We start from the raw sequence: 71,290 nt of genomic DNA on the forward strand, positions 1-71,290 counted from the left end.
GTGACTGCTCTCCTCTTGATTTTGCCTTGAAAAGTACAAAAGAAAAAAAATTATTATAAATGAGAAAGACCCAAATCTTCAAATTCCAAGTCAATATACTTAAATTAGTAAATATCTTATTTTAATTGAAGTCTACATCATTCTAATTAGTTGAATTGTCTTCATGATTCAGAAGTTTCTCTTCAATTTCATGAACTTATAAATTAGGGTTTAATAATTTGTGGGAAAAAAAAACAATGGGAAGCGAGAAGTAAAGTGAACTAGACACTGGCGAGAGATTCTGACGTCTGGAACTGTTGTGTGAAAGAAGAAAAATGGGGAGCAGCGATGGGATTTGGCATGAGAGAAGAAAAATAGGAAGCAACGGCATAGTGATGGGAATCAGTCATATATTATTAAAATTTTACTTTTGGGGGCAGGCTTTTCGCCCCCATCAGATTTATATATATATATTGATTTGATTAATATTTTATATATTATTATATTCAATAAAAAACTATTTTTGGGGGCCCTGTGCAATGGAACCTGCCACACCTCCCACCGAGCATGCCAATTTGTTCACCCCCTAAATTCGTCATGGGCCTCGTGGGTAGACAGGGAATTTACTTGAACAGGAAATTGGTGATTGCAAGCGTGTCACTACTAATTACCACTAGTAGATGGGATTTGAATGATTGAGATTGTGTCATTGAGTGGGAGTGGCTCAAATCAAGGTTCTTTCTTTTCCTTAATGATAAGAACTTTACTTATGTGGAGAAATATAACAGTATGTAATGGCAAGTTTGCTGGGAGTGTATATGATAGAGGAAAGTAAAGAGAGTAAGTGTGACTGGACTAGAAATATAAATACTGTAAGTGAAATAAGTAAATACAATGGCAATAGAAATGCAAATGAGAGTATAAGGAAATCGACACTATTAGGAAAAATAGCACAACAGGGTATTGAATTGAGTTGAATTGTTTAATTGATTGGTTGAGTCTCCTTAATCCTTTTGCCTCTGCTTCTTTATATAGAGAATTGAGAGAAGTTGCGTCGCCAACTTCACGTTATGGAGACGAATGCCACCGTCCAAATCCACTTGCAATGAGAAAGCATGCAATTTTGTTGATTAAACAAAGGACTTGGCACAACTCCACCGCCCAAATGAAAAGGAAACAAATTATTTTGATGCCAAACCTTCCAACTTATGCAGCCAAACATCTTGCAAGTTAGCCTAATTGCATAAAAACCCCCCACAAAATGCCAAAATTTGACTTTGACCCAAATAAGTGAATTTGTGTCAAATTTTAGTACAAACAGACTATCACAAAAGTATGTTATAGACCAATGATGGAAATATCCTGTATATTGATTCATCTACTGCAGCTGCATGCTAGTTAATACACTATACATATATATATATATATATATGTATATATGTATATGTATATGTATAGTAGTACTAGCATATCAGCATGTACACACAAATTGCACTATGCAGACATAACATATCTACCACGCACAACGTACGTACCACTCAGCTGCGTTGCGTGCGTACGTGCGCCTAATGATCGAGCACCACTAAAGACGAAGACGACGACATCGGAGGAATCCCTTGCTGATTCCTGAAAACGTTGGTTGGATCAATAAGTGTTTTTGCTCTCACCAATCTGTCGTAGTTATTTAGGAAGTACTTTTCACCCCAATTCCTGGCAATTTCCACAGCGTCAGATTCATCATCCTTAACCAAATTATTATTTAAAGGAAACTGCTGCCGCATCATCACTCCGAGGTCGAGGTCAACATAGTTGATATAAGCAGCCCTAGGACCCCACGAAACATACTCTGTCATTGCATTGTGGAATCTTCTTATCCATTCTATGTAGTCATTTATTTTGTGATTATCTTCTTCTTTCCATTCCACCAGGTACTGAATTGTAAAGAGGTTACCTTTTCTGTGAGGAAATGCAATGGCTTCGCTGCTTATATCATGCATAAGCCCACCATAAGGATCTAAAATCACGTACCCTTTCGGCTCCTCCTCAAGTATTTCCAGGGCTGCCCTTATCCCTCTGTAAGAAATTGGGGTCCTAACGTAATCCGATTTCGCTTTGAAAAATCCCTTGCCTTGCAGATATCGATTTCTCAAGTCGGACACCGAGCTTCCCTTACTTAGGCCGGAGAAGAACACGATGGACTCGATCCAACTCATTTCTGCGCAATCTTCTTCTGCAACACCCAAGTCAGGAAAAACTTTGTTTAGGATGGACATGGCGCTGCTTCTTGGACCCAGATAAAACCCCTTGAACGTAGCTGATATATTAGTACTACTAGTAGCAGTAACAGTAGTAGTCTTGACCTCTGGCAACCCAGCGCCGACAAAGCACGAAATGTAGAAATCGTCTTCCAAGTAAGGTGCGATGTGTTGCCACTTGTCTACCAGCCTTGCTACATTATGATTAAAGATTTCGTTGCCTCCTCCTCCTGCAGCAGCAGAAGCAGCTCTAGACACTACGAAAGCAGTTACGACTTGTGGCACATTCAACAACTGGATTTTCCAAGCATAGACAATCCCGAAAACACCCCCACCACCTCCTCTAATTGCCCAAAACACGTCCTCTCCCATGCCTTGTCGGTCTAACAGTTGTCCGTTTGCATCAACAAGTAGTGCATCCACCACGTTATCGGCTGCAAGTCCGTATTTCCTCGACATGAGGCCGAATCCACCACCAGCAATATGGCCTCCAGCGCCTACAGTTGGGCATGACCCGGCTGAGAACCCATGAAGATTGCTTGCTTGGGCAATCGCATGGTATGTCTCACCAAGCGTTGCACCTCCTTCCACCCATGCAGTTTCCGTTTCCAAATCCACCGACACACCGTTCAAGTTCATCATGTCGATGATCACAAACAGAGCTCCATCTACAGCAACGGATGATGTCCCTTCGTAGCTGTGTCCACCACTCCTTACTCTGATTTCCAACAACCCTTGTCTAGAGCATGACACAGAGTTTACTAGCTGCTCAACGCTCTCGGGAAGTATGATGGCTACTGGCTTAGGAAGGGCAGGATCAGCGAAACGAAGATTTTGGATGGAAAAGTTGAGCAGCTTGTAGTAAGCTGCAGACTCATTTTCCGTGTTAGGGAATGTGGTAAAGTTGTTGATGTCATGAAGCGTCAAACAAAAAGTGATTTGGTCCGCAGGAAATTCAGCTAAACAAGGAACGAGAAGGCACATAATAAACAAGAGAGGGGATTGAATCGTGTATCGGTTTCTTTCTGCCATGTTTAGTTGCTACCTAGATCGGTTCCTTATTCAATTTTTGAAGCTGTATATATGCATATGGAGCCAAAAGAAACAAAAGAGGTGGATTTTAAATTTTAATGAAGAAGAAAAAAAAATATGAGAATAATTACGTGATACATTCAGGACAAACAGACGAAGAGATCAATGTAAGGGTGACATGCATGCGGCCGGCAATTGAATAAAAATTTGGAAGTTGAACCAAGTAAAATACTTGCTTAATTACCATATTCTTTTTAGAGACTGATTTTCACACAATTTTTAGCCACTCACACACATTCCTCTGTATTCTTGAGTTGACCAATTAAATAAATCAAACGGCGACATGCAAAATTAAACAAAAGAATGCACAAGAAAAAAAAAATATTGTGTTTATCATTTGCCTATTCACAGTGCCATACTGGAAAGGGACAAACCTGAACTAGTTTGTATGATTAAATACTGATTAAACTAGTTAGGTGGGGGAGAGGGGGGGGGGAGAGAGAGAGAGAGAGAGAGAGAGAATCACATATTTTTAGCACAAAAGTATGAAAGGTTAGAAAATGTCCTAAAATATGCATGCGACAACATGCCGGCCAACCAAAGGGTCCAAAGCCTGCCCAATTCCTACGTCGCCTCCTGTGTTTTTATCTGAGAGATGTGCATTGCATGTACATGTATATATGTATCCATACCTACATGGTTACATACACATCTCTAAAGTTCTCTTGTCGTAATTCTGTCCTAGGCTCCTATCTCATCTTAAACGCACATACGCGTGTGCTCGCGCGGGCACAAACACAGCTTCAAGAAAGACTAGTAATGCTGGTGATGAACAATACAGACCAATGTTTGTGATGAGACAATGAATAACACAAGCGCATATGTTACGTGCGACAATGTTGGAGACTAAAACAGTAGGATAAAGTGCACCACAAATTCAAATTCAGGATTTCAGAATAAAATAAAATGAAAATTATGAAAATATATACGAAACTAGCCAAGTTAACCAGTCTCATCTTGAGCGCTTGCAAAAGAGCACATATACATCTGCAAAAGGCTCTTCTGGCCACTTCTTTTCTTTTTCCAGTTAGAAAACCCTTCTGGCCTTAACGAAAAAGCAATGCAAAGGGTTTCCGCAAATTTGATTTTTGAACTTTGACTAAGAAAATGACAACTCTAAGTGTTATGTTCCTAGCTAACAATAATACACAGAAAGCTAAACAAATAGATAAATCATCGACCTCGAGAAAATGAAGCACATAGTAAGCATCACACTGGTCGTATGCCTTTGATCTTTCTGTTACAACCTTCAACTCTTTATCCCTTGCCCTAACCTGCAAAACAAAAATCTTTAAAGATTTAGCCAGACAACTTGAGAGAAAATCAGAAAGAAGGGCAAAAAGAAACGCCGTGGTTCGGAAGACAAAAAAAAAAAAAAACAGTTGCAACATGATCAAGCACTCTAGGCTGCTAAAAAGATAACATATTGTCCTCGTCCTAGCAAATTATGAATTGAATGCTCAATTAAGTATAAAAGCCATGGAATATGACATTTTTGGGTTGACAAAGGAAATTGAAGTTGTCATTAACAGATCAAAGGCTATTTGGCGTACCAAAGATGGATCATTATTGGGGCACAATGAAGAAATGCTAATAAGAAATTAATAAAATTATTAACAAGAATTAACCAGGTTTAGCCTCAATGTATAAATGGGAAGTTATGGAATGATGTATGCTTTAAGATCATATAGGTTTCACTTTTTTGAGCAAACGATATATATATATATTTCTTACTTATATACCAGCAAAATAAAAATTGATCATGTGATAAGAAATAAGTAATTATGCATCTTGATTTAATCTGAATTTGTTTGCTGTAAAATTTTTTATGCTATAGAGTTACAATCATGTAAAACCCTGGAGGAAAGAGTAAATTTCCATATTCGAAACGGAACTTCCAATTAAATCCACTAGATGTCGGAATATACAGCATGAGAAAATTACCTCGGCCTGTGGGATTTTTCCCCGCAGCAAAAGATCTACACTCTTTTCTGTCTGCCGGATGATAGTGAAGGGAAAAAGAAAGAAATATTATATGAAGAGAAAGAGAGAGAGATAGTTGTCCGTTGAACCATTAGATTTCCATCCAAAGGGTTAGAATATGGTGAAAATTGAATAATTATAAATAGAGCAAATGTCATTTACTTACAGCCTCTAACTCTAAGCCTTTAACCTTTTAAGAATTAGATTTCCATCCAACGCTAACACTAGCCAGTAACTGTCTGAAAAACACTATGCGCACGTGTCTATACATGTAACCAGTCATTTCTAGCAGCGAGGTTTACATTCAAGAAGAAACTGCGATAGACCCAAACATATAATTAGACAGAGACATAAAAAGAATGATACTTGGTACTTTTCAAGGGGATAGAGATGTTGAAACAAATACTTATAAAGTTCCCCTACATTAACTTCTGCAATTGAATTTTGTGTACGGTTTTAGCAATCCATATTCAAGTACAATAATACCTGAGATTAAATTTTAAAGCGAGGATGGAAGTTGATTTACACACCCGATGTGTAACCCAATAGTGCCTCTGTCTCATCTCAATTAAGAACTCAAATGTTGGAGATGCTTGTCTTTCAAGAATGGATTTCTGACATTTTTCTAGATTTGGCTTCTCCATCTCCTAAAGTTCTTAACAACTAAAGAAATGCAGAAGAAATCTTAGAGAGAAATCGAAGAAGAAGGAAGAAAGGAATAGAGAGAGAAAGAAAGGAAACCGAACAGTCTTTCTGTATATTGTATTGAATGAATGATTACACATGGTTTGCTATATATATAGTTGTTTACACTTGATGACTCAGCACTCTCTTTCTTAACCAACTAACTAACTTGTAACTGACTTGTACTAAATGGCATGTGGTGAATGATAAGCTATGATACACCCTTAGTTATTATCCCCCCTCAATCTCAGCTAGGGTAACCTAGTCTGAGATTGCAACAATGGCGAATAAAAGCAGGACCATGCAACCCTTTTGTCAAGATATCTGCAGTCTGATGGTCAGTAGGCACATACTGAACTTGTAAATCCTTCCTTTGAACCTTTTCGCAAACAAAATGAAAATCCGTGTCCAAATGTTTAATTCGTGTATGAAATACAGGGTTTGAACAGAGAGCTAAAGCAGAAAGATTGTCACATTGCAACAATGGTGGTTCAGACAGAAACTGATGTAGATCTTTTAACAGTAGTCGTATCCAGACAATATCAGCTGCACAATGTGCCAAGGCTTTATATTCTGCCTCCGTTGAACTTCTGGAAACTGAGGCTTGCTTCTTAGACTGCCACGATATAGGATTGGACCCCATGAAAACCACAAACCCGGTAACAGATCTCCTTGTATTCGGATCAGCAGCCCAATCAGAATCTGAGAAAGCAGTTAAGGATGTGTCCTGTGATGCTGAATATGTAATTCCACACTGCAAAGTACCTTGTATATACCTTAAGATTCTTTTAACTAGATCAAAATGTATATCAGTAGGAGTGTTCATATATTGACAAGCCACACCCACAGCATAGGACAAATCCGGTCTAGTAAAAGTTAAGTATTGCAAAGCACCAACTAGACTCCTGTATGCACTTGGGTCTTCCAAAATCGTACCTTCAGTAGCCAGAAGTTGAGTATGAGGCTTGCATGGAGTTGCAGTAGGTTTACAGCCATCCATTCTAGCTTTATGAAGCAAATCTCTTGCATACTTAGACTGATTGATGAAAATATCCCCATTGGCTTTATACTCAACCTGTAATCCCAGAAAATAAGCCAATCTACCCATATCCTTTAATTCAAACACATCTCCAAGTTCCTGAATTATAGCTTGAACCTGATTCTTATTGGATCCAGTGAGAATGATGTCATCTACATATAGTAATAGAACAACAATATCAGTGCCATCATGTTTCACAAATAAACTTGTATCTGATTGAGACATTTGAAAACCCATTGCAGGTAAGTATCCTGTAAATTTGGCATTCCATGCTCGTGGGGCCTGTTTCAAGCCATACAAAGACTTCATCAACTTGCATACATATCCAGGATAAGTAGAATCCACAAACCCTTGTGGTTGTTTCATATAAACCTCTTCCTCCAATTCACCATGCAAGAATGCATTCTTAACATATAACTGTCTTAATTCCCACTGAAATTGAGCTGCAAGAGTAATGATTAACCGAACTGTGGTATGTCGCACAACAGGACTGAATGTCTCAAAATAATCTAGTCCATGCTCTTGATTATACCCTTGAGCTACTAATCTAGCTTTATATCTTGAAATAGACCCATCAGGATTATTTTTCATCTTGTAAACCCATTTGCTACCAATAATTGCTCTGTGTGTAGGTGGAGGGACAAGCTTCCATGTGGCTTGACCTTTCAATGCATCGAACTCTTCTTGCATGGCTCTTTGCCAATTAACATTTGTAGCTGCACTTCGAAAGGTTGTAGGCTCAGCTAGATCATTAATTTGAGCCAAAAAGGAAAACCCCCCAGTACCATAGTTATCATGTTCATCAATCTGTAAAGTTGACAACTGAGGAAAGGTAGCTATAAAGGCTGAATAATCTTTTCTTGAAATAGCCCCTGTTTGTAACCTAGTTTGCATCCTTGGAACAGAATTATCAGATTGAATATGCTCAGATACTTCAGAAGAAATTAGAGGAAAAGTTACCTCTAATTGTGCAGGATTGTGGACAGGTAACATCAAAGCTGTGTGTGGAGGGGATGAATGAGTTGTTTCAGTTGACGGAGAAGATGCTGTTGTTGAAATATGAGGGCTTGTCCCAACTGTACTTGCACTAGTCTCATTAGCTGGTGCACTGATAGAATGTGGAGAACTGACACCTACTGAATCAGATGTCATATTTCTGCCATCAAAAGTACCAGAACGAGGCTGCACTGGAAGTGTAACAATAATAGGACCATTCACAGATCTATCTATGAAAGATTCATTCGAAGAAGAAAACACTGTAGTACAACTCATGACTTTGTAAGGAAACACACTCTCATCATGTATAACATGCCTGGATATAATCAGTTTCTGAGACTGCATATGAAAACATAGTGCTCCCTTATAACCTTCTACATAACCAACAAACACACATTGAACAGCCCTTGGTTGCAATTTGTTCTCATTATAGGGTCGGATATAGGGATATACTGCTGTTCCAAACATCTTAATATCTTGTAAACTAGGCTTTGTACCAAACAACAACTGATAAGGGGATTTCATCCCTAATGTTTTACTTGGCATCCTATTTATGAGATATACAGAATGTGCACAGGCATGAAACCACAAGTCCTGAGACAAATGAGCAGTGGTCATTAAAGTAATGGCAGTCTCTATGATGTGTCTATGCTTCCTTTCAGCCATCCCATTCTGTTGAGGGGTGTAGGGACACGAAATCTTATGTACTATACCTTTAAGTTTCAAGAAATCTTCAAACTGTTTACTTATAAACTCTCCACCCCCATCAGTTTGAAGACATTTAATGCTAACATTAAACTGATTATGAATAAAGCTGAAAAATCTCTGAAAGACACCAAAAACTTCTGATTTATTGATTAAAGGAAATATCCATACATGCCTTGTGAATTCATCGACAAAACTAACATAGTATCTATATCCTTCTATAGATCTAGTTGGTGAAGGACCCCAGAGATCGGAGTGAACCTTCTGAAATGGAAAAGTACATGTATTCGTCCTATCTAAAAACACCTGCCTTGACATTTTTCCAGAAATACAGAAAGAACATACATGCTGATTATCATCCACTGTAATAGCTATATATGATAGTTTCATCATCTCGAAAAGCACTTCATTGCTGGGATGTCCAAGTCTTTGGTGCCACACTGTAGACTTCACCTTATGACCAAGTAATGCTACTAACTTCTGAACTGATGGAGACAAACACCTTGGGAACAGCTTGACTGGAATCCGAAACAACTCACCATCCTCACTCCTTCTTTGGTAAAGAACAGCTTTGGTTACCTTGTCCTGCACATAGAAATTTACATCATCACATATGAACCAGCAGAAGTTATCTTTGCACAATTGTTTAACTGAGAGTAAATTCACAACTATAGTTGGCACATGTAAAACATTCCTCAAGATCAAAGAGTAAGGTGATGTATTTAAATGTGTAGACCCAATATGTGTGATTGGCAAACCTTCACCATTGCCAATTGTAATTTTGTCATTGCCTGCATATGAAGTGACTTGTTGCAAAGAATCAATGTTTGCAGTCATGTGATGAGAAGCCCCAGTATCTATAATCCAGGAATCATTAGGTAAAACTGTTGGTGGAGCATGAGCTTGCATTGCTGTGAGAGTAGGAGCAGGTGATGTCCCTTGATAGGGAAAGTTATTTCTATGATAACAGTCTAATGCACTGTGCCCTTTCTTGCCACAAATCTGACATTCCATACCCTGTCCACCTGAGCTTGATTGAGTAGGCCTTTTCCAGCAATTAGGAGCTGTATGCCCTCTTTTGAAACAAATCTGACATTCAGGCACTATGTTGGGCTTTATCTCAGTATTACCAGACCAAGATTGCCAGCTTCCTCCATTTGATCTGCCCCCAGACTGACCACCTCTATTGTTTCCATAATTCTGAGATCTGTATGTACCATTCCCATTCGGCTTGGAGCCATACTGAGGTCGAGAACCATTATTATGGAACTGTCGTGGAGTGTTGGATGTCCCCATAAAACCATAAGCACTGGCATTCTCATGATATCCTAAATCTTGATGCTGTGGAAAAGGATAAGATGGAGGAAACATCACTGGTGCTGAAGACTGTGGAAAGGGCAAATGCATCGAAGCTTGAGACTGGGAAACAGGATATGGCATCTGTGCACCATTTGAAGATGATGCCCCTGAGCTATAGTGTTCTTGAGACTGAGAAAACGGATATGAAATCTGTGCAACATTGGAAGATGATACTCCTGAGTTATAATGTTCTTGTGACTGTGGAAAAAGAGATGGCATCTGAACAGCATTCGAAGAAGATGCTCCTGAACTATAATGTCCTCCAAAAATAGAATGTGCACCTGGTATTGGTGTTAAAGTACCTCCACTAATGAAAGGCACATTAGCAGAGTTACTAGAAAACCCTTGAGCCATGGAGGAATAAGAACCAGAACCAGAATTCCCTTGCATATACAAACCAGCAATATTTGGAGACAAATTTTGAATAACAGAATCAGCTTCTCTTTCTGCACACAATAACTGCTCCCTAAACTCTCTTAGCGTCATATTTGTATCTCTTGTAAAAATTACAGTTCTTATAACCGAATATTCTCTTAGTAAACCAGATAATGCTGCAACAATAAAATCATTATCACTGACTACTTCTCCAGCTGCAACTAACTGATCTTTAATATTTCTAAGACGAGACAGATAATGATCAATTGAACTTGCCCCTTTCTGCATAGTCTGAAACTCTGTCTTGAGGGTATTAACACGAGCTTTAGAAACAGAAGCATATCGATCTTGCAAATTTATCCAAGCTTCATGCGCAGTTCTAGACCCTAAAACATACTCAATTGACTCATCTGACAAGGTAGCAATCAATAAACTCAGAAGAGCAAGATCCACAGACTCCCATTCCAAGAATGCATCAGAAACTGTATGTGTAACCCCGTGATCCGTACTAACTACATACTTTGGTGGACATGAAATAGAACCATCAAAATGACCAAACAGTTTATAGCCTTTGAGAACAAAAGTAAACTGAAACACCCACTTCGCAAAATTCTTATCATTCAGCTTAATGGTCAGCATGCCTAAAAGGCTCTCCACTTTCACAAATGACGACATTATGTGTACAATTTGTAAGAAAACAAAGAATCGACACACAGAACTTCAAGAACCTTCAATCTAGAACAGTAAACACCCAATTCAACAAACTACACAAATCAAGAAATGACTTTGTGCCCACAACAATCTACAGCAAAGTAATCACTAATGGCTGTGTGCCCACTACAAATCAAAACTCAAGAACTGGCTTCGTGCCTTCACAAACTACAGAAAAACCCAGAAAGATTTCGTGCCCACTACAAATCAAGACGCAAGAAATGGCTTCGTGCCTTCACAAACTACAGAAAACCAGAAATGGCTTCGTGCCTCCAAATTGACATATTTGCTTACAACTTTGAACAATCAGACCAAGAAAAAAAAAATTAGAGAAATTTCACCTGAATCTGTCTTCAATTCACAAAACGAAGAACACCAAAATCACCATTGATGTAGCACACGAACCCATAATCCACACAGAAGAATCACTGGCTCGATACCATCTTAACAACTAAAGAAATGCAGAAGAAATCTTAGAGAGAAATCGAAGAAGAAGGAAGAAAGGAATAGAGAGAGAAAGAAAGGAAACCGAACAGTCTTTCTGTATATTGTATTGAATGAATGATTACACATGGTTTGCTATATATATAGCTGTTTACACTTGATGACTCAGCACTCTCTTTCTTAACCAACTAACTAACTTGTAACTGACTTGTACTAAATGGCATGTGGTGAATGATAAGCTATGATACACCCTCATTTATTAAAAGTAACAGTTTCTACTCCTCAACCTGAAAACAGAAAATAAGATTTGGAAGCGCAATTTTGACCAAATAGTCATGCATCAAACTATTTATTCCACATTCTCTTAAAAGGGAGGAGAAAAAAAAATAGAAAAACAGAAACAATCAGGTCATATATTTCAATTTCTTCTCCTTCTTAAAATCCAATACTGCTATAATCACTAATTTAGAAAAATGGGAGAAACAAACAGCAATTGCATTGTAGAGAATTTATCATGTCTGGCTTGGGGAGTCTGTGCTGTATATATAGGTAAGTAATGATGGGGGTAATACACTACTAGAAATTTGGCTAAAAGCCACCCTTTTCATTGGTGCCTATTGTGGCATGTAGCCACTCACATTGGTGGCAAACCTCAATGGCTACCAAGCAGCCACCAAATTAGAGCGGGTGGTCTGTGTAGAGGACTCTATTGTAACAATGGCTACCAATATTGCATTGGTGCCTTTCCTGCATTGCCACCCTAATTCACATCGGTTGCAAAGTTGCAAAATAATATTAAAAAAAAGGATGCCCTGTGTCGGCACCCAAATTGGAATATCATGTTTCTTTTTCTATTTTTGGTGAGAAAACAAATTGTTATATCATTAAAATATAAGAATACAACTATAAATTTGCATAACTGATATTTTATAGAATTTTGTACAAATGTTGGAACCAGCAGTCAGTTCCTTCTTGTTGCTTCAGGGACTATTCCATTGAACCGAATCTGATCAACTTGCATCACCCAACCAAACAAACAAAAATAAAGTTAAAAAGGAAAATCAGGGAAGCTAAGGAAAAAATTGAAAACAAACCAAGAACCAAAATGATATAGGAGGTCTATCTTTCTATCATTTTCCTTCTTCATTTTGAAAGTGAAAAATTCGTACTCTTTACTTTACCCAAGCATTGAACTGTTATACATTTAATAAAGAAAACTAACCTTGATTGGGACCAATAGAGTGCTTGATCATCACATTGCTGAGTTTTATAAGATCCTTCATGTTTACAACATGTTTATAACTAAATTCATAAAAACGCTCAACGTCTACATTGGAATGGAATGCAAATTGTGAATCACTATTCACAAAGCACGAAAAAACTGAAAAGAATACGTTAGACAGATAAATCAAACTTTCTAAAAAGGTCGTACCCAGTGCACAAGGCTCCCGCTTTACGCAGGGTCTGGGAGAGGTGAATGTCGGCTAGCATTCACCTCTCCCAGACCCTGCGTAAAGCGGGAGCCTTGTGCACTGGGTACGACCTTTTTAGAAAGTTTGATTTATCTGTCTAACGTATTCTTTTCAGTTTAAGAAAAACAAAAAACACACCTGTAAGTAAAACAGCACAAAAGAGAGTGCTCCAGCATCACACCTTTTAACATGGATTTCTTGTTACGTTGGTACCCATTGTTCCTACCATCTAACTTCTCCAAATTGTCACCTATTTTCAAAAGAAAAATTCGAGAGTCCAATAACTTCTTATCTTTCCATCGTTTTCCTTCTTCATTCCCAAACCAAACAATTTCCACTCTTTACTTTACCCAAGTATTGAACTTTTATAGATTCAATAAGAACACTAACCTCCATTGGAACCAAGAGCGTGCTCCACCATCACATCTCTGAGTTTTATAAGATCCTCCATGTTGACAGAATGTTCATAACTAAATTCACGTAAAGGCTCAACGTTCTGCATTAGAGTACAATGCAACACTGTAAATTACAAACAACAGAACATGAAAAAACTGAAAAGGATACGGTAATGCATCATTGGCAGCATCCAAATTGACAACTCGATGAAATGGTCAATGCAAACATTACAGACAGATTCAAAAACAAAAACTGAAGCCATGAAAAAACTTAAAAACCCACAAAAAAAAACCAAAATCTTATAGGGGCTTCCTTATATTAATCACACAACAAAATTGCGAACAACAAAACATGAAAAAATTGAAAAGGATATGGCAATGCATCGTTGGCAGGATCCAGATTGACAACTGCAATTTTTCTGCACGCCGAAAAAATGAAATGGTAAATGTAAACATCACAGACAGATTTAAAAACACAAATTGAAGCCAAGGAAAAACTTGAAAACCCACAAAAAACCAAAATCTTACAGGAGTCCTATTTTTCCATCATTTTCCTACTTCAAAATAAAAACAAAAAACTCTAATTTGAGTGCCTACACATATAAACATCGGATAAAAATCGTAAAAAAAAAAAATTCAAAACAGCTGCAGAGATAACAAAAATGATAAAAAAACACCATAAAAATTTTCAATCAAAAGTTAAAGAAACTTTAACTCACAGGAAGCTCTGTAACCAGTTGCTAGTGGCTGCACAGTGAAAAGACGACTTTGCTGCATAATAATTAACGTAAGAAACAATTTAGTATAACTTAAAACACTCTGGGAAGATCATGGGTATAATTATCATATACCAGTTGATTCATAAATTGTGACTATCCATCCAGGAAAAGCACCTATATGCACTGCGGTATGGTAGATTTTTCATGTGTTCTAGATTCATCATCTGCAAAATATGCATCTGTCGAACTACATAAGTCTATAGAACATTATCTTAACGGAAAAAAAAAAAAGAAACTACAAAATTTGAACTTCGATCTAAAAGGCATTCATTAATTTCTTTATATCATTTGAATATAAAAATTATTGCATACAATGAATGTATCCAGTTCACCACAGATTAGTAACCCATTCTAATTTGGTCCACATGATCGAATATGTGTGTGTGTGTAGCCATTATATGCAAATACCTAACAGATTGAAGTGATCTTTTAAAACTTGATCTGGAGCTTTGTTCTCTTCCCCTGTTTGTCGTATATATTACATGGCTCCATTTTAAACATTCTGGCCAATAGCTATGGCGGTCCATCAGACAAATTAGATGGTTTAGTACGTGTTGATCTCTAGTCCTATATCAACATTGTGTAGTGTGGAAACTTTATCTCAGGAAACCTCAATATGCAGATGAGATATAACATTTGAATCAAGAATTCACAGATACAAAAACTACTTAAAATAATTTTGAAAGTAAGTAAAAAAAATATGTTGAATGCCTATTACCTTCACCAGACCAAAAAAAGGTTGGAAATGCCTGAAATTGGCCGGAAGAAACTCGCATCTTCATCGGAAAAACCCACTCGCATGTTGAGCTTATTGAACTCTTCGATCGAGGGGTAGATTTGAGCATGCAAAGCACGAATGTTGTTGTTAGGACTCTCCTGAGTAGTTGGAGAATAACAAGGGGTAAAAGAGAGAAGGGATCATTTTTACCTCTTGGTTGAGGTCCAATTTAGGCAGACTTCGCCGGATATTGGCCAGAATACCCACGGTCACCGTTTCTTAGATCTGAAATTAAGAAAATTCGGCTATAAATTTGGAGAAACTAACTTGAGGGTTGGAATGTAACATCCCACATCGCCCAGGGGAGTGGATCATGTAAGTATATTCCCATATCTACCTAGCACGAGGCTTTTTGGGAACTCACTGGCTTCGGGTTCCATCGGAACTCCGAAGTTAAGCGAGTTCACCCGAGAGCAATTCCAGGATGGGTGACCCACTGGGAAGTTCTCGTGTGAGTTCCCAGAAACAAAACCGTGAGGGCGTAGTCAGGGCCCAAAGCGAACAATATCGTGCTACGGTGGTGGAGCGGGCCCTGGATGTGGTGGACCCCGGGCTGGGATGTGACATGGAAAGAGGAAGGGAAGAGGATTTTGGAGGTATAGTTTGACGCTCGTTGGTGACCGGAGGACGGAGCCACTGCTGCATGAAAGAGAAGAGGGAGAGAGACGATACGGGAGGGAAGATAGAGAGAATGAAGGGGGAAACGAGTGGAGGGAATGAAGGGGAGAGAGGTTTAATGGTTTTTTTATTTGTTTTATTGGTGTTCAATAAATTGTATTGGTGCCCAGTTAATCACAAATGCACCAAAAAGTATTTTTAAGAAATAAAGCTATTTAACAGACACCAATTATTGGTGGCTCAATGTTGAAGGCCACCGATATCAGCGGCATTCCACTGTAAAGCCACCAAAAAAAAATAAGAGCAGCAACTTTATATCTATGACCACCAATTGCAAAGGGTGTGCAATGAGCATAATTCTAGTAGTGATACCTAAACATTTTCCTGCAAGGCATCAACGTAAAATGATGAAGCCATGTTGAAAGCTCTAAAGTTTTTCTATTAGAAGTTCCATTATCACGTAGAGAGAACTTTTTGTCCAATGGGAGTTGTTGATATCTCTAACATATTAACAAGGAGGGGAGCATAAATTAAGTCCCCCAAAACCATCGACATATTCATTATATCCTAATTGGCTTCCCACATTGGTTTCCCTAGCCTATCATTCTTCTATGCCTCAAGAGATCATCTTTCTTCTTGATAGATCATTGATTATGAACTTGAAAGGAGTACTCAAATAAGCAAAGAAAAGAAAGTACTTGATGTACAACATAATTTTCAACATGATGCTATTTTTGTGCAAATTTTGTAATATTAGCATCCTGGAACAAATCAGAGCTTCCTGGAATAAAACAAAACAAAAATGTTAGCCTTCTGAATTACAAATTACTACGAACTTCCATTGACACACCCCGACCTAAATCAGGACGTGCTGGCTGTCATGTGAGAGTGACGTAACCATGTGCACAATGCGGAAGCACTATTTATATAGAAAAATACAAGTAAATAAAAACCAAGCTACTAGCAGTACTAGCTAAGAAAAAGTGCTAGTGTGAGATTAAGTGTGAAATACACAACCAGAGCATAAGTAACCTAATTGCAGTCCGGCAGGACAAGTACTAATTATACAACACCCAAAGGTGATCCTACATTTGTGAAATTTGTCAGAACCTACCCCCCTAAGAAAATTTCATCCTCGAAATTCACACAATAAATACAATTCACTAATAATCATAAAACAACATTGGATACATCTCTCTCATTCGGTCCTCTGTCTCCGAGGTGGCTTCCTCCTAAATCAGGGCGGGGTGTGTCATCCATACCAATAACCAAATATGGAAAATTAGTGCATTAACCATGTGGACCAGCTTCCCTTATTAACCTACTTTATTTGTCTTTAAGGATTTTGATCTTCATCTGATATTATCTAGGGCAATACAATATGCAATAACAGGAAGACAGTCCAGACTCAAAAATTATGTCTCATATGTAAAGAGGACCTCAAGCAAAAATAATTCCACGTAAATTTTTTTATAGAGACCAGAACAAACCAGATAAGTTAGGGTAGAATTCTTTATTATATTCTCAAGCTTTTGCCCATGAGCAGTAGCAATAAGCATGACTCCTCTCTCAGCAATCAAGCGACAAGCAAGAGCTTCAGATTCCGTGCCAATCTCATCGACAATGACCACTACAGGCATGTGGTTTTCAACTGCCTCTTTCATAACTTTGTGTTGCATGGATGGTTCTGTGACCAGCTTTCTCCGTGCCCCTCCTATTGCTTCATGTGGAATATTTCCACCCCCTCCTATTTCTTGCTTGTATCAACAATTACCTGTCCAGTAGTGTTAGTGTTCTTTGAATCATGTAATGAAAATATGAATACAGATGCAAACACTTATATAACATGAGAGAGAGAGAGAGAGAGAGAGAGAGAGAGAGAGAGAGAGGGAGGGAGGGAGGAAGTTGGCACTATATGAAAGGAAAAAAAAACTTCACGTACCACTCTTTTGTGAAATTCATCTGACATGACACGAGCAATCTCTCCCAAAACAGATGTGCCTTTTGGAAATTCCGTATCAATCAATAAGTTATTCTTAGTGAGTCACAGTGATGTTCATTGTTAACACCAATATTTGCGATACATCCACCCTTCTTGTTTCTTTTTTACTGAACCACACACTTCACCAGGGAGCACAAACCTAACAGAGCTCTCTTTTATTGTTTTTCAACTACTTAGAGCTTTAGAAACAAGTCACATCCAGTTACTATGTTTACACCAGGGAAGACCGTTTTAACAAGAATCAGATAACTTTACCTTCCAACAAACAAGATGCTCTTGCTGTATTGAAGCAGGTCGTAAACCATGTCAATATGACCAGATACAGCCCTGGCAACTCGGTAAGTTAATCCAACAACCATCTCTTTTCTACTCCTGACAGCTGATATTCTGTGCAAGGTACCTGCAATGCCAGCTCTACCCCACACACCAAACAAAAAAATAAATAAAATCTACAACAGCTTTTTGAGCATCCTCCAATTCTTTCAATGATACCTTTCTTTGCTTCTTGTTTAAAACCGTGTGGGCGTTGCGGGGACGGAGGGGTGTGGTTGTGTGTGCAATTTAGAAGCTCAAAATTATGGGGTAGTCGACCCAAATATTGGGCGCCAAGTTCATCAAGGTAGCGTGCTTCGGGCAATCGACCCAAATCCCTTATAACCTATATATGGTACACACAAACAACATTAGGCCATCAATCATTTGCATTTGCAGCAGGGCCCTGCCTTGTTATGTTTCTGTTCTAAGTTGGTATAGTTTGAAAAACATTTTTATACAAGTGAAGTGATTATTAGAAGTGAAAAGTGCAGCTAATCCAAAGATACAATAACAGAAAGAGTAAATAATTGAGACGAGATGAGACCTCTAAGGGTTGAGCTCTTTTGGGTTAGGGTTGATTTATTAACTACATTGGAAAAATTAAAGAGCAGTGAAGAATTGAGAAGATGAAGAGCTAGAGAGCCAACAGAGAAGAAATGAAATGATCTTTATTATCAAAAGACTTGAATGAATTACAATATGATTCACCACTCAGTTATATAGAGTACAAAGCTTAGCTCCAAAGCTAACAGATATAACCAACATAACAGAAATAACCAGCTCTATCAATCTAACAACCTTTCAACAAACTCTTGATGACATGGCACTCTGATGTGGATATTGACAACATCCCCCCTCAATCTCAACTGGGATTCCAGTTTGAGATTGTATGAGTGCTTGAGAAATGCAGAATAATGAAGTCCTTCTTGTCCATGTACTCCTAGCCCGACTCCCGTCATCAATTAATCCTCTGTTCTTGGTGTTTAAAGATGTCTTCATGCATCTGCATTATCTTTTTTATGGTACCCATGTTGTGCTTGTCAACCATTATGTCTGTCAAGTTTCGAAGTGTGTGTCCTCAACTATAGCTTTTTCATACTTCCCCTTCAGCCCAGTTTTATGAAAATAGTCCAGTTATCCACCCGATGCACGGTTAAGCTACTGAATTTCCTTCTCATATCATATCTTCCCATGAAAGCACAACAATCATATCATATCTTCTCTGTAGTTTCTGGGAACACTAAACCTTACTGCCTCTAACTGGAGCTTCACACAAGAATAGCCTTCTATAAAGGAGTCGTAGCACACCCTCATGCTGGTATAATAACTTCTTACGGGATTACCCTTCGTGGGATTTATCGTCAACAATCTCATTCAACTTGGCTTTGGCCTTTAATATTTACAAAAACAGAAAATTAACAAACTATAGTGTGGCATCGGCCTTAACTATAGCACCACGGGATCGGCCTTTGTGGATTTTACCAAAAACAACTTCTTTGAACAATGGCATCGGCCTTCACAATTTCAACAAAAGAAAATCAACATCTATGTAGGATTACCCTTCGTGGGATTTTCCGTCAACAAATTCTTCTACCCTTCATGGGATTTAGTTATTCGTGCCTTCGATATTATAGTATATATTATTCCCTATTCTTGGTATATTTTAGTTATTATTTTGGTGAGATTTTGATGTTTTGTTATGTATTTCCAATGTAGGACATGCAAACTTGTTTGGAGCATAAAGTAGTCAAACAATGGGATTTTTGAGTGATTCCAATTGGAGCAGGTTCGTGAGTCTATCAAGAAGGTTGTATCAAAATTTCATAATTTTATCCCAAAACACCTGATCGTGGCGAATTAATTTATGCCCAGAGCACAATATTGGCAGATTGGGCTATAGAGCTTATTTGCGCCTTTTAGGCTGAAAGATAATGGATTTTGGATTTGGGCTCTCCTTGGAACTTGAAGAGGAGGTCCTAATCCTTAGTTTGAGTCGTTTTTGGCCTGTTTTGGAGCTCTGAAGGTTCAGAAACGTGGCTATTTCTTTGCTGGGCTAATTTCCTAATCAGAATAGAAATGTAATTTCTAGTTATCCTTTTGTTATTTTATTTCCTAGTTTTTAGAAAGCCTTTTCTAGGAGGGTTTTAATTTGGAGTAGTATAAATTAGGCTTTTAGCCATGAGGCAACATAGGAGGAAACGCACAAGCCTTTGACAATTCAAGTTTATTTTCAAAGTGTTTTCTATCCTTGTTCTTAATAATATTTTATTATGATTGTTCGTAACTAGTTCTTTTGCTAGGGCGAAGCCATGAACCTTAGCATGAATATGTAATTTTTATTCAATTGCTTGTGATTGATTGCATGCACACTTTGAATTATTAATCACCATTTTAAACTATTTAATTGTCTTGATGATTGGCCACCATTAGGATATTTAGACAAGTAATTTGATGCAATTTCTATTGGAACATCACCCTGAAATTGAGGAGGGCTTCTTGTGATTAGTAATTGTAAGTTCACTTAAGGCGAACATCACGCTCTTAAGGGTTGCATGGTTTTTCAAAGGGTTTTCACAAAACTTAATGAGTCTTACATGTTTATATTTGATTTGAACATCACAAACGGGTTGCATGTTAGATATACGTTTTCGCTTGAACATCATGAGGAAAATATGCATTAGGAAAACCTAACATTTAAAGCATGTATGTAGAAATTAATAAGTAATTGGTAAAATTGCATAGGATTGTTATGGGGACGGCGGAACCCTAGGCTTTTACAAATTGATTTTCTTTAAATTGTTCTCTAGTTAATTTCTTTAATTGTTTTATTTTAAAATTCGTTTTTATTATATTAAATTCTAAAATCAACATTTTCCAATCTTTGTTTTCAAATAATTAATTAAGATTCGGTATTTACAAAAATTATTCATTCAATCTCTGTGGAAAACGACCTTGCTTGAGCTGCTATACTACAACAACCTTATACTTTCGCAAGTATTTTAAGTGTTTTTCTTCCTACTTTTGCAGGTGGTAAAAATCCTATCAAATTTTACCAAAAACAACTTCTTTGAACAATGGCATTGGCCTTCACAATTTCAACAACAGAAAATCAACATCTATGTAGGATTACCCTTCGTGGGATTTATCTACTCACATCACGGAATTATCCTTCGTGGGATTTACCGTCAACAAATTCTTCTACCCTTCGTGGGTTTTACCTATTCACATCACGGAATTACCCTTCGTGGGATTTACCGTCAACAAATTCTTCTACCCTTTGTGGGTTGTACCTATTCACATCACAAAATTACCCTTCGTGAGATTTAATGTTAACAACTTCTTCAAACTTCATTGTATAACCGGACTTAAAGTAGATATATGCTAACAATTGAGTTGGTTAGACTCAACATTATAGGCTGAGATAAGAAAACATACTGCACAAACTCCTCAACAGAATTGCATAAAATAAGTGAAGCAGAGAGACAAGAATTAGATGCTGCAAAACTTCCTGAGTAATTCGACAATGAACACCCTAAAGATATCAGTAGCAATCAAACCCAAGAATCCATACCCATTTCTCCAAACATATCAAGATTTGCAGAAACATCAAACCCAGAATTTCAATAACAATTTGGAGCAACAATCTTGAACCCAAATATTAGACACAACTTGAAGAAGCCAGAAAAACTCACAAGAAACTTGACTTCATGCAACAAACTAATTGAGTAACACAGACACATTCTGTCATTAAATCTTTCATGAATTTAAGAGAATGAAGGAAGATACTATTCCGGTAAGGAGAACGAAGGAAGATGATATTCTGAGAGCAAGTTCAGTGAAACATTATGGAAGGAAGAACCAGAGAACCATACCAAAATCTTCCGATCCTGATCTTGCCAATGAAAGTGGCCATCAGCATGCAATTGCATATGTCAATGGAAATAAGATCCTCCAGGAAGCTGCCCGTGAGAATAAAAAAAAAACTTGCTTCAATGAGCAAGAAAAGATTGATGCACTCTTCCTCAAGATTATCCACTACAGGTAAACCACCGAGAGATCTCATCTGAGCGAGAGAGCTCAATCACCCCATTGCCATTTTCAAGAACCAAGAAGCAACCCAAACTCAAAACCCAAAAAAACCGAAACTTTTTTCCACAATCTCTTAATTAAACCCAGAAATCTTGCACTTAGAATTAAAACCCATAAATCATTTGATCACGAAACTGCTATCTTCCATTGAAACCCAATCCGACCATTCAACAGCTATATCGACATCAACGTCAACACCGCCTTATCACCACCATTCCCGATCCAAGCCGCCGTCTTAGGCCAAGTCAGCCTCCTTTGCTGAAATTTCATTGACGCATAAGATCGAACACGTGATAGGCAATAACTCGTTAGAGAGAAAGAAGACACACATTCCAGGTTCCAGCAAACAAGAATCACAAGATTATGGTGAAGTAGCACCAAATTCTGAGGAAAAACCTAGATCCCAGCGAAGCAGCAGAAGATTATGAGGAAAACATTGAATCTAGCGAGCCGGCACCACCAACTCATGAGAATACACCTGCTTCCAATGTAGGAGAAACCGCAAGGGAAAGAAAATTTGATTTGAGGATGTAAGAGCAGCAAATCCCAATGAACAAGAAACCCAGAAACAAAACAACCCAAAAGTAGTAGAATGATCGCGGAAGCACCCAGAAATTTATCGAAACATCTAATGAAAACTTGGAAAGAAACTAAAGCTAGAAACACATGAAAAATAGTGGGAAGTGGAACCACCAGAATCCATAGCGTAAGCCTAGTGGCTCTGATACCATATTAACTACATTGGAAAAATTAAAGAGCAGTGAAGAATTGAGAAGATGAAGAGCTAGAGAGCCAACAGAGAAGAAATGATTGAGCAAACTGTCATGCAAATCTCGCAGAAGAATCTGCAAACAAAATATTGAGACTTGAATGAGTAGCTTGAATTAATTAAAATAAAAAGAGAATATTTTAGAGGGAGTGGGAGACCTGCAACAAGGAGAGCAGATGGTTCTCTTGCTCGTGATGAAGGCAACTGGAAGCCATGGACATACGCGCCCTCTTTCCCATTCTCATTCGCAGGCGGTACCCCGTGAAGGAGGAGAGGAGTACGAAATGCTGCTGCTATTGTAGCAGTACTTCTTGTTCAAATTCAATCGCTTCACTCTCCGCTGCCGCCGGGGGTTTGCATTTGCAATTGCCGACAAACTACTATTACTCATGCTGCTGCTTCTTCTGCCTTCTTGTGCTACTACCCTATGCCCTTACTTTATTCCGGCTGGCTGAATGGATTGGCGGCAATGGCTGATAGTGGCGGTGGCAGTTGGGGTGGTGTAGGTAGGGGTGGGTTCGGTACGGTTACCGTACCAAAATCCTCGTACCAATTACCTTACCAAACTTTTGGTTTTCTAAAATATATTACCATTACCATACCAAACTTTCGGTATACCGAAGTTCGGTATTGCCAAGTGTTCGGTTGGCATGGTATGACAATGGTAATTGCCACTGTATTTTGAGACAAAATCTGTTTTTGCTTTGTTCAACATTTCATATTTTGTGCCTTTGTAATAAGACAAAGATATATAAACCAAATGCATAGACAGAAGAAAATTCTCATAACAAGTGCCCAAATGGATTTCGGATTTACATCTTTAAATGGATTTACAGCCGCATGAAATGTTGATGAATTACTTGAAAATTATAAGCTTGAAACAAAGAATGGAAACATAAAGCAGTACTATAGGTCTACAAGGACAATGAGTAGACTAAATTCCTCACCTTAGCAATACCGGTTGATTATTCAACAGAAGCATAAAGCATCACTACCACAAGACTCACCTCTTTAACTTAAACCTCACCTTAGCTGCTGATATCTTATAAATTGTACCCTAAATTCATCTATTATTCATCATTCACAATTCACACACACAATAATTCAAATGATGCATCAAGATTCATAATGAAAATTAAGCTTACAATCCAAATAGAAGTTACAAACCAAAACAAATAGAATTTAACAATCCAAATAGAAGTTAAAATTTCATACCAAAGGAAAATTGAAACTAAACTTCAAAAGGTAAAATTCATTGATCAATTCTTCAAGTTTAAGATGTCGAAGTTTTTGGAGGAGACATTGAACTTATAGAAGATTGAGTTTGTGTCAAGCCTACATTACAAACAAAGAAAACATATTAGTAGCAAGAAGAATTAAAGTTGAAAACCATTTAACAAACAAAGAAAATATATTATAATTTATAAATATGTGTTATATTATAATTATATATTATATAATTTATATAAATTATATATTATATTATATTTTCGGTACGGTATGGTAATACCGTGGTAATGGTATCTATTACCAATACTGTACCACCAACTTTCGGTACGGTACAATACTGTACCATTACCGTTGGCACAAAAAATTTGGCACAAAATCAGTATGTTACGGTTGACAATTCGGTTGGCATGGCAATTTGGCAAAAAAATTCACCCCTAGGTGTGGGAGAACAATCATATCAAAATAAAAGAAAGATTGTTTATATTGCAGTGGGACACACCCAGCTTGTGTTTATCATTTTTCTAATTTTGTTTTCTTTTGTATTTGCGAAATGAAATGGGCCGTGAGCCTTCCTTAGTCAGAGGCCCAAACCCTTTCTTCCTATGAGGTGATCAGTCAGACTCGGAAGAAATCAGAATCAGAGGGGGAAGAGAGAGAATTAGGGATGATGGGCAGCTGGGGGAGCAGAGAAGATGATGGAGGAGAAGGGAAGGGTTGGTTGTGGAAGCTTCCAGTCCTCAAATCGCAGCAACTAGGGAAGGTGGGCCCCGCCTTTGGCCTCGGCGTTGGCTGCGGCGTGGGCTTCGGCATCGGCCTACTCGGCGGTACCCCTACTCTCTTTCTGGCTGAATTGAGTTCAGTTTTGTGTATAGGGTTAGGATTCAGGAGTAGACTGACTGACTGCCAATTTCACCACCTAACTATCTAACTCTCTATCTTGTTGCTAGCTAGGCGTAGGACATGGGAACCTAGGTATTGAATCTAATTGTGCAGCACAATTTAATTGTTTGGCCACTTCAAATGCCATATACTTAGCTAAGCTAAGCCCATTTAGTATTAGGATCTAGTGGTATTCCTCATTCACTTTTTAAAGTGAGAGGTTTTAAATTCGAATATATCGGGACTCAGACATTGGTCGACTCCGATGCTTAATTATGCTGCAGTGGTCATTCCGTGCTTGCGTTGGTGTTGCTGCGTTATGTTTATGCAAAATCATGTTTATGCTTAATGGCGTATAGGTTATTGATTTTGGAAATTCCTTGTCCAGGCGCAGGATTTGGTCCTGGGATTCCTGGCTTGCAAGTTGGCTTTGGCCTTGGTGCTGGATGCGGGGTCGGCTTAGGATTCGGCTACGGTGTTGGAAAGGGCAATGCCTACGATGACCATCGCAGGTACTCTAATATTGGCAACCTTTTTCCTGGTGGAAATGTCGGCATTTCGTCTGCTTCTCGAAATCTTCCTACTCAGTAAGTTCGTTTATTCATTATTCCTCTAGGTATGCTTACTGTGTTTCGCTTTATCAATTCAATTTCACTCATTTTCTTGGAGTCCTTATTTTTCGGAAAGGTAAAAAAGAAACCATATAAAATGAAACATAAAAAATGACATACAAAGCTAAATAGCGCTATTAAATTAATTAGGCAATGCAGCAACTGAAACTGGGAACGCTGCTGTTTCTTTGATGCATATCGCAACTTTTACAACAAACTCATGGAACCTTGAAAAGGAATCTGATGTATTAGTTTAGTTGACGGATACTACTAGGACCTCATTTATTCAACCATGAATCAAGTTACCAAGCAAAACATTCAAATAGTTTAAACTAAAATAAAAGTATTTTGTACGGTACTTTTCTGCCGTTAAATATTTTCGGGTGATAATTTTGTAATTGTCATGCATATTGATTTAGTATCCATTATTCCTCCATGTTATCAGGAATGATATTGGTGCACTTGTTGAGGAGCTTGTTGATAATACGAAGAAACTTGTCAGAGCTACTGCAAGAGAGATGGACAAATGGAGAAGATGAGTTTTCTTTTCTGAGTTCTCATTGTAGATTTAAAATGATTATGGTTTATAATATACATGCTAAGTTATAACATATGCATGTTTGGGAAATGGGGAGTACTAAGACTTGTAGTGTGCATCTCCATCGTCAAGGTATACCTATGCTTATGATTCTGTTGAACGCCATTGGAAGAAAGCACTTGTGAATTGCATTACTTGTGTCTATGGGATTTCACCATGGAGCTTTATAGTTTGTACTTCTCTAGAAGTCTTGTTTCATGAGTTGCCTTGTCTCTTTTATGTACGATATAGAATTTTTGAACTTATGGTAAAGAAAGTTTTAAATCTTTATTAATGGGCCTACAAAGATTGGCAATTGTCGCTACAGTACTAATTTGTATTCAGGTTTTATGCTTCTGATTACATTCTTTTTGGGTTGTTGCTACAGTACTAATTTGTATTCAGGTTTTATGCTTCTGATTACATTCTTTTTGGGGTTGGTTATGTCTGGTTGAGTGTGTTAGGTGCGTTTTAGTACGTTCTGGGGACTTATGGGTTTAATATTAAAGATTTACGGTTTTTAGTAGGGATATATTTGTGTAAATACAGTGTAAAAATAAAATGACCAAAAGTGTAACTAAAGTGGAGTGACAATCAATTGAATCAATAGACAATCTCCTTGTAAGACATGTATTTTCTTGCTGGATTGAGAATTTAGAGCACACAATTAAGAAAGGATCAACTTGATTGCTTGTTCGTATTCATATTTTGACAGTGTGCCCATTTTATATTGCTAGATAGTTTTGGCAATAGAACATATTTGGCAAGAAAAAGTGGATCGTTTGGAGTTCCACTCTGAATTATAGTTCAGTAATATGAAACTGTCTATTTTTTTAGTCTTAATTGAATCGCCATTCTTGCGAAAGATGATCCAAATCGTTAACCATTTGATTGTCATCACAATTTGAAAGGGTTTTGTACTGCGGCTAGGTTCAAGCTCAATTCAATGACACTCACATTTATAAAACATATACTTCCTAGATACAGCTTTTATCTGGTCCTGAATTCTTGTTAGGACCTTCATGGTTAACCTTTCTGGCAAACCGTTGAGCATCCTTGACAAACAATCCAACATCTTATCTTAGATTCAATTTTAACTGCTGAAAAATTAAAATAGAAACTGTTGTGTTTTTCAAAAAAAAAAAACTCATCTTCGTCATTTCCGTTTGGATGATGTTTGTGTCCTCCTCGTGGGGAACTTACTTGTCTCTCCACTTATGATTAACGAACATTTTTCGTCCGATTGTCATAATCAAAACTGTTCGTTCTCTTTATTATCATCAAAATATCCCATTTGCAAAAATTATTCAATTTAGAAATTGTTTAGTAATTCACACACGTTAAACCATTTAACGGTTTTGGTGACAAGTAGTATATTTATGATGAACCGTCTATTTGTTTTATACATATGAATGGCTAAAAGATCTTTAAATTGAATAATCTTTTGCATATATGATTTTTAGACGATGATAAAGAGAATTAACGGGTCTAATTAGAATATTCAAACAATAAAGTATGTTAATTCTAAATAGAGACAAGTACTCCATGGGACAAGCATTGTTTGCCTTCCCTTTTTCCATACCCTTCCATGCCCTTCTATTTGTGTGGTCACGGTTAAGCCACGTTAATATTTTATATTACTATTCATTTTTGTCTTATTATCTTTATAAAAAAAATAATATAAAATGTTAATATGGCTTAACTGTAATCACATAAAACAGGAGGGCATGAAAATGCATGGAAAAAGGAAGGGCAGACAATCCTTGTCCGCATAAGGGACACAAGCATTATCCTTCCGGTTTTAAGAAAACAAACGAAAAGAAAAGAAAAGGTCACGTCAAACAATTAATATATGTCAAAGAGGTGTTGGTAGGTAAAAACGATCGAGTAGGGAAAGTGAAAGCATTCACTAGTGCGTCTGCCTTGGGTTTGGCTGTTGTAAAATTTTGAACATGAAAAAGGATGCTTGGCTGAGACCTGAAAGAGAGAAAAAGAGAGTCCAATCATCAACATTTTCGGATTGAAGATGTTATCCATGGAATTTCAAGAGCATCCCACGTCAGCAGCATCATCTGCCAAATCAGCAAATCCATCCTATGAAATCATACAAATGGATTGCACAGGTTCAATGCTAACCAATCAAAGACAACAACAAAAATCCAACGTGGCAGGTCGACATCCACCAGACCAAGCTTATAGTATATCCCTTCTCAGCCATTGCTTCTGAGTACGGAGATATAGAGAGGGTGTCCTGGCTGGGCAGGACGTAGCAAGTACTTGTAGCTGAGACTTGTTGTGAGTGCAGCTGATATTCAAATGGCTTCTCTGGCAGCATCAACAGCGGCCGCCTCCCTCAGCGTGTCTGAAGTGCTCGGAAACAGCCTGGGCAACTTCAGCAGAACAGCGAGGTCGGCCCCGTCAGCCACCACCCCAGCCACCTTCAAGACAGTCGCACTCTTCTCCAAGAAGAAGGCTGCGCCACCTCCCAAGGCCAAGGCTGTTGCTCCCGCTGATGAAGAGCTCGCCAAGTGGTATGGTAAGTGTATATCTAAATGAATATACTTGCTCATCTTTAACATATGTCACACATTTGATGAAGAATGTAAGATAACATATGGATTTAAACACATAAATGTAATGTACCTAGCTAATTAGAATTAGATTAATTGATTAGCTAATTATGTTCATGGTGGTATTCGTATTTCAGGTCCTGATAGAAGAATCTTCTTGCCATCGGGGCTCTTGGACAGATCAGAGATCCCAGAGTACTTGACTGGAGAAGTTCCTGGAGAGTAAGATAGTACTCTCTCTCTCTCTCTCTCTCTGGCTACTTAATTAATTACCAGATATCTAATCTAATCACGGATTGTCCATTCCTTTAATGCAGTTATGGATATGATCCTTTTGGGCTAGGCAAGAAGCCAGAAGACTTCAGCAAGTAATGCACATCCTTTCATCTGTTTCTCTCATGGGAAATTATTACTTAATTTCTCCTTAATTCAGTTTAATAAGTTGATGAATGTTAATGCAGATACCAAGCATATGAGTTGATCCACGCTCGGTGGGCTATGCTTGGTGCAGCCGGATTCATCATTCCAGAGGCCTTCAACAAATTTGGCGCTAACTGCGGCCCTGAGGCTGTCTGGTTCAAGGTCATTCATTCGCATTTCATTTTCTTTTAAATTTTACAATTCTTGCAACTTGCTAAGAGTAATTGGAGTAAAGTTCGAAAGATTCTTGACTCTTTTTGTACACATGATGACACTTGATGAGGACATGAATGCAGACAGGAGCTCTACTCCTTGACGGGAATACATTGAATTACTTTGGTAAGAACATACCAATTAATCTTATCTTTGCTGTTGTTGCTGAGGTTGTTCTTCTTGGTGGAGCTGAATACTACAGAATCACAAATGGTTTGGTACGTACCTAGAATTCATTTTATTTTCTTATATCATTGTTTGTTATTTTCTGAACTAACAATTCTGAATATTAATTTGAAAAAAGTAATACAACTTTAGAAAGTTAGTCCGACTATATTAGTGTAGAAGGTAATTACAGCCTAGAAATAGTTCCAAACGTGCAAGTATAACCATTGAGTTAAAACACTGGAACTTGGTTTTCCTCATGAAAATTCTGTAAACCTGAGGTCGAAGCCGAATGAGTTTAGCTAGATATAACTTACGTATTTTCTGGTATAGATGTCCTTTTAAGCAAAATAATAATTTAATTAAGGATGACAAATTGACAGTCTCATGACTGTTGTAGGAACTGGAGGACAAGCTTCACCCAGGTGGTCCTTTTGATCCACTGGGGCTCGCTAAGGATCCAGACCAGGCTGCATTGCTGAAGGTAAAGGAGATTAAGAACGGAAGACTTGCCATGTTTTCCATGCTTGGTTTCTTCCTGCAAGCGTATGTAACCGGAGAAGGCCCTGTTGAAAACCTATCAAAGCATCTCAGCGATCCCTTCGGCAACAACTTGCTGACTGTGATTGGTGGCTCTATCGAAAGAGCTCCAACCCTGTAATTTTAAGTTTCCTTTTTGTCCTCCTCAAATCAAAATTGAAATGCATTGTATATCACATTGAGTCCTTTGAAAGGCTTTTAAGTTTTTAACCTTAATCCTTGAATGGAATTGCATCTATCTTTTCACTGTGTTACGTACGCTGGTTGTTATAATAACTATTACGTCATTCATGTTGGGGTTACGTCCACACTGGTGTTGATCCAGGTTCGCCATGTAAATTAAGAGAGCTACAACATACATGGATGCTTTCTTTTTTTCTTTTTTAGAAAGCGACTATAAGGCTCCTCGAACCAGGAGCAGTTCACCAAAGTCATATGAAGAGTGATATCGAAGATGGAGGAAACATAGATATTGGAGAAGCAGAGAGAATTTGTTGAAAAACGACTTATCATTATATTTTTGGATAATGATTACAAGGCAATGACTTTGTCTTATAAATACACAACTATAACTAACTCAAGACTTGGACTAATGACTTTCAACCACATGGCGCACTAATCACTAAACACCTGTCATTACTTAAACCTTCATATCCTAACATTCCCTCTCAAGCTTATGTTGTGATCGACCAAGCATAAGATTGGAGCAATGCGCAGAAAACAAAGGTGAACATAAACCTTTGGTGAGAATGTCTGCATATTGTTCCACAAATGCAATAAATTGCAAAGAAATGCAACCTTGCTGAACACGTTCCCTTACAAAGTGGCAGTCAATCTCAATGTGTTTTGCTTTGGAGTGCAAAACTGGGTTAGTTGCTAAAGACATAGGAGAAATATTATCACAGTGCAACAAGGGGGTATAGAACTGTCAATATGCAAGTCTTTGAGTAGTTGCTGCAACCAAACAAGTTTTGCAGTAGTAGTTGCCATTGCTCTATATTCTGCCTCATTAGAAGACCTGCTAACAGTATGTTGTTTCTTGGAACACCAAGAGATAGGATTATGACCCAAGAAAATAACAAAACCGGTAATGGATCGACGATCATTGGGATCCCTAACTCAATCAGCATCAGTATAAGTTTTGAGAGATAGAGAACTAGGTCTAAAACATATGCCCCAATCCATTGTACCTTTGAGATACCTAACAATTCTCTTAACAGCAACAAAGTGAGAGTCCAAAGGTGAATGCATGAATTGACTGACTTGGTTGATAGAATAGGCTATATCCGACCTGGTGAAAGTTAAGTATTGCAAAGCTCCCACAATGCTTCTATAAGTCTTGAGATCTGAATAAACTGAACTGCCAGTTTTCAAAAGTTTTTTATTTGGATGATAGGGAGTGAGACATGGTTTGCATATGAGCATATCCATCTTAAGTAACAATTCTCTGATATATTGAGATTGATGAACAAATAGACCCTTTGATTGATACTCTATCTGTAAACCAAAGACAATTATTGGTGATGGATTTCGATAAGATTTTTATCCAATGTCATCGTGCCATGTGTCGTTATGTTTTCAGAATCGTTGAGGATAGATTTCCGATAAAATTTGTAACCAATCACGTCGCGCCACATGTCACAATCTGTTTACAATCTTTGAGGATAGATTTCGATCAGATTTTTAACGAATGACGGCATGCAACGTGGCATTATCTACAACCTAATCCTTTCTTCTCTAACATGTTCCCTTTCTTGCCTAAGTAGCTCTCTTTCTCTCTCATTAGCTTGAAATTCTCTCTCAACAGCTGCAGCTTTTGCCTTCTCTTTAGCCTTATCAGCCTCAAATTTAGCCATTTCCCGCACCAAAGTCAATTCATTTTGGCGAGAAAGTTCTTTCATATATTTTGCATAATCATTCTTGGAAGCACTCCCTTTTCTCTTTGAAGCCTTCTTACCTTGAGGCCTAATTGGATAACGGGTTGACCCTGACGCTTGTTCAGGGGGGGCGTTTCAGGCACTTCTTCTACGTCATCTTCATGAACATGCGAGGCATGATCGGGCGTAGAGTGTAGAGGGGTGCTGTTCATGAAAAATTCTGGATCAACAGGCATAACTCTGAATTTAGGACAATCTTTGACAATATTCCAACATTCCCACTGGTTGAATGATTTGTTTTTGCTTTTGGTTTTGGCATTATACCAAGCTTGTGCTTGAAGTGCCTACACAATGCGGGAGAAGAAATAATTATAATCAAAGTAGGTAATGTAAATTTGGCTATAGTACAAACAAATAAAAAATATATTGTTACCTGATCCACTAAATTTTCCCCACTTCGAAGATTACCACTAGCTTGTGCCAAGACGTCTCTCCACATACTAAACGATTGGCTGAGTATTCTCCAACGATTGGACATCGATTCTTTGGTTCTTTTCCCACCAATTTTCTCAAGATAATTGGTATGAATAAGACTCCACATTTCTCGCAACTGCATCTCATTACCCGTAATCGGATCATAAGTAACTTCAACCCAGCTAGTACACAACGTAACATCTTCAATAAGCGTCCAATTCGCACCTGCATCATTAGTCATTTTGTTGGAAAAAAATTGGATTGAAACTTTGAGAGAAAGATAGGAATGTGATTGAAAATAGTTGAGAAAATATGAAATTGTGGTGTAAGGTAGAAGATAATGAGAAGGTATTTATAGAAAAGTAAAATCAATTTTTTTTTTTAGTTTTTTCAAACTTTTTTTCGGATTTTTATTAATTTTTTACATTTTTTTAAATTTTTATTCACCTAATTAATCTTTGCCGTTGGATTAAAACAAATTTGAATTCCAACACTCCAGATTGTGCCATGTGGCACAATGGTAAGATTTCTGAATTTTAAACTGTTTTTTTTAAATTTATAAAGGCGAATAACGTGGACCGTTGATCTCAGATCTAATGGCTGAAATTAATTAAGGTTTTTAATTTTTTTTTTCAGATCCAACGGCTGAAATTAATTAAGGTTTTTAAATTTTTTTTACCGTTCGAAATCCAACGGTCCATAAACTGTTGCTGTTGAAATCCAATGGACGTGGGGAAGCCACATGGCCTCCCCAACAGTAACATTTCTGAAATGCGCCGCGAGCCCCAGGTCTGAAATCTTGTCGGATGATGCGCGCCCACGCGCTCTTGCAGCGCACGTGCCTGACGGAAAAAATATATAAAACTTGGCTAACGTCGACCTAACATCTGCCTTGCGTCACATGGCATTCGGACTCTCGGGCCCGCTTGGGCTCCCTTGCCAGCACACGCTGGACCTCCTTGCTCTGGCTATCTGGCCCTGTTTGAGAGCCAGTCCATCGGGCTATTGCCCATCGTGGAACTACTCTTAAGTGAACTAAGTTCACTGATTTTTTTGTGTGCAGTGTGGCGTTGTTGATGGTCTTAGGGAGGAAATCATTATTAATGTTGAACAGGTGCTGAAGCTCATGGAAATGGAGAAGGTTTTCAATTGAAAACCAAAACTTGAGTTTTTGGGTATTTTTTTTGTTCCGCTATGCATTTTATTTGAATATTTGTTCTTACATGCACCTGCAAAAATGTTTCTTACAGTTAATAGGCACTTTGGAGAAACGTATGTATTTGTAAACACGGAAATTCCTGCAATGAATGAGACAAGAATACGTGTACAAAATAATATTTGTATTAATGATTTAGGGGTTACAATCTCTTCTACAAATTTAGCCTCTGATTCGATCTTCGTAATGTGTAGATTTGTGGATTATGCTATTGATCCAAGGGCCTTCAAGGCTTGATCTTGGGATGAACAGGTGATGAACGATGAACGCTTTCTTCAAGGGGGCCGTCGGGGCTTGATCTTGAATTGTGGAAGTTCTTCAAGAGTCGTTGGGGCTTGATCTTGAAAAAGGAAGTTCTTCAAGGGGCGTTGGGGCTTGATCTTAAAGGAGGATTTGGTGGAAGTTTTTCAAGGGCCGTTGGGGCTTGATCTTGAATGACGATTTGACGAAGAACGAAGAGAGCTTTCTTGATCCTTCGGGATTTGCTTCGGAGCTTTGGAGTTTCAAAGCTTCAAGGTTTGGGTGTGATGTGAATTGGTTATGAATTGGTCCCCCAAAATGAATGCATTGGCTTCTTATTTATAGAATTCCAAAACTTTATTTTTTGGATTTAAATAATCAGATGAAATAAATCATTTCTACCAGGTGTTGACACGTGTCCTATTTGATGACTTTTCCGATGATTTTCGATTTTTCGTTGAGTCACATGCTATGTGTAAAATTTATGTGACAGATGAACGTTGGAATTTTAATTATTGATCAACATTTATTTCACCGAAATTTTGATGTCTACAAATGCCCCCACTTCAAGGTGCGTCGTATACATGTGCTTGTTACGTATAGAAGATGCGTTTTGAAGTCTCTTAATGTAGATGTCGATCCCAGGGCCGTCGAGGCTTGATCTTGAATTGGGCTGGAAGTTTCTTCAAGGGCTGTCGAGGCTTGATCTTGAATTTGGCTGGAAGATTTTCTAGTTTCCTCCAACTGTTGATTTTCCACAGGCTTAATCTTGAATTGGGCTTGAGGGTTTTCTGATTTCCTCCAAGGGTTTGAACTTACTCCTTTTATCTGGAGCTGAATTTGATTCAAGGGCGATGGACACTTGATTTTGAATCGGACTTGTGATTTCTTTAAGGGCCGTTGGGGCTTGATCTTGAAGTTAAATAGGACCACAAGTGGTTTTCAGGATTCAGACACATGGAAAACATGCACGAGGTGGAGGTGATGGCCTGTTTCTTTGTTCAATCTTTCCAATTCATACCCCAGCAGTTTGGTTAACGGTATGATCTTTAAGGGTGGTGGACACTTGATCTTGAATCAGACTCGTGATTTCTTCGAGGGCCATCGAGACTTGATCTTGAATTTAAATAGGACCATGAGTGGCTTCACCTGGCAAGTGAGATTCGGCTTTGTTAGGGATGAACCGGCACGTGCAGTTGTTGTGTTTGTTGATTATCCCCAAGCTTGATGTTTCGTCGTCGCTCATCTTATTTGTTCTCTAAGCAGACGTGGTATCTTCTCTAAAAGCACATCAGCAGTTGAAGATGAGTACTTAAGAGCGATGCTAAGAAAGCAATCAGGGAAGGGGTTCCAGGTAGTCGATTCCTGATTGGAAGCTTGATTCCAATTGTTGACTGATTGCTTTCATTCTCATTGCCCTGCAGGTAAGAACAAGGACAAAGAAAATGACAGAGAGAAAGCATGATATGAGATATTTTTTCTTTTGAAGAAGCAAGGGTGATTTAACGGCGTTGCACGACAAGGCTTTGCTCTTTGGCGACGGTACCAGCGAAAGGTTGTTGAAGTTTCTCGAGCTCTTCAATTAGAGTTATGACGTCGGACTTGGATTTGCCTTAGATTCCCTTGTCTGGATTATGCAGTTCTGCAGGGAAGGGCGTCGTGCTATAGTGATCTGTTCCAGCTCATCATTGATCATTCTGTTTCAATTTCTTGCGGTATTTATCCCCGATGCAGGAGTGGAATGCAACCTTTGCATTTAAGTGGTCATTCAGAACATTACTTCTCAGCGACGATGAATACTCGAGAGCAATGTTAGGTAAGCAACCAGGCAAAGGTTTCGGTTAATCTGTTCCAGATCAGAAGTTTGATTTCGGGTTTTGACTGATTGCTTTCTTTCTCATTGTCTTGCAGGTAAGAGCAAGGGCAAATGGGAAGATAGGGAAAAAGCATGATATGAGATACCTTTGCTTTCAGCCCTGATGATATGAGATACTTTTGTTTTTGAAGAAGTAGTGGATGAATCCGCACATGCATTTGCTGCGCTTGTCTCCACATGCTTCGATGTATCATTTTCACTTGCCTTATATGCTCTCCAGGCATCTGGTATCTTCTTCGGAAGTACATCAACAGTTGAAGATGAGTACTTGAGAGCAATGCTAGGTAAGCAATCAGGGAAGGGATTCCAAGTAGTCGGTTCCTGACTGGAAGCTTGATTGCAAGTGCTGATTGATTACTTTCTTTCTCCTCGTCCTGCAGAGAAGAACAAGAACAAAGAAAAGGACAGAAAGAAAGCATGCTATGAGATACTCTTGCTTTCAACCCTGATGAGATGAGATACGTTCGTTCTGGTGTGACTTGGTTGAAGAGGTATTTTCAGGGAGGAAGAAAACTGAGTATGTTGAGAGGTTTGGTCGCAGATGTATCCTTGGCAAGGAAGAAGAGTCAAGCATTTTGGATGTGTGCCTTGCCATAGAGGATGAAGGTCGACCTATATAGGGATTTCTCAATAGTTGGTAGTGGTGCAGATGTGACATTGTCACCCACGCTTGTCGGCAAAAGTGTGGTAGTTGGAATAGCGAACTTCATGAGTTTTCAACTCTGTCAGAGATCTTTGACAAAGTTGCACGTGTTATCCGACAAGCTGAGATTGCGTCTGAAAAGTGTTGACGGACCTTACGCAGGAAAATCCGGCTTTTGAAATTCAGAGAATGGTGTCTCTTCGATTTTTTTTAATTAGTGGCTGTGTTGCCTCTCTTTTTATAGAGGTATTGATCACATCCAACATGCACACTTTGAAGATTGCTCGCTCGTGAAAATTGTCTCCGGTGTATTTCTGAGATTTTACTCCATCCGACCCTTTTCTTTTACCATTTTTGAAAATGGCCTACCCGTCTAACATTTGCTTAGATTTAAGTCTCAGAAGCGATACAAGCGCGCCGCGTCAGGGTAATATATAGCGCCCATCCTTCTTATCTTCTAATGAGCCTCTTACAGTTGAAGACTCCGTGATGAGGGATGCAACAACGGCTAAGATTATAGCTAGGAACCTTCTCACTCCTAGAGATAATAGGCTACTTTCAAGGCAGTCCAATGAGTTGGTTGTTCAAGACTCCCGGGCTCTCAGTGTTCAGTGTGCGGGCTCTGTGTCTAACATGGGCCAACGTCTACTTGCTCGAGCTCGCCAAGTTGAATCATTGACGGCCGAGGTGGAAAATCTTAAACAAAAAATCAGATAGCTCAAGAGCGAGAATAGAGATTTGCACATGCTTGCAAATAATTATTCGATGAGCATGAAGATGAAGCTTGATCAGCTGCAGGACTTCAAAGGTCGGATTCAAAGTGACCATCAAAAGTTTGTGGCTACATTCAAAAGGCACTTTTTGCCTTCACCATCTGGAGTTCGACCAAGTATTGAGGCGCCACATGATCAATCTTCAGTGCCTCCTTCTTCTAGGGTTCCACTGGGTGTTGAGGCTTCACGTGAGCAACCTTTGTGAAGGCTTCGTCTTTTCTCTTTTCTTTTTTTTTTAATTTAATTTTATAATAATAATAATAATTATTATTATTATTATTATTATTATTATTTACATATTTGTAACTTTTCAGTGATATTAATAGACAACCTTTATTTCATTCAGCGTATTGTGCCAAGTACAAATAAAGCATATATCTCACTAAGATGTGTTACTTCCCTTTTTTTTAGTGCCTGATGCACCATCCTTCCCCTACTTTCTACTTTTCAATTATTTTGTCGCAACCACCCTTTTTTTTTTTTTTTCTTGACTTGCTAATAGTAGCACGCACCATAACCTTTATAATTTATTTATTTATATTTTTTTTCTTTGTCATTGTGCTATCCACCAAGATTCCACCATTTACATATATATATATATATTATTTTTACTTTCTTTTAACGTGGTGCCGCACCACTTTGCTCTACCATCCAATTTTTTTATTATATTTTTTTTTTGTATAAATTTTGATGATGGGCTGGGGAATTTGCAGGGAAGGACGAAGACGAATGGAGAGCTGGGGTCAAGCTTGGTGGTAGTGCAAAGCATCAAGCTTCACGATCGGCTAGTCGTTTGATGGCGGTCACTGAAGTTCTTCGTTAACTTTGATCATGGCGGCCAGAGTGAAGAGCTTGAAGTAGTGCAACGTGTCGAGCTTCGCGACTAGCTAGTCGTTTGACGGCAGTCACTGAAGTTCTTCACCGACTTTGATCATGGTGGTGACATTGCCATGAGTCTTAGTGCTTAGAGCTTGTTGCAGTGCGTCACTTTTTACCGTGTGGTACTGTGCAAAAGATTACAGTAAGGTTTCGTTGTGTAGTACCTTTTGGTCATAGTTTTCCCTCGGTGGTGACGTTGTCGTGTGGTGCTGTGCAAAAGACTACAGCGGGGTTTTGTTGTGTAGTGCCTTTTGGTCACGATTTTCCCTCGATGGTGATGTTGCCGTGCAGTGCAAGAAACTGCTTGCGTGATCGCTGTGGGGTTGCGTAGTGCGATTGCGTATCATTTTGGTTTTCTTTGCTACTGTAGCGTGCGTCTTGTAACTGCCTTCTTTGCCGTGCTCTGCCGCTGTGCTTCTGCCCGCTGCTGCATTGCATTTTCCTTATCCTCCAAATTCCTTGACGTTCACCTCGCCGTGTCTTCTTTCTCTCACTGATGTCGTGGCAATCGGCTTTAAATGCAAAGACAATCACAATACAATGGAGAGGATGATCCGAGTTGTTACTGTGCCATGCAGAGGAAAAGATGATGAGATGGCGCTGTGCCATGCAGAGGAGAAGACGAAGCTGTTGTAGTCCCGCAACTCCTTCGCTTCGTTCATACTCATTACCAGTTGGTTCACGCACACAACGCATGTGTTGCTGTCGCTGCCGTATGGTGATCAAATTGAGATTTACCAGCATAAATGGATGGGCATATAGGGCTTCCATGAAGGGCATGAGGAGGTAGTGGAGCTGGAGACTCGATGAGCTGATGGTTTTGGAGGATGTCAGATGGTGACTCTCGCCCCGACTCAGGTTGTCGAAACACGACATCTTTCCTCTCTGCCCAGAGAGAGTCGTCAGCCTTCAATCATTGCCACCGTCATTTTCGAGCTCTTCGACTCCAGCTGGCCTCTCCACCTTCATCACCGTATCAGGGCGGAGAGCATAAAGCTTGACGCGAGGTAGCTGTGGGTTGTGTTTAGGGGTAAAGAATAGTTTCGGCATTTGAAAATTGGAGTAAAGCAGAGAAGAAGGTCAACGGTGACCTTGATGTTGGATCCAGCTAGGGCCCGAAGCACAGCCGGGTCAGAGTCGAAGACTTTGACCCGCTCTAGGCCTTGGGACTTCAGAAGCTGCACCACCTTGTACGTCAACAAACCACCAGCGCTCGTACTTGGTCTCACTGGAGCTGAAGCTAGCGGAAGGGTTAATGCCGAGAGGGAAGAGGTGTCGCATAGGAAGGTCTTCCATTACTGAATCCGCAGGTTGAAGCCCAAGTTGAGTTGTGGTGCATTCAGGAGGTCTCGGGGCATGGTCCGACGGTTTAGGGATTTGGATGAGCTTTAGAGATTGATTAAGCTCCCAACACGCCATCATTGCTCCCATTGCGTGAACTCGGACATGTTGCTGCTGGCGTTGTAGAGAGAGACAGGCAGTGGTGACGTTTTATAGCGGAGATGAGGAATTTGGTTGTTCGCAAAAGTCTAAAGCGGAATCGAGCCACCATCGAAGGTCCGGAGCTCTTCTCCAATGGAAGATAATCGTCTCCAAAAGCTCTCTCTTCTTCAATCCTCTCGAGTTCGTTTTCTCTATCTAGCTTCTGATCGACAGTTAATGGGATTATTTCAGTTTATCATCAAAGAAGAGCCTTAGAGTCACCACAATTAGGTATGATAATACGGCAACTAGATAGAACAGCAACAACTGCAGTTAATTTAACCATCTCTCCGGCCTACACTCTGCCCAGATCTCCTGGTCGACGCCGCATAACGCATCCACAATTCGACAAGCCGAGCATTGACTGGCGGAGGTCATTCACCGGAGCGGTAACAACCTCTTCGAGGTGAAGGATTCGTCCTGCTCGCACTCAAGTCTATATTCTTCACATTCCGGTTAGCCGAAGGGAAACACGATTGAAGCCTGGAACTCGCATTGACAAAGAACGTCTGGAATTCAACGACATCGTTTTTGTTGTCATTCTCTTCTGATATTGGGTTTACATTGTACGTGGGTTGAAGCTTCTGGGAAGCTTCAATTGAGCTTCATTTTGGATGTGCTCTTGGCATTTGGGCCTGTGAAATGAAGGGAGGCCTGGGCTGTGACTACCTTTCTGTTGATGGAGACGAGGCTGAGGCGGCCCAATTCTTTTTTTATGTTATTTTCTTTTCTTTTTTTTCATTTTTTTTCTTTTTACAGAAACTGTATTCTTTTTTTATTTTTTATTTTTTTAACAAAGTAATATTTTTGCATTTGTAATAAATTTAACTTTCATTAATAAAACCCTTATTATTAATTTTTATTGTGATGTGACTGAACTCGAAATTGAATGTTCGAGCTACCTACGTACCCTTCCAAAGAAGAGATCAAGTCATAACGTAGTTCAAACACATTTTTTTTTGTGTCGTATGCAGTTTATGCTCTTCTGTCTTATCCGTACTTAGCGGCACACTTACAAAGATAGGCTTTGACTCCTCTTTTGTGCCTAAGTTGAGCTCCTTGAGATCATCAACCGTGGCTTGCCCCCCATCCTCAAGTTGTGGTGGTGCGGCAGTGATGTCTTCCGCAGGGATTTCATCTTCTTTGCCTTCTTGGATCGTGATGTGGAAGACGTCTTGGACTTCCTTTTCAATGACGTCCTTTCGGGCTTGTTGGCGTGAAGATTGGCCGGTGTGAATGACGGTGCGCCTTCTCACTTTCAGTGATCCTATTGTGTCAACCTCCAAGATTGCTTGGCGTTTCATCCTTGAATGAATAGAGCTTCGAACATCATCTTTTCTTGCCATACCGTCGAGCTTTTCTTCCTTTGGCGTCATTTCCCTCTTTATAGAAAGCTTTTTATTGTCTTCAAGTCTTTCCAAATCTAACCATCGCGGAGGAGAGCTAGCCGTGTTGTTCATTTCTTGGGTTTTAACAACCTTTCAAAAACAGAGCTTTGGGATGTTGGTGTGTTAAGCCTCTTGAAAACGGAGGTTTGGTCTTGACCACCAATATGATCAAGTGCCGAAATTCTAGGCCTCGAACGATTCATCCTATCGAAGACTAACGTCCGAGGAGCGGACTTAGGCTCCTTTTGATTTTGTTCAACGCTCACGCTGATGTGTTGAGTGCTAGCATTTTTCGCTTTGCTTGAAATCTTCATAGGTGCATTTGGTGTGAAGCCGAGCCCAGCTTTGTTGTTGTCAACTCCGTAACCATGCTATTTCAACTTCTTTTGAGTCTTGGTGAGGTTATGTTCTTTGTCGTTGACGGTGTTTGAAACCTTCTTTCCAGGATTCGAAGAGGAAGAGAAGTCGTACCTAGCTTTCGACATGAGCTTATAGACGTTTGGATCAAAACCTTCTTCGGTCCTCTTGGTTGGAAGAAAGCTTGGTTCCACCCCCTTTGGCAGAGCTTTTATGAAGCCTTGTGGTTGTCTTGCAACCTTAGCATTGCCTAGTTGTGTCAGAGGCAAAACTACATTCGTCTTGAGCAACTTCACATTATCCTTGTGCCACTGTGTGTTGGCTTTGCTTGCTCCGGTTTCGAACGGGGATTAACCATTCTTTCTTCTTGACATCGGGATGTATCGGAATATGGGTGTTTTTGATCCTTTTAAAGGCGTTCTACTCCCTTTGGTTGTTGTAGGTTTAGCAGGCTTGTCATCATTTTTGCTTAAAGATGGCACGGCTTGCTCTTCTTGCTGGTTGGGCATGGCTTGCCATTCTTGCTTTTTAGGTGCTGTTTTGCCTATGGGTTTGATGTCTTCTGGAAGAGCTTCGGGCACCATGTCTTCATCCATGTAGAACTTAGCGTCTACAAAGTGTGATTCGGCTTCTATGAATGGCTTGGTATCACCTTGGATCACCTTTACTCTTTCCCGGTAGAATTTTAAGCATTGGTGGAGGGTGGATGGCACTACTCAATTCCCGTGGATCCAAGGCCTTCCTAGGAGCAAGCTGTATGAAGTTCTTGCATCAATCACGTGGAATATCGTGCTTGATTTGAGTTCATTGTGAACACGGAAATTCCTGAAACAAACGAGACAAGAACACATGTTCAAAATAATATTTTGTATTAATGATTTTGGGGTTACAATCTCTCTCAAATTTGATCTTTTGATTCGATCTCCGTAAGGTGTTGATTTGTGGATGTGCAATTGATCCAAGGGCCTTCGAGGCTTGATCTTGGATGAACGATTGAAAGTTTCTTAATGGTCGTTGGGGCTTGATCTTAAAGGTCGAGGGAACGGATCTTCAAGGGGCTTTTGGGCTTGATCTTGAAGAATAGTTGTGGGGATTTCTTCAAGGGCTTTTGGGTTTGATCTTGAAGGTTGATGGATGAACGGGTCTTCAAGGGCTTTTGGGCTTGATCTTGAAGAACGGTGATGAACGGATCTTCAAGGGGCTTTTGGGTTTGATCTTGGAGAACAGTTGGATGTGTGGATTTGTTGATGTTGTTGATCCAAAGGGCCGTTGGGGCTTTGATCTTAGGATGAACGGATGATGAACGATGAACACTTTCTTCAAGGGCCCTCGGGGCTTGATCTTGAAGGAGGATTTGACGAAGAACGAAGAGGGCTTTCTTGATCCTTCGAGATTTCTTGGGAATTTAGGAGGTTGGATGCTTGAAAGCTTTAGAACTTCAAAGCTTCAAGGATTTAGGGAATTCTCTTCCAATTTGGGAGTAGAGAAATGTATATGTGAATTCCTCCTTTCTAAAATGAATGAAATGGCTTATATTTATAGAATTTCCCAAGGCCTAATTTTGAATATAATATTCAGATGAAATAAATCGTTTCTGCCAGGTGTTGACACGTGTTCTGTTTGATGACTTTTCCGATTTATTTTGATTTTTCGTTTAGTCACACGCTACTTGTAAAATTTATGTGACACGTGAGCGTTGAAATTGTAATTATTGGTTAACATTTATTTCACCGAAATTTCGATGTCTACAAATGTCCCCACTTCAAGGCGCGTCGTATACATGTGTTTGTCACGTGTAGGAGATGCGTTTTGAAGTCCTTTAATGTAGATGTCGATCCAAGGGCCATCGAGGCTTGATCTTGAATTGGGCTGGAGATTTCTTCAAGGGCCGTTGAGGCTTGATCTTGAATTGGGCTGGAAGTTTCTTCAAGGGCTTGATCTTGAATTGGGCTGGAAGTTTCTTCAAGGGCTGTTGAGGCATGTTCTTGAACTGGGTTGGAGATTTCTTCAAGGGCCGTTGAGGCTTGATCTTGAATTGGGCTGAAAGTTTTTTTAAGGGCCGCTGAGGCTTGTTCTTGAACTGGGTTGGAGATTTCTTCAAGGGCCGTTGAGGCTTGTTTTTTGAACTTTGTTTGAAATTTCTTCAAGGGTTGTCGAGGCTTGATCTTGAAGATTGAAATTGGATCACAAGGAGCTTCACGTGGTAGATGATTTTTGGCTTTGGTAGTGGATGAATTGGCACGTATTTTTTCATGCTTGTTGACTTTCCACAGCTTTGATCTTGAACTGGATTGGAATTCTGAGCAAGGAATAGGAAAGTTCCTTGGTGGTAGTGATTTGATGGCATTGTACCGTGAGGCTTTGCTGTTTTGGTGACAGTGCTGTCAATATGTTGTTGAAGCTTCTCGAGTTCTTGGATTCAATTAAGACTCTTTATGCTGGGTTGATTGATTGTGCAGGTTGCATTCTTCTCTACTTGTTTCTTCTGTACGGCAAGTAGGCACGAGGTAGAGGTGATGGTATGTTTCTTTGTTCAATCTTTCCAAGTGCCGACCGATTGCTTTCTTTCTCCTTGTCCCGCAGGCAAGAGCAAGGGTAAAGGAAAAGCATGCCATGAGATATCTTTGCCTTCGACTCTGATGATATGAGGTACTTTTGCTTTTGAATAAGTATCTTTCCACATGTTTATTCTTGAACTGGGTTGGGGAGCTTCTTAGCAAATAATATGAGACTTGATCTTGAAGGAAATCGGACCATGAGCAGTTTCACATGGCAAGTGATCCTCAGCTTAGTTGAGGATGAATTAGCACGTTGCCTCCACATGCTTCAAGGTATCATTTTCACTTGCCTTATATGTTCTCTAGGCAGATGTGGCATCTTCTTCGGAAGTATATCAGTAATTGAAGACGAGTACTCGAGAACAATGCTAGGTAAGCAATCAAGAAGGGGTTCCAGGCAGTCGGTTCCAGATCGGAAGATTGATACCAAGTGCTGGCTGATTGCTCTCTTTCTCCTTGTTCCGCATGTGAGAACAAAGGCAAGGAAAAGGACAGAGAGGAAGCATGATATGAGATACTCTTGCTTTCAACCTTCATGATATGAAATACTTTTGCTCTTGATAACTTGTTTGCAGAGGTACTCCAGGGGATGAGGAACACTGAGTGACTCGAGAGGCTTCGTTGGGAATGCATTCTTGGAGATGAAGAAAGGTTGAGTAAGTCTGCCTTGCTATGAAGGGTGAAGGTTGACATTTATAGGAATTTCTTCATAACCGATAGAGGTACTATTCTTTTACTCTTGTCGGCAACCGTTGGGGATTGAACAATAAGATTCACGCGCTTACTACTTTGTCAGAAATCTTTGACAAAGTTGCCCGTACTTTTCGCAAAGCTGAGGTTGCATGTGACAGGTGCTGACAAGTCTGGAAAAGCAGGTGCCCCTTCGATTTCTGAGATCGGTCCGTGGTTTCTGAGCAGACCCAGCTTTTGAGAAAGCAGGCGCCTCTTCGATTTCTGAGTTTTTATAGAGGCACGCATTATGTTCCAAAGCACACTTGAATTACCACCTGTAGAATCTCCCTTCTTGCACTTCTGAGATCTTGATTTGTCCGACCTCTTCTTTTTCTTCAACACCTTCGGAAATGTCTTGCCCATCTGACCGTCGTCTTGACTTGAATGTTGGGGAAGATATTGACATGTCTTCTCCAGACAACATTTGGCATCCGTCCTTCTTATCCTCTAATGGTCCTCTTACAGTTAGGGACTCTGTGATGAAGAATGATACAACGGCTACGGTGGTTGCTGGAAATCTTCTCACTCCAAGAGACAATAAGATGCTTTCCAAGCGGTCCAACGAGCTGGCTGTTCAGGATTCTCTAGCCTTCATCATCCAATGTGCAGGCTCATTATCAAACATGGGCCAACGCCTTCTTACTCGATCTCGTCAGGTTGAGTTTTTGATGGCTGAGGTGGCGAGTCTTAAGTAAGAGATTAGAGGGCTTAAGCATGAAAACAGAGAGTTGCACATGCTCGCAAACAGTTACTCAACGAGCATGAAAAGAAAGCTCGACCAGCTGCAGGAATCCGAAGGTCAGATTCAGAGTGACCATCAGATGTTTGTGGCTTTACTCCAGAGGCACCTATTGCCTTCGTCCTCTAGAGTTTTACCGAGTGTTGAGGCTCCAAATAGTCAACCTCCAGCACCTCTTCTTCCTGGAGTTCTGCCGAGTGATGAGGTGCCACCTGATCAACCTTTGTGAAGGCTCCCTCTTGTTTGCTTTTTTTTTTTTTTTTTTTTTTTGACTCATGTAAAACGTACATTAATGTAAATTTTTAGAGAAATCAATAAATGAGCCTTATTTCATTCTGTGTGTGTGTGTATTTCTTAGTGCCAAAAGCATAAAGAAATTATTATTATTATTATTTTTCATGGTGCTCAAAACACCATCCCAAAAAGATATATATATATATCTTAGTGCCAAAAGCATAAAGAAATTTTTTTTTTCAATGGTGAAGACACACAATCCATTATATATATATATATATATATATATATATATTTTTTTTTTTTTTTCTCTTTTTTTTCACATGATGCCCATGCCAACACCACCATTCCCTTCTCCTCTTTTTTATTATATATATATTTTTTTCTTTTGACTGGCATTACCACTACCACTCCCTTCTCATTTTATTTATTTTTTCTTTTTATTTTTTCTTCTTTTTGCTGGCACTACCACTATCACTCAATTTTTTTATTATTATTATTTTTTTCTTCTTTTTGCTGGCACCACCAATGGCTGTTATCTTTCTTTTTTTTTATTATTTTTTTTCTTTTTATAGGGGAGTGATTGCCAGGGAATTTGCAGGGAAGGAGAAAGAAGGACGGAGCTGGATTCGAGCTTGGTGGTAGTGTAACGCATTGAGCTTCGCGACCGGCTAGTCGTTTGACGGCGGTCACTGAAGTTCTTCGCCGATTCAAATGAAGCAGCAGAAGCATCTCCTATCTTAGAACCCAAGGCCCTTGAACTGAGCGGAGCATGGAAGATGGTGGTGGGGCAATGGGCGAGATGATGGAGTAGTCAGGGCAGAGAAAAACGAGGACGGACGCACAAGCAGTAATTGTCGATGATCCTATTGCTCAGAGAAGGTCACGAGTATGGTGATGAAGTTGGAGGTTAGAGGACGACGATGACGGACGCACAAGCAGCAAAATGAAGAGCAAGCTATCCCAAGATCACCCCGAGATCACTAGAGCTCCGACGAGATCTGATCTAGGGTCGAGGGAGATCGTCTTGTTGCTGCCGCTAGCGTTGATCAACGGTTGGTGCTGCATCGATACTCTGCTGTCATCGGCTGAGCAGGGAAGAAGTAGAGTACCTCTCAAGCTTTCTTTATGGGTCTCGGTGAATAATCCGGCACAGAAAACAGTGTATTGCAGTCACAGGAGGATGATGCAGAGGAGAATGTACCAGATGATGCACTGTAGCACCACCACCTGTACCACGACGCTACCGTTGCAAGTGAAGTTGGTCGGGAGGCCAAGGGCAGGTCTTTGAAAAAAGTGCAGGATTCAGAACTCCTGAGGGAGATGAGGTCCAAGTTCGGTTGGAACGGGTCTGGGCGCAGAACGCCATCGTTTTTGGGCGCGGAGGCTTGAGTTATGGAGATAAACCAGACATTGGACCGTGTCAAGCATAATCTACCAATGTTTCATCCACGAAAGTCGTTTTCAACCACCAGGATTTCAAGTCTGCAGATGTCCGAGACGGGTTCCATTTTCAATGTACTCGTAGACCAGTATAGGCTGCTCTAACTCGACGCAGTGGTCGAGTAGGCGGACAAGGCTTTTTTTAACTTCGGACCTTATTGTTAGTTTTTTGTTTAATAATGACAGAAACGGTGTTGACTTCGTCATCCTCGTCGTTATCGTCGAGTGGCCACTTCTCCAACTCTTGCAACGTGCCCCTAATTGTCTTCTTCCCATCTAACTCTGTCGTCAGGCTCTTTCGCTTCAACCATGGCCCGATGCTCCTGTACTAGTTGTAAAAATTCATCATATCTGCTACCAGGCCCTTGATTATAGACGTGTGTGGCAACGGTGTGATCATCGAGATGCTTGTCTCTGATGGCACTATCTTCATTAGGTATGCCAAGCCGTTGCAGCTACTGGATGTTCATGGCGTGGGAGTCACAGATCCCTTCTTGGCAGGATCGCTGGAATGTGAGGTTGTCATTGAAAGAAGGATTTAGAAGGCTGAAATGACATGGTTTTGAGCACACGACTGAATCCATCCCCTCGCAGCCTGCCATGGCGCTCTGCTCGTACCCACACCTGCTCATCACCTTTGTTTCTTTTGTTGGGTGATCTCACCAACAACAAAGCCTTGAACTGCAATCATAGGAGGTGAATCATAGGGGGAACAGCTGACCCAAGTAGGATGACCTTTCGATGAGCTCCACTTTTCCAGCGTCTTGCCATGTGATCCTGTGATGGACTCAATAGTGAGAGCACTGAGTGTGATGAGCATGGTGAGGAATATGGCGATGATGTGCTAGTGTATTTCCAGCTGGAGAAAAAGAGAGTTTTTAGCCGGATAAGAGGCGAGATTGGGCTAAGGAGCCACAAAGGAACTGGGCCTGGACTTGTGTGTATATATATATATTTCCTTTTTTTTCTTTTGAAGAAATTGTATCTTTCTTTCTTTCTTTCTTTCTTTCTTTTTGGTAAATACATAATAACATATGTATTCATTTTTTTTTTCGAAGAAACCGTAATTAATTTTGTACAAAGAAAATTGAAATTTTTTTTTTAAGAAAATAAATTTTTAATAAAATTGACCTTCATCAATGAAATTTTAATCAAACCCCTATTATTATTATTATTATTTGATGTGACTGAACTCGAAATTGAATGCTCGAGCTGCCTACGTACCTTTCCAAAGAAAGAGATCAAGTCAAAACGTAGTTCAAATACATCTTTTTTAGGATTTTTTTTGTGCCGTACTCAGTTTATGCTCTTGCGGGCCAGAAACATCTTGGTGCCGTTTACAGTTTCAGCTCGTGCAGGCAAGGAGCGTTTGTTGTCGCCTTTTATGCTCGTGCGGACAGAGAGCATTTGGTGCCATTTGTAGTTTCAGCTCGTGCAGGCAAGGAGCGTTTGTTGTCGCCTTTTATGCTCGTGCGGACAGGGAGCATTTGGTGCCGTTTGCAGTTTCAGCTTGTGCAGGTAAGGAGCGTTTGTTGTCGCCTTTTATGCTCGTGCGGACAGGGAGCATTTGGTTGTTGCCTTTTATGCTCGTGCGAACGAGGAGCTTGGTAAATTTGTCAAACGATCTTGGAAAGGCATTCCTTGCAATCTCCATAGCAAGGAGTCTTGACCGAGTGATTGAAGAAGTCTTCGGGGAAGAAGTCGCGCATCGTGATGGCAATGGACAATCTTCGTGTTGCAATTTCATCATCCACAACACTTTCGTGTAGCTTTGGAGGTTAACAAGAGCTGCTTTGCCCTTTTTCCAATTGGTGAACTTGTGGATAAGACGTATGCTTCTTGTGCAGTTTCTTTAGAGTAACATGCGTCCATCCTTCAACTTTACTTAACTTAACTGAAGTGGTTCTGGAGCATGCCCCCAGCGGTTGAGGTGAAGACTTTGAGTTAAAAGAGTCAGAAGTGACGGTGGTATAGTTTGACTTCACCACATCGTCAAGATCTAGCTCGATGATTCCTTTCTGGGCCAGCTTCATGATGAGATCTTTCAACACAAAGCACTTTTCCGTCGGATGACTGATGAAGCGGTGGAATTTACAGTACCTTGGACTGTCAGTATGATTCATTTCTTCCGGCCGTCTGCACTCAGGTAGGTCAATCACCTTTTTGTTAAGCAAGTCTTTCAACATGGCAACCACATCAGAGTCGAGGAATGGATAAGTCTTCTCTTCAAGCTCCTTCAAAGTGCGTCTACGCATCTTTGATCACGAAAAGCTTCGGCTTGAATCGCCTTGCCTCGTGTAGAGATTTTGAAGGGAGCCGTGTTGATCATCATTGCTTCCTTGGTGGGTTTCCATACAGCCTTATCCACCTTTGCCCAAAAACTTTGTCGTTCTTGTAGTCGGCGATCAGTTCTTTCTTCCCATGGTGGGCAATGCTCAACTCCATGTCATGGGCGCGAGTGGCTAACTCCTCGAATGTCCGTGGTTTGATGCCCTAAAGGATGTAGTGTAATCCCCACTGCATGCCTTGAACACACATCTCGATTGAGGAGGTCTCTAAAAGTCTGTCTTTGCAGTCGAGACTTAAAGTGCGCCATCGGTTGATGTAGTCAACAACTGGCTCATCATTCCACTGCTTTGTATTTGTGAGCTCCAGTATACTTACAGTGCGGTGGGTGTTGTAAAAACGGTTAAGGAATTTTGTTTCTAATTGCTCCTAGTTGTTGATGGACTCAGGCTCTAGGTCCGTGTACCACTCAAATGCGTTTCCTTTCAGCGAGCGCATAAACTGCTTGGCGAGGTAGTCTCATTCTGTCCCTGCGTTGTTGCAAGTTTCGATGAAATGTGCAACGTGCTGCTTTGGGTTTCCTTTTCCATCAAACTGCATGAACTTTGGTGGTTGATAACCCCTTGGCATCTTCAGGGCATCAATCTTCTTAAAGTATGGCTTCGAGTAGAACAAGGAGGTATGTGAGCTCCTTTCGTACTGCGCCTTGATGGTGTTGGTGAATATCTCCTGCAGCTGCTGGATAGAAAGAGATCCCATAAGTACCGCTGCTTGGTCTGGCTCTAGCTCTGGCTTCACATCGACTTTCTCCACTGGAGGCTCCTCATCCTCATCGTTTTCCTTCTTTAGTGGATTAACCCCTGGCTCGACTTTCACGTCGGGCTTAGCATCTAGTTGGTTAACGAGTGCAGCGATTTGCAAGTCTTTTTCTTCCACATTCCGTGTTAGCCTTGCGATCGCTTCATTCATTTGAGCCAGTTATTCTTTAATGGAGGTAACGCCGATGGTCATGACTTGTGCAACCAATAGACGTGACTTTCCTTTAGACATCCAGGATGCTGACGAAGAACGTCGTTGGCTTCTTTGGGATGTCATCTTGTGTGCCTCAGCAACATGCTTCGGTGCCCCTAGCGAGGTCAGGTTTATGACAGACTCGCGCCTTTGATGCTCCCCTTGCTCCTTTAGTGGCACCAACTTTGAAGCAGCATGTTGATGAGCGTTTGTGGCGCCAATGGATTGTCTGTTCACGGCAGAAGGACTCAGGATCCTTCCCTTGGTGGTTGCGAGAACGGCTTATCCCTTGCTTGATGCCATTAACTTTGAGGTGTGTTTGGATTCCCTGAACGGAGAAAGAGATGAGAGGTAGAGATTATCCCACTGAGCGTGCCAAATTTGTGAACACGGAAATTCCTGAAACAAACGAGACAAGAACACGTGTACAAAATAATATTTTGTATTAATGATTTTGGGGTTACAATCTCTCTCAAATTTGATCTTCTGATTCGATCTCCGTAAGGTGTTGATTTGTGGATGTGCGATTGATCCAAGGGTCGTCGAGGCTTGATCTTGGATGAACGATTGAAAGTTTCTTCAATGGCCGTTGGGGATTGATCTTGAAGGTCGAGGGAACAGATCTTCAATGGGCTTTTGGGCTTGATCTTGAAGAATAGTTGTGCGGATTTCTTCAAGGGCTTTTGGGCTTGATCTTGAAGGTTGATGGATGAATGGGTCTTCAAGGGCTTTTGGGATTGATCTTGAAGAACGGTGATGAACGGATCTTCAAGGGGCTTTTGGGCTTGATCTTGGAGAACAGTTGGATGTGTGGATTTGTTGATGTTGTTGATCCAAAGGGCCGTTGGGGCTTTGATCTTAGGATGAACGGATGATGAACGATGAACACTTTCTTCAAGGGTCGTCGGGGCTTAATCTTGAAGAAGGATTTGACGAAGAACGAAGAGGGCTTTCTTGATCCTTCGGGATTTCTTGGGAATTTAGGAGGTTGGATGCTTGAAAGCTTTAGAACTTCAAAGCTTCAAGGATTTAGGGAATTCTCTTCCAATTTGGGAGTAGAGAAATGTATATGTGAATTCCTCATTTCTAAAATGAATGAAATGGCTTCTATTTATAGAATTTCCCAAGGCCTAATTTTGAATATAATATTCAGATGAAATAAATCGTTTCTGCCAGGTGTTGACACGTGTCCTGTTTGATGACTTTTCCGATTTATTTTGATTTTTCGTTTAGTCACACGATACTTGTAAAATTTATATGACACGTGAGCGTTGAAATTGTAATTATTGTTCGACATTTATTTCACCGAAATTTCAATGTCTACATTCACCAATAGTCATCTCCACTCGGATCATGCCCATTGCTCTTTGTCCTCCTTGGTTAAAACCCTAGATTAGTAGACGGCTTAGGGATAGTTCATCCACCTTGATGCCGATTATGGTCATTGTTGACTTTGTGCTCCCTTATGTACCCAGAGACGAAGAGAGGGCAATTGTGAGGCCTTGATCCTAGCAGTAAGTCTTCGTCAATAAAGTTGATTACATCATGGGTGGCACATTCGTGTGGCCGAAGCTTCAAACCTTCATTCTTGCTGTCTTGCACCTCATGGTCGTCAGGACTCGCTAAGACCACTATTAGCGCTTTTTGCATCCCCTTGGGCAATCGTGACGTTTCCTTGATGCTGACGTGTGTCGGTAGGCCTTCTTTGGGTGTGAGGGTCTTCTCTTCCTCTACTGTGATAGCATCGCCTTTCGAGGGCTCTTCTATCTCCACATCCACCATGTGATAGGCAACGGTAGTGCACTATTGGAAGAAGTCATTCAGGAAGTACTTGTGCAAGTAGACTAGAATGCGTAGCTCTTGCTCCATAGGTTCCCCAACGTATGTTGGCTTAATAGCCCTTATGTTTCCTTTGGGTTTCCTATTGTTGCGGCGGCGGTGCTTTCTCCCTTGTTCCGCTTTTGGCCTTGTTTCTTGTGGTTTTGGCTTCCTTGTCTTTTTGTAGGTCACCAAGGTCCATCCTTCGTCATCGTTGGTAAGTGCACCTTGGTTGCTTGCCCCCCAGTGATGGTTGTGCAGAAGGTGTCGTGCAGCTTGAGTATTGACGAGAGTGGTCAGGTGTCACTTGGAGAAGCACGGGATCGAAGGATCCAAACGCAATTGTAGTAGTATGTGTTGGAGCTGTGTCTTCAAGGTCAAGCTCGATTTGCCCTTGTTGTGCTAACTTCATGATGAGTTTTTTAAGGACGATGCACTTACCAATAGGATGGCTCACGATACGATGGTACTTGCAGTACTTAGGATCGTTTACGCGATTCATCTCCTCGGGACATTTGCATTCGGGTAGCTTAATTACCTTTTTTTCTAGCAAGTCGTCTAACATTGCGGCCTTGTCTACATTCGAGGCAAACACCTTATCTTTCTTGAAGTCGGTGATCGGCTCATTCTTCCTGTGATTGGCAATACTCAGCTCCATGTCATGGGACGAGGTGCTAGCTCCTCAAATGTTCTTGGTTTTATGCCTTGAAGGATGTAATGTAACCCCCAATGCATGCCTTGAACGCACATCTCAATGGCAGAGGTTTCAGAAAGCCGATCTTTGCAATCCAAACTTAATGAACACCATCTATTGATGTAGTCGACGACAAGTTCATCCTTCCACTGTTTTGTACTGGTTAGCTCCAGCATGCTTACGGTGCGGCGAGTGATGTAGAAGCGGTTGAGGAACTCCCTCTCTAGCTAATCCCAACTGTTGACAGATTTGGGCTCGAGGTCGGTGTACCAGTCAAAGGCGTTACCTTTCAACGAGCGCACAAACTGCTTGATGAGGTAGTCTCCCCCTGTTCCAGCATTGTTGCAAGTTTCAATGAAATGGGCGACATGTTGCTTTGGGTTTCCTTTTCCATCGAACTGCATGAATTTTGGTGGCTGATAACCCCTCGGCATCTTCAAAGCGTCAATCTTCTTAGAGTAGGGCTTTGAGTATAGTACGGAGTCATGTGAGCTTCCTTCGTACTGCGTCTTGATGGTGTTGGCGATCATCTCCTGCAACTGCTGGATAAAGAGAGATCCCATGAGCACTGCTGCTTGGTCTAGCTCTGGCTTTGTATCGACTTTCTCCACCGGAGGCTCCTCTTCTTCGCCGACTCATTTCTTTGGTGGATCAACCTTTGGGTCGGGGTTCTCGCCGTCCTATGCCTCCAGTCGGTTGGTGAGCGCAGGGATTTGCAAAACTTTTTCTTCCACAGTTCGTGTTAGCCTTGCGATCGCTTTATTCATTTGAGCCAGTTGCTATTGAAGTCACTCTGGTGATCATGACTTGCATGGCTGAGCTGCTGCTTGAGTCGACATCGAAAAGCATGGAATCAAAGTACTTCTTCGAACTTTCCTCTCTTGGTGCTTTTAGCGAGGCCAGGGTGATCACGGGCTCGTGCCTCTGGTGCTCTTGCTCCATCGGTAAAAGGGTGGAAGAAGCAGCAGAAAGAGCTTTTGCCTTGCTTCGAGTTATGATGCCCGAAGTGACACCACTTGTGGCGATGACACTTTTGTTTTTCGCATTGGTTGAGGGAATCGCTTGAACCTTCTTTGATGCCATTTGTGCTTTTTACGGATTTGAAGATAGAGATGAGAGGTAGAGATTGTCCCACGGGGCGTGCCAAATTTGTAAACACGGAAATTCATGCGATGAATGAGACACAAACACATGTACAAAATAATATTTGTATTAATGATTTAGGAGTTACAATCTCTTCTACAAATTTAGCCTCTGATTCGATCTTCGTAATGTGTAGATATGTGGATTGTGTTGTTGATCCAAGGGCCTTCAAGGCTTGATCTTAGGATGAACAGGTGATGAACGATGAACGCTTTCTTCAAGGGGGCCGTCAGGGTTTGATCTTGAATTATGGAAGTTCTTCAAGAGTCGTTGGAGCTTGATCTTGAAGGAGGAAGTTCTTCAAGGGGCGTTGGGGCTTGATCTTGAAGGAGGATTTGGTGGAAGTTTTTCAAGGGCCGTTGGAGCTTGATCTTGAATGAGGATTTGACGAAGAACGAAGAGAGCTTTATTGATCATTCGGGATTTACTTCAGAGTTTTGGAGTTTCAAAGCTTCAAGGTTTTGGTGTGATGTGAATTGGTTATGAATTGGTCCCCCAAAATGAATGCATTGGCTTCCTATTTATAGAATTCCAAAACTTGATTTTTTAGATTTAAATAATCAGATGAAATAAATCATTTCTGCCAGGTGTTGACACGAGTCCTATTTGATAACTTTTCCGATGATTTATTATTTTTCGTTAAGTCACATGCTACGTGTAAAATTTATGTGACAGATGAACGTTGGAATTTTAATTATTGATCAACATTTATTTCATCGAAATTTCGATGTCTATAATAGTCATATACTCAGATTAGTAGATCTCACAGAATATTCAGAATGGTATGTCCATACTAATATATTATATATTTTTTTATGTAGAGCCTCCAATTAAATTTTGGATTTACTACCAACTCCTAAGTAATGGTATCTGTATCTCATGAGGTAGTTTTCTGAGAAAGTTGTTTTTAGTTATTTTTGTGTAATCCCAATTGAATGACCGGTGATCGAAATGATGTTTTTTATTTTAACCTCTTAAAAAAATTTCCCTCTAAGATTTACAAGTATGTTGTTCCAACTGATTACAATGATTTTTGTTCATCTTTTCAATTGGTTCTTTTTTATTTTCTCCGACCTTTTTATCTAATAGTATTTTCATTATTTTTGTGGCTTTTCGCAGAAGCGAGTATGAGTTTTTCATATAACATGAATGATGAGTACGAGAAACTCATCCGGAGAATGAGCCCACCAAGGTATATGCAAAAATCATACTTTAAATTCCTTTCAGTTCAATCATTTATCCTATCCCTTCTTGAGATTTACGATTTTTGTCTGATGTTTGTCTCAGAGTTATTATCGATAACAAAGCTTGCAAGAACGTAACTATGAGTCTATGACAAAGGTATTTCTTTATTGTTATGCGTCTTTTTTGGGTTTTTCTCTTTCATCTGTTGTAATTTAATGACGAAATTTGATTGAGACAAGCAAACATTTTGTATTCTCAATTGTTGATCCATATAATGTATTACTTTATTTTTTGTACGAATAATGTATAACCTTAATTATTTTATGTTTTTATTTTGCTTGGTCTACTGTGGTTACCATTATGTCATTCAGGTTCTTTTATTTGTTTTTACATCTTCACGCACATTGCTATAACACATTCAGTTTCTTATTTTAACACTTATATACAATATTTATGACTCATTTAAATCTTATGTTATGCCGAGATAAAGAGAGAGAGAGAGAGAGAGATATATGATTTTGCTATGCTTGATAAAACTGAAAATAAAAGGAAAATCTAAGGTAGGATTTGCATCCGTATGAGCTTTTATTCTGTAGCACAATCTTTTATATCGTTCAAATTAATCTTTTATATAATTTTCAATTATCCCACAGTAACGCACATGCATAAATTTCTAGTCTTACTTAAACTACATATTAATGAAACCTTCTTTGTCAACCAAAAGAGAGTGAAAAAACATTTTTGTCTTTTTTCACAACAAAAAAAAATTAAGAACAGTAACGTAATTTTATAAATCAAAATTTTACCATTTTTTGTTTAAGCCTCACATTTCCACAGTTCTCTCACTCTCTTCCTCTCTCTTTCAATTTTAAAAACAAAAATAAAAAAGTTTCACATACACTTTATGTGTGGACATATACTAGTTGGTCATAAACATATATTGTTGATCACTTCATGGACTTAAATATCTTTTCATGATTCATCTCAAAAAAAAAAAAAAAAATATATATATATATATATATATATATATATATATATATATATATATCTTTTCATGATTTCTAGCTTAAATTAAATTTGGAGCGACTGAGAATGGCTATCAACAACTTGCTTTTATCAAGCTGGCAAATCATTCCGTGTTTTTTATAAACTATGACGTGACTTTTGGTGTGTTGAAGTTAAAATTAGTTTATTGTCTCTTGTTACGTTTTTTTTAATTTTTAGTACATCAATATTTTTATGTTAAAGACATCGAGAGTTCGGCTAAACCACACAATTGACAGCCTAATTTGGTATCGAATTCGCCATCCACAAGATTCGAACATAAGACCTCTCATTTCCAAATGAAGAAGAATACCACCAGACCGTAATTTTGAACAAGGAAAAAAACCCATCAAAGATTAATGTCAACATGCCAAGTAAACATAATCAAATATGTAGGTATAAATATAAATAATATTGTAATATACAGATTGTCACAATACGTGTTAAGAAAGGATTGGTAAATCTTTCAGTTTTATTGCATGCACTACCATCAATTCACGGTATTGATGGTCATGTTTAATTAATTTTGAGAAAGTTACAATATTTCCTCTGTTGACTGCCAAAATTTTGAACTTCAGAAGAATTAAGCAATTAAAAGTCTCAATTAATATCATCATCAGAATATTAAACAAAAAAGTCTCAATTTAAAGCATAGTAGTGAGTAGCATATCCATTCTCAACCAGCAGCGATGGAGAATGAATCATAACTGTCCTTAATAGGATCCCTAATTACAATCCAAAGCATAGACTTACACATAATTAAAAGGGTATCAAGGTCCATTTCCAAGTAGTAGATGAACATGAGAGAGAGAGAGAGAGAGAGAGAGAGAAGAGTAAGGAAGCCCTAAGTCCTAACCATGGTTGGTGCGTTAGTGGAGAAGAACCCAAGGGAACCAAAATATCTCCCGAGGATTACATGCAGATGCTTTTGAGCTCCACACCCATTAGTGGAGTGCTCAAAAGGATGATGAGATTTGTACCAGCTATAGCTAAAAGCTAATGCTAAAAACTATCCCTCCTAAAATTAAATTAGTGAAATGGGGCTAAAACTCCAATAGTTTAGCCACACTTGATGAATTTACAAGAAACGAACAAGAGTTAGGGATTTTCTTCCCTTTACCCTAAAGGAAAAAAGATCCAACGTTGGTTGGTTAGACACATATTATGTGAAAGTTGACAAAAACTAGGTAAAGCTTTATAGAAACATCACTGCTCCTAGCTAGTTTCAAAATCCTAAGACTAGTTGCTAACAGCCAAAACAACTGGGGCATTCCATGCCCATTTTTTTTCCCCAAAATTGCGCGCCTCTTTTTGTTTGAGGTGATTGATTAGCTGAAGATTGAGGGATTAAACATTTTTGGATTGAAAATTTTCAAAAGTGAGGGGCTTGCTATTTGTTTTGAATTTACAATATTCGCAAGCCATTTTATGCATTTCTTTAGCCTTCCTGGGCCAAAAGTTACATTTTTCTTTTGTTGCCTCAGCCTCTCCAGGGCTAAGAATTTTAAGGTAAACAACGAAAACTATTTTCCAACTTGGCTAAACCCAGTAGCCTGAGTTGGTGTTTAAAAGGATGCTTTAGTTCCTCTTCAAAGGAACTCTTCAAGGGGAAAATGAAATGCATGAGTATGCATGAGATGCGCGTACCTACGTACCCCAGCCAATTGTGGAGATGGAATGATTTCATGTAGCCCCTTTGGGAGACTTTGTATGTGTGCAAATTAATTAGCTCAAATGCCAATTGCTTGGGCTAATTAATTGTGTGTTAGACGGCGAGAGAGAGAGAGATGGAGAAGTGAACCATGGTTAGGCCAGAGGTTGCTGAAAACTCAGAAGCATTTGCAGCCGATGAGGGTGGAATCGAGTTTCAAATAAATTGAAGCCATGCATGCACGCACGCACTTTCGGATGAACTAGCGATGAGGAATTGGTGCAGGAAGGGCCACGGTTACGCCTGTGGCACAGCAAAACACACTGTCAAAGATATTAGTGTCTCCATCCATCTCAACCAAGATTAACTAGTTAAAAGTCAAGAAATTACTCTCATATCAGCAACAACAACAACAAAGCCTTTTCCCACTAAGTGGGGTAAAAAGGATAAACAAAAAGAAATTACTCTCATATCGATCTAACAAAAAACAAATTCACGTAATTACCTGGTGACTGCAAGGCGGGCGAGGGCGCAAGAGAAATGGGAGGACCATAGTGCTGGTAGCCTCCAACTCCACTTGAATTCATGGTCGAATACTGAAAAAGCTGCTGCTGCTGGTGGGGGTATTGGACACCAGTTGCATAGCTCGGCACACCTGAGCTACCATACGCACCTGCTGCGGCTCCTCCATTCCCTTCTGATCCATATGAAAGATAGGGGTAAAATGCCGCCGCCGCCGCTGCTCCGGCCACCATCCCAGTTGCAGGGCTTGTTCCGTACATAGGATACTGGCCTGCTGCCCCTCCATACAAACCATAGTAGTTCTGAAAAATATATATACACATTGCACAAAACACAAACCATCACTTACTTATACGAGTTAGTTAATTTAATACATAATTACCTTACATTAAATTCAAGTACAATTACTTAGGTATATATAGTACATATCTAGAAAGAAAAAAAAATGTTTTTTTTATCGGTAAACGCGAGGAATATAACTGCGTATTTAAACTCAGGAGGTCTCGTGGAACTGGAGTCTGTACATGTGGGTTCCCCATTTTTACTTTCATATTTGGTCTTGTTTTTCACTTTCTTCCCTTCCTGTTCTTTTGTGTGCGCTATTTGGTGTAGATTATAGTGAAAGCCTACTTACCAAGTTGGAACGCGGAACACGGGTGTATATTAATCAAGGTAAAAAAAAAAGAGTTTGGTTGATGGGAATAGTTAAAGAAGTTAAATTATTTTTCACAACTTGGCATCGCATACATGGAATTGCCAAGACATGCCATGCATATATGTGTTGGTTGGTCCCCTTTCCTCTTACCCTTACGTAATAGGTGCATTTTTTGCTCACCACCCTTAACTGGTGATAATGTTTACCACCATATTTATCACCGTTGAACAAGTTTAAATTTTAAAATTTGTATCTATCTACTACACAGATCTCGAAATTTAAAATTATCTAATAGTGATAAATAGAGTGATAAACATCACTATCACTTTAGAGTGGTTGAAAAAAACATTCCCTACGTAATATGGACGCTGTTGGAAGAGTAAAGTGCATGCCTATAAAGAAGCAAAGGTAGAATGTTTCATTATAGAAAGGGAATACGAGAAAACCAAGTGGGTAAAATGTTTTAGAGGAAATATTTGAAAAAGTGCTAAGAAATGAAAATACAAATTAATTAAGGAAATAATATAATATAAAAAGGAGAAGATTGTACAAACCGTAGGATAAGTGTAGTCTGGCGAGTATGAAGAGTACCTGATCGAAACGGAAAGAGTTACAAGTCAGTCAGCATATATTAGACAAGACAATATCGATTCGAATTCAATCGAATATGTAAATTACTTATGCGTTATACATGGTTGTGTAAAACATGAAGCATGCATGTTAAAAACAATTCATGTCAATGAATGGTTAATTAAGGTTGCGAATGCAATGCGCTCATGAGAGATTGCTGATACAAGATGCATGTCATATATATATGCATGCATGCATGAGGTTCAAATGTAAAAGCACAAGCTTGCGCGGTGCATATATATTGTGTACTATGTTATTGCCAGTGTGTTTTTTTGGGGTGGGGGAATCTCACAACCATGCCAAAAGGGAATGAATTTTGATGTTGATCATGTGGTGGAGAGAGAGATTATCGTGCTGGTGAATTTTGACAGAATTTTGATGCATATATAGTGGGGCTACTTAAATGTTTTAAAAAAAAGGGCTACTTTTTTTTTTTTTGGTCATAAAAAAAAGGGCTACTTTAATGAGGATGTTGAGGCTGGGTGGTGGAAGTCCATGAGTTGGCAAAGCACGTGCTGCTTATCATACACACACACACACACACACGTATTCATACAGCTAGCAGAGATGGATGAGGATCCAACATATAAAGCATCTTCATCATCAACACATGCATATATAGTTACCCATAAAAAATTATTGACTGCTCCGGAATACCGATGATTCCAAATATTTTAACTATTGTATCTTAATTTTTGTGTTTATAAATAAAAATCTAACTATTAAAATATTTAAAATATAAGTAATTCAGAACATCCAAAAAAATCCCAGTAATCCAAAAATAAAGATTGTAAGGTAACCCAATATTATATTTGATGATGGAGATGGTCAAATGGTCAATAAATGGTCAATTGTCATACATACCCATAAAGATTGTAAGGTATCCCTTGTTGGATGGCATAATGAGGGAAGGTTGCCGCAGAGGGAAAAGCTGATCCCACTCCTCCAAACCCTGTTTGGAATGGCCCCATTACCCTCCCAAAGCTCCTGCCTCCCCCCCCTCCACCTGCCCATCATTCCCCAATTAATCTCTTATATATTTCCAAGTAACTTTGATTATACATCACTCTACAAATTAAAGACATCTCTACTACTAGTACTGCATATATAAGTATCAACATTATTTCTCTTCTAAAATAATATACACAAAATTGCATTAACATTAATCTAATGATAATAATAATCAGAAGAAGGGGAAGAATATTGCATGAAAGGATGAGTATATATATCTATGCTTGAAACAATTTCAAATTAAGAAGAGCATGGAAATTTGGTTCCAAATATGTCGATCTTGCTTTAGAATGGTAGCTACGTAAGTTTGAGCTACCATAACACCAATTATTTTTATATATATATATTGGAAGCCCTTAAGGGAAGGATCCCCATTTTTTTTTATAAAAATGGGGATTAGTTGTAGGGTCCACACCACATCGAACTTTAACAATCCGAACCGTTTATTTTTCAAGTTGTACCTCATAGATCATCCTTGCAAAATATTAGCCAAATCGGAAATATTTAAGGCATCTAATTAGGATCAAAAAAATGAATGAATACTTTATTATATAAGAAACAATGAAATTGATCTTGATAATTAAATAGGCAAATGGTTTCTGATTGAATTGATTTTTGCAAGGATAATCTATGAATCGAGACTTACAAAATAGACGATTCAGATTGTTGAAATTCGATGTGAAGTAGGCTGCACACCTAATTCTCATTTTTTCAAAAAATAGAAATTCCTTTACCTAAAGGGCCTGTATTTATATTATCCACCTATTTTTGCAAAAAGCACATGAGATATTCATATTGGACTTGTTCGATATTGATCCAATTTAAATTAAAAAAAAATGTAGAAATAAACTTAATCCTTAGTTGAGGAATATCTAAATTGCATTATTGCATATATTTCACTGCGAAAAGAATTTTCCTCAAAGAAGAATATTTTTCGGACCACAATCCAAATATATATATATATATATATATATATATATATATATATATATATATTCAATAACCTCTTTCTAGAGAACATAAATGATAATTAGTGAGGAATATCCAAAACTCTGAAGGCTGTTGGCTGCGTCACCAAGTTAATATGTAAGAACTAATGGTAATATAAATAATCAGTTAAAGTATCTTAATTAGAAGATATGTATATGTGTGTTCACGTGAAAACACAAGATTAGTTCATGATGAAGCTTTTGTAAGTAAAACCTATGTTACCTTAATTATACAGATTAGAGATTAATTAAAGAAGAAATGAGGTATTGAGGAAATTGATAAGGTCATTTTGGTTCTGGTCTTTTAGTCAATCTAATAGTATTTTAAATATTCTACAAATTATGAAATTTAAAAGTTTCAAGTCCTTAGCATCATTTAAGGAATTTATGAAATTAATAAGGTCATTTTGTTTAAAAAGTTTGATTAAGGTCCCTAGCATCATTTAAGTAATTTAGCTCCTGCATTTATGCAATCAATATTCTACAAATTATGAAATTTAACAAATTGAAATAATATTTTAAATATAATACTGACATAAAAATAAAAAATAGAGTATAATATATTGTTCTTCACATAGTTTTAACAAAAAAAATAAGGTACCGACGTAATTATTAAATTTGAAATTTTTTTGATATATTTTAAAACATAAAATAAATACATGTAATTAGTATGGGTACATTCAGCCAAAAAAATATGGGTACAAAATAAATTAAAAAATCTAGGTATAGATTAAATTTAAAGTTATGGGTACAAATTAAAACTAAAAAGAATATTGGTATAAATTTATAAAATGGTACAAATTAAAAATAGAAATATATGAAAATACTAAAATGATTAATAAGTTTTTTTATTTTTGAAATTGACATATGACATGTAATTAATTTAAAATTCAAATAAGGACATGCACAAAAGTCAAAAGACCTTAACCAAAAATAAAAAAATAAGGTTTCAATTAATGATAAAATAAAAGGCTTTTTATACAAAATGGTCCCTGAATACATGATCAATAGAAATGGTTCATGAAATCTAAAATCAATAGAAATGATCCCTGAAATTGTCCACCATCTATAATTTTGGTCTTTCCGTTAAGTGTCCCGGAGCTCTTGGCCAGAAGTTTGAGCAATTTTCAAAGTTTCGTAAATCAATCGTTTCTTAACCAAATTTGACCCATAATATACAAAAATGAAGATAATAAAGTGTAGAATAAGATTATACCTATTTGGAAGCCCAGTGGTTGCCGGAGATGGCCGGAAAATAGCCTGAAAGGTGACTGGTCTGTGAAAAATTTGAAAAACTCACCGGAAACTGGGTACACTTTAAACATTCATAACTTCTTCAATAGTCAACGAAATCGAGTAATTCAAAAACGAAAATCATACTTCTCGACGAGACGAAGAGAATGGTATCTTTCTTGACTACTAACTCACCGTGGTTTAGCCGAAAAACTGCTCGAAAGTGGCTAACTCGAAAATGGTTAGCCATTTTCGAGCCATTTTCTGACCAACTACGGTGAGTTAACCTTCAAAAAAGGTACCATTATCTTCGTCTCGTCAAGAAGTATGATTTTTTTTTAATCACTCGATTTCGTTGAGTATTGAAGAAGTTATAAACGTTTAAAGTTTACCCGGTTTCCAGCAAATTTTCCAGTTTTCCCGCGAACCAGTCACTTTTCAGACTATTTTCAGGCCATATCCAGCAACCATTAGGCTTCCAAATAAGTATAATCTTATTCTATACTTTCCTATCTTCATTTTGATACATTATGAGTCGAATTTGGTTAAGAAACGATTGAGTTACGAAGTTTTGAAAATTGCCCAAATTTCCGACCAAGAGTTCCAGGACACTTAACGGAGTTTTTAACCGAATGACCAATATCATGGATTGTGGACAATCTCAGGAACTACTTCTATTGATTTTAAATATCAGAGACCAAAATGATGGATGATGCAAATTTCAGGAATCATTTTAAATAAAAAGCCAAAATAAAATGAGGATGAGAACCTAAAGAAAATAAAAGCAAAGAAATAGAATACTACCATGCTTTGGAGTTGAAGGCTTGGATCTCTGAACACCGAGAGAAGCAAGGTTGCAGTTAGCCCTCCTCCCATCAATCACGGGAGCAGCATCCACACAAGCTCTCATCGCAGCTTCGGCTTCGCGAAAAGTTACCTACATATATATATATATATATATATATATATATATATATATATATATATATATATAATCAAAATAGTAAAATACATATATGCAGATCTTTCATTTATTTCAAGATCTATCTAACTAGCTAGCTAAAAACGCTATATACAATATATTGCATGAAATGAAAGGGAAAGTGCATACAAATCCGTAGCCCTTAGATCTCCCAGTGGCCTTATCAGTGATAACAACGGCCTCCAAGATGTCACCAAACTGTTCAAAGTATTTCTTCATGGTTTCCTTCTGGGTTTCCCATGCCAACCCGCCAACAAACACCTTGGTGTAAGTCGTGTCGCCAAACTGCCCTGCCAGATTAGCTGGAGTCATCTTCAATTCTCGATTGATCGCGAACGATATGATGATATCAGCTCTCGGTCGGTATCTTGGAAATCCTGTGCGGTGGTGTTGGTGTTACTAGTAAGAAGAGAGTCCTAGATATCTAGCTAGCTACCACTAATTGGCATGCCCTACACTACTAGTAGATCTAGCTCTAGCCCTAGTAGCTGCTGCTGGTACAAGAAGAAGAAGAAGAAGAGGGATCTTGTTTGAGATTTCGATGGTAAACTTGGTGGTGGTGGTGGTGAGGGTATTGATAGCACACAGACAGACAATTGGGTCAGAGATCAACAAAAAGAAAAGAGGAGAGGAAACTAGAGAGAGGGCGAAAAAAGCAAAAGTTGGAAAAAAAGAGGAAAGCCCTCTCATAATACGGACATGAATTATATACACAGCTAGCCCCACCTCTTCGCATTATTGTACCAAATTCACACACGCTCTACCGTTGGCGCGTCTTCTGGACTCTCTTCTCTACTCAACATGATTTCCATTTAGGTTTTTCTTTAAATAATTCAAAATTACTATTCTTATTATTTAGGCTTTTTATATTAGCACCCTACAAAATGTTGAATGCATCACACATTAAAATTTAATATTAAATAATTTATTTACCCTACTATACAATGGCAATTTTGACCTTATTAGGTTTAAAAAAAATAAAAAATATATAAATACACCCAAATCATTTTTAACATATTATTTATCTTCTTCAACTATCAAAATCCCTCTGACCCTGCATTGTTGAACAAAATCCTAACTAATGAAACTACAAACATGTTGATTGAGAAAAATTATTTTTGACGAATGAAACACGAAATCGATTTTTCGGAAGCTTCAAATGAGGTAAGACTTCATATTTTTTATTGTTTTAGTAATTTTGACGACATCGATAATTATTTAATCTTGCTTTTGTTGCGTTATTTCAAGTTTCTATGTTCGTATTCATCTTTTAGTGATCACAGATATTACATGAAGAATTAAACACCTAAAATTATCACCAAATGTTAAAAACATACGACATGAGTTTTAATGGTGGAATTGAAAACAACCCACATATGCTTTAAATCCCAGGCGGCATCTTTTGTCAAAATTCCAGTCAGCATTTTTTGTCCAAATTAAAAGCTTTATAAGATTTGAGAAATGTGGGGTGTATAAAAAATATAGGGTGCATGTAGAAAATGTAAGATGTATATTAAGAATGTGATGTGTGAGGGTATTATGAGAAAGTATGTGGGGTGTATTAAGATAATTATTTATTGAAAAAGCAAATGTGTGATGTATTAAGTATGTAGGATTTATTCAACAACTTATGAGGTGTTAATATAATAAGTTGTTATTTATACGTATTATCATTTATATTTTCTCTTTAATAATGATAAAGTCCACATATTTTGACAGACCCTATTTTTATTAAAAAATATAAATAGATGATAAATATAACATTACTCTTAATAATTATTTTCTGGGCTGGGACTCGAAACATGAATTCATGAGGGAGTGGGAATGGCTACTGTTTGCATTATGTGCTTCATCAATCGTTGTCGTTTGATTAATAGAAGGGGATATGTGGAGTGACCCATTAGCCCCTGTTTTTGTCCCAAAATTACGAAACTCACCAACAACATATGCGTTCGTTTTTTCAACTTTTTAGTGGCTGAGCAGTGGCAGAAACTGAACGGAATGGAAAGAGAGTCTTTTTGGAGGAAATGGTCGACAATCGGAAAAACGGAATCGCGCGGGAAGTCGAAAGTCAGCCGTCCAATTGGCAACCGCTGCTGTTTACCGTCCACGGACTACGGGGTGTCATTCTGCATGTATAGAAAACCAGATTTTGTGATATAAAATATACAAATAAAAAAAGAAAGCCAGATTTTAATTCGTATATAAGATAAGTTGTCCAAGACTCAAAATTAAGTTTAGTCTATTGGTTCTATTTAAATGCCAACATTTACATTCTGTCTTTTTCCTTTTTGTAATTTCATGACTTTTTCTAAGTCTACACTAATTCATTATAATATATTTTGGTAAAAATATTTAGGTATAGTAACTAATTATAAATATATTTTGGATACAAATATTTATTATAATATAGTTCAGTACAGACAATTCGATAAAAACATTTAGGTATAGACATTTTAGTACAAGTAAGTTTCGGTACAGTCATTTCTGTACACTTATGTATTTACATATTTTTCTTATGTGTCACTATTTCTTTTAATATTTTGTCATTTAAGCTTATTTATAATTGGAAGAACTCAAATGTGCATATTAATAAAGTCAAAATTGTCGTTTAGTACTACGGTATGGTGGTATTCCTCTTCACTTGAAAATGAGAGGTCTTAGATTCGAATCTCATGGATGACGAATTCGATACCAAATTTCTAATGTGTGGCTTAGCCGAACTCTTTCTCCTAGTAATATATGCCTACACACAAAGTGTGTGTGGATTTTTTTACTTTTGTTTTTAAAATTGAAGGAGAGAGGAAGAGAGTGGGAGAGAACGTGGGAGTGGGGGAGAGGGAGAGAGGTTTTTATTTTTTTTTAAATTAGAGAAGATAAAATCATTTGTAGGTGAGGCTTAAACAAACAACAACAAAATTTTGTTTTGTGCATTTACAAATTGTCCTTAACTTTTTTGTTGTGATCTTTTTTGTTATGATAGAAGACAAAAATGTCTTTTCACCCTCTTTTAGCCCACAAAGAGGGTTTCATTAATATGTAGTTTAGATTTGGCAAGTTTGAGGTGGTTTTCAAAAAGGCAGTGTGATTTTAATCTTCTTACATTACATATTGATGTTTTGAAATTGTATGTTAGAATATGAGTATGAGAATGTATGTTATACTTGTCATTATGATTCAAAGTGGTGTAAAGAAGTCTAAAAGAAAGAGGTTTTGAATTATGTCAATGTTCCACTTGGATTCTAATAAGAAAGAATAGTGGATTGAACGTGTGTGTGTGTGTAGTAGTAGTAGTAGTAGGCATCTGCTCTTGCCAAACACACGCTCTATTTTGAATCAAATGCCTTTGTTCATTTGAGTATTGAAGGTTGCTATAGAAGATTGATGGCTTCATCATCTTAGATCTCTACAAGGAAATGTGCACTATTTTGAAGTCTCTTATAGCTTCTTTTCAACTGCTTCTACAAGTCAGTTTGGTTTCTGTGTTTATCGAATTGTAGTTTTGGTACTTGTATAATTTGTGGTTTATGATCTTAATCTATTAATTTATGTTTTTGATAAGTTCATTCAACTACAGAAAAAACAACTTACCAAATGGAAAACAAATTTAGGTCAAAAGGGATTTTGCAGCCCAAAACTTTAGACGACAGAAGTTCGTCGGGAAAGATTGGTTACACAAAACCCGTCGCTCGAAGCCTTACCCGGCAAAAAAAGAAATCCTTTTGGTGAACCGTGAAAGAGAGTTTGCCCCATGAAAAGGTCATTAGGTCAAGATGTGCTGACCGCCTTGACCCGACGAAAATATCTTGCCTGACAATGTTCTTCGTTGCCTCGCACTAGATTAAATACTATTAAAAATTTGACCCAACTCAAATTTCATTGGGCAACGCTTTAAAACTAAACTAAACTAAAAAATAAAATAACAATTGCCCGACGAATATATTCGTTGGGCTAACGTATTTCCCTTTTTTTTTTTAACTTGATATTAAAACAATAATTATAGTAAACAATTTATTTAACTCTAAGTATATTAATTTTGTTGATGCACAAAATCAGTGAGGACTTTGGTACAACAGAAAGTGTCAAGTTTGTGACCTTTGCTAGATTGCTCTGGTCACTAGTATGGATAAGTATGTAAATGGATAGAGACAGGGAAGTAAACACAAGATGTACGTGGTTCACCCAGATTGGCTACGTCCACGGAGTAAAGGAGTTCTCATTAATTGTGAAGGGTTTACGCAAGTACATAGGTTTAAGCTCTCATTTAGTAAGTACTAGTGAATGATTTAGTACAAATGACATTAGGGATTATTGTGGGAGAATGATCTCCTTTTATATAAGAGAGTTTCTAGCTTTGTTTTGACATTGACACGTGTCATGTTGTGATTGGCCTCTGATGTTGACAGGTGTCGTGTTGTGATTGGCCTCTGGTGTTGACACGTGTCGCGCTGTGATTGGCCTCCTGGTGGGAGGGAAACTCTTATAGGTCCTTGACGGTATAACGTTGACCGGTGCTTGGTAGTTTCGAGATCGATCAAGTATGGTACAAACAAATTTAAATAGCTAACGTTAATGACAACTTTAAGCACAAGATGTTGGTATCTTCTCAAGCAGTCGTGGTATCTTCTCTGGAAGCACAAGATGTTGAAGATGAGTACTCGAGAGCAATGCTAGGTAAGTAATCAGGCAAGGGGTTCCAAGCAGTCAGTTCCTGACTAGAAGCTTGATTCCAAGTGCTGATTGATTACTCTCTTTCTCCTTGTCTTGCATGTAAGAGCAAGGGCAAATGAAAAGATAGGGAAAAAGCATGATATGGGATACTCTTGCTTTCAACCCTGATGATATGAGATACTCTTGCTCTGCCATGACTTGTTTGTAGAAATATTATCCGGGGGGGGGGGTGGAAGGAAGCTGAGTATTTCGAGAGACTTCGTTGGGAGTGCCCTCTCGAATGTGAGGAAGAGTTGAGCATTTTTTGCAGGTCTGCCTGGCTGTGGAGGATGAAGGTCGACATATATAGGAATTTCCCTAACAGTAAGTAGTAATGCTATTCCTTTACCCTTCTCGGTCATAGCAATGTAATGGGAGCTGTAAGCTTCACGTGTTTTAACTTTGTCAGAGCACTTTGAAAAAGTGGTCTGTGGTATCCGGAAAGCTGATGTTGGGTGTGAAGATTGCGGATAAGTTTTATCCAAGGAAATCTGGCTCTCGAAGCTCGGAGAGTGGTGCCTCTTCGATTTTTGAGCAAGAAGATATGTTAAAGATCTGGCTCTCGAAATTCAGAGAGCATTGCCTCTTTAATTTTTGAGCAAGCAATCCTATTGGAGATCTGGCTTTCGAGATTCGGAGAGCGGTGCCTTTTCGATTTTTGAGAAAGCAATCCTATTGGGAGTCTGGCTTTCTAGATTCGGAGAATGGTGCCTCTTCGATTTTTGAGCAAGTAATCCTGTTGGGGGATTTGGCTCTCAAGATTTGGAGAGTGGAATCTCTTCGATTTTTTAGCAAGCAATCTTGTTGGGGGATCTGGCTTTCGAGATTTGGAAAGCGGTGCCTCTTTGATTTTTGAGCAAGCAATCATGTTGGGAATGTTTTCTCGGATGTGAGTAAAGGTTGGGCATTTTTTCCAGTCTGCCTTGCCACAGAGCACGGAGGTAGGGACTTTCCAGTTATCAAGCAGTGATGTTGTTCCTTTACCCTTGTGGGTAGTAGTAAGGTAGCCGAACCTTCAAATTTTATGTGTCTAAACTTTGTCATAGATCTTTGGCAAAGTTATCTGTGGTACCCAAGGAGCTAATGTTGCATCCGAAGAGTGGTGCCTCTTCGATTTTTGAACAAATGGCCATGTTGCCCTTTCTTTTATAGGGGCGCCAATTGTGTTCAAGAAGCACGTTCAGAGAGTTACTGCTTGTAGGAATTCCTCCCTTATTTTTGTATTTTTGAGATTTACTGTTCCTCATTTTTTCTTCATTATTTCTGAAAATGTCTAGTGATATGACTGCTACGGTGGTGGCCAGGAACATTCTCACTCCCAGAGATAACAGACTACTTTCCAAACGGTCCGATGAGTTGGTTGTTAAGGATTCTCTGGTTCTCAGTGTTCAGTGTGCGGGTTTTGTGTCTAATATGGCCCAATGCCTATTTGCTCGAACCCGCCAAGTTGAATCATTGGCGGCTGAAGTGGTAAGTCTTAAACAGGAGATCAGAGAGCTCAAACACGAGAATAAACAGTTGCACAGGCTCGCACATAGTTATGCTACAAAACATGAAGAGAAAGCTTGACCAGTTGCAGGAATCCGAGGGTCAGATTTTAAGTGATCATCAGAGGTTTGTGAGTTTGTTCGAAAGGCATTTATTGCCTTCGTCTTCTGGGGCTGTACCACGTACTGAAGCTCCAAATGATCAACCTCTGATGCCTCCTCTTTCTGATGCTCTGCCTAGTACTGAGGCTCTAAATGATCACCCTCCGGTGCCTCCTATTTCTGGGGCTCTGCCGAGTGCTGAGACTTCTCATGAGCAACCTTTATGAAAGCCCCCTCCTGTTTGTTTGTTTTGGTTCATGTGTATGCATGTATCTGTAATTTATTGGAGATATCAATAAATAAGCTTTACTTCATTCAGCATATTGTGTTAAATACACTAAGATATCATTCACTAAGTTCTTTGAATTTTTTCTTTTGTTGAAGCTTGTATGTTGAAGCTTTGTGAGTGAAGCATGTAGGTTGAGGTAATGCTCCCTTAATTTCCCGAGTAAGGAAAACTTCTCGGTTGGAGACTTGAAAGATCCAAGTCACTGAGTAGTCGTGAAACTTCCAAGTAGCGAGGTGCAGTAGCATATGGTAGGAGTTCCCTAAGGCTTCGGTTGAGGGAGTTGACGAAGGAGGTGTCTTGCTAGTAGCCAAGTTTCCAAAGTAACAAAACTTCACCATTTTCCTTTCTAAGTGGTAGCCCAAAACTCCTCCTTCATATATATTTGTTATGAAAGTTGTTAGGCCCAAAGAAGGGGAGGCCTATTCCTTTTTTTTTTTTTTTTTCAAATTTTCGATTTTTGAATTTTGAATTTTCTAATTGTTTTTTTGAATTTTCGAATTTTCAAAAATATTTCTCCTTTTTTTTTGTTTTTTGTTTTTTTGGGTATCATGAATTGATTTTGCTTCACACTATCTTGATCAAAAGTGTGTGAAGCTTTTGGCATTTGTAATTGCCCTCCATTTGTTGAAGTTTTTGTTGGTGAAGCTTTTGTGTTGAAGCTTTGAGGTTGAAGCTTTGTTGGGTACCATTAATTGATTTTGCTTCACATTATCTTGATCAAGAGTGTGTGAAGCTTTTGGCATTTGTAGTTGCCCTCCATTTGTTGAAGCTTTTGTTGGTGAAGCTTTAAGGTTGAAGCTTTGTAGTGAAGCTTGGTAGGTGAAGCTTTGTAGTGAAGCTTAGTAGGTGAAGCTTTTGTGTTGAAGCTTTTTAGGTGAAACTTTTGTGTTGAA

At 38.9% G+C, this 71,290-nt stretch overlaps 5 protein-coding genes and 1 pseudogene across 6 annotated transcripts; 2 read left to right on the forward strand and 4 right to left on the reverse strand.

Annotated features, from left to right (window-relative positions):
• Positions 1 to 1,522: 1,522 nt before the first annotated feature.
• On the reverse strand, positions 1,523 to 3,610 carry LOC126587532 (berberine bridge enzyme-like D-2). Its single transcript, XM_050252607.1, has one exon. It carries the CDS (start codon positions 3,264 to 3,266, stop codon positions 1,545 to 1,547), a length of 1,722 nt encoding a protein of 573 aa, XP_050108564.1. The 5' UTR covers positions 3,267 to 3,610; the 3' UTR covers positions 1,523 to 1,544.
• Positions 3,611 to 4,239: 629 nt separating this feature from the next.
• LOC126586545 (uncharacterized protein ycf45-like) lies at positions 4,240 to 23,054 on the reverse strand (annotated as a pseudogene).
• On the reverse strand, positions 12,561 to 13,558 carry LOC126584897 (uncharacterized). The gene is made up of 4 exons (XM_050249272.1): positions 13,485 to 13,558; positions 13,233 to 13,344; positions 12,845 to 12,924; positions 12,561 to 12,636 (listed from the first exon to the last, which is right to left on the reverse strand). The coding sequence occupies exons 1-4, from the start codon at positions 13,543 to 13,545 to the stop codon at positions 12,584 to 12,586; spliced, it is 306 nt and encodes a 101-aa protein (XP_050105229.1). The 5' UTR covers positions 13,546 to 13,558; the 3' UTR covers positions 12,561 to 12,583.
• A 1,638-nt stretch (positions 23,055 to 24,692) lies between the features above and the next one.
• On the forward strand, positions 24,693 to 26,427 carry LOC126584856 (glycine-rich protein 5-like). Its single transcript, XM_050249228.1, has 3 exons — positions 24,693 to 24,893; positions 25,337 to 25,535; positions 26,005 to 26,427. Exons 1-3 carry the CDS (start codon positions 24,734 to 24,736, stop codon positions 26,096 to 26,098), a joined length of 453 nt encoding a protein of 150 aa, XP_050105185.1. The 5' UTR covers positions 24,693 to 24,733; the 3' UTR covers positions 26,099 to 26,427.
• Positions 26,428 to 28,346: 1,919 nt separating this feature from the next.
• LOC126584854 (chlorophyll a-b binding protein CP26, chloroplastic-like) lies at positions 28,347 to 30,298 on the forward strand. Its single transcript, XM_050249225.1, has 6 exons — positions 28,347 to 28,672; positions 28,844 to 28,928; positions 29,024 to 29,074; positions 29,168 to 29,288; positions 29,423 to 29,557; positions 29,905 to 30,298. The coding sequence occupies exons 1-6, from the start codon at positions 28,453 to 28,455 to the stop codon at positions 30,163 to 30,165; spliced, it is 873 nt and encodes a 290-aa protein (XP_050105182.1). The 5' UTR covers positions 28,347 to 28,452; the 3' UTR covers positions 30,166 to 30,298.
• Positions 30,299 to 56,719: 26,421 nt separating this feature from the next.
• Positions 56,720 to 64,492, reverse strand: LOC126584855 (uncharacterized). Of its 2 annotated transcripts, none has more exons than XM_050249226.1 (6): positions 63,939 to 64,492; positions 63,632 to 63,764; positions 60,459 to 60,600; positions 59,519 to 59,555; positions 58,293 to 58,611; positions 56,720 to 58,090 (listed from the first exon to the last, which is right to left on the reverse strand). In XM_050249226.1, the coding sequence occupies exons 1-6, from the start codon at positions 64,119 to 64,121 to the stop codon at positions 58,050 to 58,052; spliced, it is 855 nt and encodes a 284-aa protein (XP_050105183.1). In that variant the 5' UTR covers positions 64,122 to 64,492; the 3' UTR covers positions 56,720 to 58,049. The 2 variants fall into 2 exon arrangements, with proteins under 2 accessions (XP_050105183.1, XP_050105184.1); XM_050249227.1 differs by having other exon boundaries at positions 56,720 to 58,110; positions 63,939 to 64,491.
• Positions 64,493 to 71,290: the final 6,798 nt, after the last annotated feature.

The sequence above is a fragment of the Malus sylvestris genome, chromosome 10 (genome assembly GCF_916048215.2).
Source record: "Malus sylvestris chromosome 10, drMalSylv7.2, whole genome shotgun sequence".
NCBI lineage: Eukaryota > Viridiplantae > Streptophyta > Magnoliopsida > Rosales > Rosaceae > Malus > Malus sylvestris.

Bases quoted from the DNA above. Each gene is read 5' to 3' on its own strand.
- LOC126587532 (XM_050252607.1), bottom strand. From the start codon at position 3,266: ATGGCAGAAAGAAACCGATACACGATTCAATCCCCTCTCTTGTTTATT.
- LOC126584897 (XM_050249272.1), bottom strand. From the start codon at position 13,545: ATGGAGGATCTTATAAAACTCAGAGATGTGATGGTGGAGCACGCTCTT. The intron at 13,345-13,484 runs GTTAGTGTTCTT...TTTTGAAAATAG, and splicing joins CGCTCTTGGTTCCAATGGAG to GTGACAATTTGGAGAAGTTA. The intron at 12,637-12,844 runs GTTAGTTTTCTT...GGGTGATGCAAG, and splicing joins CTCTATTGGTCCCAATCAAG to TTGATCAGATTCGGTTCAAT.
- LOC126584856 (XM_050249228.1), top strand. From the start codon at position 24,734: ATGATGGGCAGCTGGGGGAGCAGAGAAGATGATGGAGGAGAAGGGAAG. The intron at 24,894-25,336 runs GTACCCCTACTC...TTCCTTGTCCAG, and splicing joins CGGCATCGGCCTACTCGGCG to GCGCAGGATTTGGTCCTGGG. The intron at 25,536-26,004 runs GTAAGTTCGTTT...CCATGTTATCAG, and splicing joins TCTCGAAATCTTCCTACTCA to GAATGATATTGGTGCACTTG.
- LOC126584854 (XM_050249225.1), top strand. From the start codon at position 28,453: ATGGCTTCTCTGGCAGCATCAACAGCGGCCGCCTCCCTCAGCGTGTCT. The intron at 28,929-29,023 runs GTAAGATAGTAC...CCTTTAATGCAG, and splicing joins ACTGGAGAAGTTCCTGGAGA to TTATGGATATGATCCTTTTG. The intron at 29,289-29,422 runs GTCATTCATTCG...ACATGAATGCAG, and splicing joins CTGAGGCTGTCTGGTTCAAG to ACAGGAGCTCTACTCCTTGA.
- LOC126584855 (XM_050249226.1), bottom strand. From the start codon at position 64,121: ATGACTCCAGCTAATCTGGCAGGGCAGTTTGGCGACACGACTTACACC. The intron at 59,556-60,458 runs GTATGTATGACA...CGTTTCGATCAG, and splicing joins ATACCTTACAATCTTTATGG to GTACTCTTCATACTCGCCAG. The intron at 58,091-58,292 runs GTAATTACGTGA...GCTGTGCCACAG, and splicing joins GCCCGCCTTGCAGTCACCAG to GCGTAACCGTGGCCCTTCCT.